We start from the raw sequence: 71014 nt of genomic DNA on the forward strand, positions 1-71014 counted from the left end.
AGCCTGAGTGGTGTTTGTCAGAGGTGGGTGGGAGCGGGGGACGAGACCGACGGCCCAGGGGCTTGAAAACTTCTTGGCTGATGGAAATGTTCTAGGTTGCGGTCCTGGTGGTGGTTACATGGATGTATGTGTTTGTCAAAACGCAATGAGCTTTACATCTCAAAAGGATGAGTCTTATTTGCTGTGGTAAATTATATTTCAATAAAGCTGATATTTAAGAAAACCATACTCAGGCTGATAAATTTGATGACTGTTTCCAGGGACCCACAGAGACCACAGCTGTGCTGATGTGTGTGCTCACGCCCACAGTGTGCAAGCAGGGGCAGGGCCTCGAAGGGAGAGTAGGGAGTCGGGGGTGGGGTTCGATGACCAGACTGGAGGCCGTTTGCTGGAGCCTTGGGCTGGCGGCTGGATGCTGCTGCACTGCCGCCGGTGGATGCACAAGGTGCTGCTGCTTGACAGGCGACAGCAGCTCTCACTCCTGCCCAGAGCCACTCTGGGGTCATTCATTCATTCATCCGTTCAGCTGGGTGCCACCCTTGTACCAGATTGGGACTGGGCACTGGGCCCCAGAGGAGTCACACCTGGGTCTCACCCTGATGGGACTCCCAGTCCAGGGGCAGGACTGACACACAGAGCCAGGGACAACACTGGCTTATCCGTGCAGGGCTCACGTGGGAGGCCCCTGGCCTAGCTTGGGGGTCGTCAGGAAAGGCTCCCAGGAGGAAGCAGAGTCAGAGCCGAAACCTATAAGATGATTGAGGTAACCACAGTTCCTACAGACGTTTAGGGTGTTTTCAGTATTTTTGTGATCACTTGTAGGCTACAGAGAACAGCTGTGTGCAATGCACACCTGTCATTTTGCATGGGGGCGAGGCTAATTAGAGGACTGATCCCTGGAATGGAATTCTGGGTTAGGGGACATGGGCATTGTAATTTTGGTAGATCTTGTCCATTTGCCTTCCACAGAGGCTGGGCCATGTCCCTTCCCTAGGGGCGTAGGAGAAAGCACCAGCTCACCTACAGCCCGTCCAAGGCCCCGTGATTTCAAATTTTGGCTCCTTGCCAATCAGATGGGTGAAAAAATGGTGTTTCTGGGTAACTGTATTGTCATTTAATTTGAGTGAGGTGAACCATCTTCTCTGGTGCGTGTGAGAGTCATTTGGAGTCCCTGTCCCAGATGCCGAGGGGAAGGCCGCAGTGGGGCTCTGGACGCATTTCCCCCACGTGATCCGTGCCCATCTCCCGGGGCTGGGTGGGATGCGCCCCTGGCGCCTGGGCCTGGAGCGGCCCCCTGGGGCAGGGCCCGGTTTCGAGTTCTCACCTCACTACCTGCTTCCTGAGTCTCAGATTCTTCATCTGTAAAAAGTAGGAATAATAATAAAATCCACTGCAGAGGACTCTAGGGAGAATGTATCTAAATTTTTAAAGTCAAGTGCCTGGCCCAGTTCCTGTCAGACTTAGTGCTTAAGAAATGTTTGTTGAATGGATAAATAAAATATATGTGATATGAAAAACTTGTATTGAGCGCTCACTGTGTATCTAAACCCTTCTCCATGATTTACTTCTTTAAACCTCACAGTGGCACTGTGAGGGATCCTCTTACTGTCCCCTTTCACAGATGAGGGGACCGAGGCACAGAGAGAAGTACCAGACTGTGCCTAAGGGCTCAGAGATGGCCAGTGTGGAGGTGGGACCTGTGGCCTTGCCGCCTGGCTCTTACCTGCCTCACTTCCCTGCCCCTCCACCCTACGAGTGGTGCCACTATTAACCCCTGTTCCAGTGGTCTATTGCTGTGAAACATCCCTCCCCCCAAGCCCTTAGAGGCATGAAGCAATAACCATTTTATTATGCTCCTGGGTTCTAAGGCTCAGGAGTTCCAACAGGACAGAGAGGGGCCAGCTTCTCTCTGCTGGAGCCTCAGCTGGGAAGACTACACCTGGGGGCTGGAGCAGCAGGGACTGGAGGTCCCCCTTCTGGGTGACTTCGTCAGCTGCAGGTCTGGCTGCATGACCTATTTCAGCTTGTGGCTGGCAGGTTTCATGAAAGACTGTAGAGGTGAGTCTGGGAGCCATGAAGGGGTTGGGGGTGGGGGACCAGCAGTCCCCAGGGCTGCTGAGTCCCTGCGTTCCAGGGTCTGACAGCCCAGGAGGCTGAGAGATGCTGGGGCTGGCACCCCCATAAGTAGCTTCTTCTCCAGGCCTTTGCACACACTGAGTCCTATAGCTGGGAACCAACCCTCACCCCCAATTCATTCACACCTCCTCATTCTTCAGTTCTCAGTCTGGCTGTAGGGTCCCCGAGGAGGAGCCCCCAGGGCCCCTGTCCGCTGCAGATGGGTTTGCTGCTGCTCTTTCTAGATCCTGTCCCCTGTGGAAGGCCTCGTCACACCGTTGTCATTGACTTGTCTACAGACCGAAAGCTCCAGCGACGAGGCCTGGGTCATCATCCTCAGCATGAAGCACGCCGCCAGGCATACAGCAGGCACTTGCATACATGCACTGAATGGATGGATCATAGAGATTGATGATGAATGCGTAATGACTTTAACTTGAGGCCAGTTTCCCTCCTCTGTAAGTTAGCTCGAAGGGTTTCTGCGAGGGTGGCAGGAGATAAGGGTGTCAAAGTGTTTGCACATTTAAACAAGCCAGCCAAGTGGGAGTTATTATTATCTTTACCGGGGAGAGGAAAGCAGAGGAAATGAAACACTGCCCCCAAAGCACTTAGCACCGTCTGGCACGTAGTAGGTGCTCCATACCTGCAAGACATTGTTATTATTAATCATTATTATTATGGATACCTTTATTTTGTTATTATAAGAATGCACACTTCATGAGTCAGAAGGACCACATAGAATAGTTTGAAATTTTCCTATAGCTTGAAAACAGAGAAATATAGTGCTGTTCCCATCTCCACCCCCGATGTCGTAGCAGGAGGCCAGGAACGGTCAGGGTTCCAGGCTGAGGGATGTTGGTCTCCGGTCCTCCTCTGAATACAGCTCTCGTCGTTCGGCCTGCGGCGGGAGGCAGCCTCTCAGCTTTTTCACAAGTCTTGTTAGGAGAGAAAACCGACACATCCTACCGATTTCAGAAAAAATGCCTTCGCAATCTTGGCTGTTGCCTCGTTTCTGGTTTGGTGGCGCCCTCTAGTGACGAAAGGTGGGAACAAGAGGCGGGGCCGCGGTGCTGCGTTGGGCAGGGATGGGACCCAGTGAACGCAAGGGCGTCGTGGAGGGAGTGGGCTGCAGAGAGGGCTCTGGTGTGGCCCCGCTGGAGTGGGGGCCGGAGGACCCCCTCAGCTTGGGCCAAGCCTTTGTTCTCTCCCACTGGAATAGCACTGGAGGGGCGGGCAGCTGGCACTTCCCTCTGGGCTCCGCCCACTGCCCTCTCCCTGGTTGCCACCCCCCCTCCCCCCACCGCCGTTTCTGAAGTTGCCTCTGAGCCTCACCTATAAGACGCAGTTCCCTGGGAAGCTGTCCTTCCCAATAAAACGGCTCAACACTCAGGAGAATGTAGGAGAGGGTGGGGTTGGAAAGGATTAGGAGTTGGAGAAGAAGGAATATCTGAGGTTCAAAGGTTATAGGAGGGGTTTAGGCCGGGAACAAAATGTCTCCTAATTTGAAACATAAAAAAAATAACCTTGACCTCAGATCCCAGTTGGGGACAGAGAACCCGTTTCCCTGAGGAAAAGAACCAGCCAGGGGACTGCAGGAAGGGAAACTTTCACTCCTATCTAGGTCTCAGAATGGTGGGTTTTAGAAACTTCAGCATTTGAAACTTATCAGAAAAGTCTGTGCTTAGGCCCCAGTCCTCTGGGGCTGGAGGTCACACAAGAGCCACCCTGTCTGCTGAGCTTGTCCTGGAACACTTGTGCCAGAGTACCTCGTTCTCACTGTCTGCTCCTAAACCTGTCCACGTTGAGTAAGTCTGGGGTGGTACCCTGAAGTCTGGGTTTTTAAAAAGCACCCCCGAGGATGCTGTAGGGCCACCTGGATTGGGGCAACAGATTAAATGTGGTCATACCTTCTCCTCATCTACCAAATGGGGAAACTGAGGCCCAGAAAAGGGAAATTATTTAACCTTGACCCCTGATGACAGGGTGGGGCTCGAACCTGTGTCTCCCGAAGCTGAGGCCACCTTCACCAGAACCGCAGGGTGTTTAGATGGCTCCATGAGATTGTCACACCACTGAGGTGTCCCTTGGCCCTCCAGACATGTCATACACAGTACAGATGTGTTCCTGGGGCCACCTCTGACCATGGGGATAAAAGGCACTGGGGGTACGTGGAGCACAGTGCAGTTCTCTTCCGTCTCTGGCTGAGCCCCCTTCTTGAGAGGGGCGTGGAGGGTCTGGGGTTGAAGCCCTCCTCCAGGCCCTGAGCATTCCAGTGCAAACAACCCACATGGTTTAGATTCAGCCACTCCAAACTCATCAGCAGGATGCCCAAGAAGCATTTGCAAGTTTCTTTTTTCTTTTCCCTTTATTTAAAAAAAAATGTCGGGATCTTAAAACAACAACAGAGCATTTCAGAGGTGCAGACTTTTGCAGAACAGAAGCTGGTGGTTTGGCCAGGTGAGGAGGGTGGGCTCTAGCTGTCCTCAAGGAAATGAGAGGGGAAGTGAGAGTGAGGGTGAGCCTTGGGGGCCAGGGGTTCCCCACGTACCAAGCAGAGGGAGGCCTGAGGCTGAGCACTCTCTTGGGGTGGGGGAGTGATATTTTATCACCCTTAGCCTGCCCCAACCTGCTGGTACCTTTCTCTCCCAGGTTCCCCAGGGACCCTCAGTTCTCAGATTCTTCCTCTGTTAGCTGCTGAACCCTCCGAGTTCAGACCAGCCAGTGATACCAGTGCAAACTGAGAGAGCCCCTTCCTGGGGATTTGAGGAACAAAGGTGGAAGGGGTACCGTGGTGGTGGAGTGAAAGGCGGTGAGAACAAACCTACTTCTAGGCTGGGTCTAGCCTGAGTCTCCTCCCCTTGTTCTTCCCGGCAACACATGGGGTTTCACAGTGAAACACGAATGCTCAGTGGTGGTGTGGGTGATGGGGCATCTTCTCTTGCTCCTGACCCAACAACTTCCTTTATTGCCCCTGCCCCCCACGCTGAGGACCCGAAGTCTCCCCTCAGCTGTGGATATGCTGAGCAGGGCAACCAACAGGTGGAAGGCACAGCACCCGGGTTCCACGTGTGACCTTAGGTACATCCCTTCCTTCCCAGGCCTCAGTTTCCCATGGACACAATGGCAGGAGGCTCCAGGGTGGGGAGCAGAGTGGCCTGGATATTCTCCAAGTTTCTTTCGGCTCTGTTGGCCTCTTGTGGGCTGAGTGGTTCCCCCAGGCATGACGCCCGCCTGATGCAGCGCTTGGATCCCTGAAGGACATGGGAGGACAGTCCCATGGGAAGAGGGAGGGCAGTGAAGCAGCTGCAGCAGGCAGCTTCCAGGAGGGTGGACTCTGTTGCCACAGGCAGGTGTGCGGCTGGTTGTCAGCCAGAGGCCTCCTCGTGGCTCCTCCAGGGCCAGCTGGGCACTGGGAGGCCCCAGAGCCTCTTCCGGAGGATTCTGAGGGGAGCTGTGGCTGAGGGCTGCAGAAACAGCCTCAGGGACTGGCTGGAGCAGAAGGCAGGGGCAGCCCTGGGGTTAGCACTCAAGGGGCCTGCCTGCCAGCCTATGTCGTGGCCCTGGCACCACCCTTGGAAACCCCTTTTCTGCAAAGGTGGGGTCAAGACAAGGTCAGGGGAAGGTCTAGGAAAAGATATTTACTTTCTTTAAGGAGCAGATACGAAAGAGTAGCTGGGGGTCAGGGCACAGGCATTTGGTCTCCTAACGTGTGTGCATGTGTGTGTGCGTGTGCACGCGCGTGTGTGTGTGAGAGAGAGAGAGGGAGAGGGAGAGAATGAAGAAGGACAGAGAAAAACGGGAGGAAAGGAAAAGAAAGGCAGACAGAAAAAAGGAAAGGGAGCAAGATGAAAAGGGAAAGAGGGAGGGAGGGAGGACAGGAAGATGAAGGAAAGGGAAATAGATATGGAAGAAATACAGGAAATAAAGGAGAAAAAAGGTAGACAGACATAGAAAAAAGAGGGGGGAAGAAAGATAAAAGGAAAGAGAAGAAAAGCAGAAGCAGCAGCAGCAGCAGCAGCAGCAGCAGCAGCAGCACCAGGAAGAGAGCAGAAGGGTGGGGAATGCAACCGGTTGGCTTGCAGGAGGGCGGTCGAGGGCGCAGGTCAGGCCTGTGGTGGGCGGGGCCTCACGTCCAGCTTGCGGTCCATCTTCCTGTCTTTGCGCAGGCGCCTGTCCCTCCGGCCCTTCTTCTGGCTGGGGTTTCTCTCTGCAGCAGGAGCACAGGGCGTTGTTTCTGGGGCCAGCTGGGCCCTGGGAGGCCCCTCAGTCCTGAAAAATGAGGGTGTTTCCCACTCCCCCCCCAGATAGTGGGGCCCAGAGTAATAGTTAGGGGCTGGCCTGGCAAACACTCCTGTTGGCGTCTGGACGGTAGGATAACTTTCCCCAGACTGAACACTTCTCTCAGTTCCCTAGAGGGTGAAGAGGGCTGCTAACGTACTGAGGGCCTCCCTAGGCTTGGAGATTCACATGGGCCCCCTAGTACTTAGTGTGGCCTCAAGGGGGCGCTGGTGACCCTCCCACACACGCTCCATGGTTTACAGGGGTCCTTGTCGCCAGAGACAACACATTTTATTCACAAACACCTCCCCTCTCACCTCTGGGCCCCAGTTCTGCCCCTTGAAAATAATGACAATCAAAACAAGGATAATAATAACAGGAGCATTTAGCTAGCGGTGCCACGTGGCAGCCACGCTCCAAATGCTCTAGGTCTGTAAAACTCATGCCAGCTGTGGGAGGCAGGCCCCAGGGCAGGCGTCAGGGCATCTGTGCCTCACCCAGTTCCCTCTGCGGGAGGGCAGGACAGGGATGCAAACCCCAGGCCTAACTCAGAACCGTGACCCCACTGTGCCCTACCCACTGTGGAGCTGGGGTGAGTTTCTGACACAAGCATCTGATGAGTTCCATCTCTCAGATGAGGTGCCGAATCCCACCAGGGGCCTCGCTTGCTCAGTGGCGCAGCCTGGGCTGTGGCTCCTGGTGTGGTTTTCAAGCGGTTCCCAGCTCCCTGGCCTGCCTGCCCCTCCCACCCCTCCTCCCTGTTCACTGGGCCCCAGGCGCTGGCCTCCTCACTGTTCCTGCAGCCCAGCCAGTCCTCAGCAGCTCCACACCTTTGCACCGGCTGTGCCTCCGCCTGAAGGCTCTTCCCGGCTGTCGTGCACCATTATTCCCGTCATCAGGTGAGTGGACAGAGAGGTGTGGGTGGGAGAGCAAGGCTGGCCCCCACATTTTGGTTCGCAGTGTCCCCACACCTAGGCCATTTTCATACACTGTTTGGCCCGCACACTTCTGTGGAGGGAGCGGTGTGCCCAGGTAAACATGAAGAAGCTGAGGCTCAGGGAGTGGCCTCCCAAGGTCACTCAGCAAGGGATGACAGGGCTGAGAGGCGAGGGAAGGTGATTTGATTTCTTGAGTGTCTCCCGTGTGCCTCTGTCCCCGGGAGTTGGGGCTTCTCCCTCCTCAGGCAGATTCAGGGTCATCTCCTCAGACCAGGCTGCCCACTTCTGGCTCTCCCTGTGCCCACTCCTGAGTCCTCAGGGGGCACTGAAGCTTGGCTCCCACTCTTAGCTCCCACTCTTAGCCACTCTGTGGCTGCCTGTGTCAGGCCACAGGTGGGACAGCCTCTGGGGACAGGGGGAGGGGCTGCCTGACGGCCCTTGTCGGCTTTGAAGGTGGAAGTAGGGGGTGAGCGGCTGTGGGTCTCCATCTCCTCCCTACGCCTGCCTGACGTCAGCCCATCCGCCCACCACCTACCCACCTAGCCCTCAGCCAACAAAAGTTAACTCAGCACCTACTCTGTGCCAGGCAGGGCCTGTCCCAGGCACTCAAGAGGCAGCTGTGGACAGGGCAGACGAAGAGCGGGCCCTGGCAGGAGATCACAGACACGGAACCAACACCAGAATGAGTGCAGTCACTGCAGGAGGCCGCAGGTGCTGTGACGTGGTACCACGGGAGGCCTCTCTGAGCTGACACCTGGGTCAGCCAGCCCACAGCAGGAGCCCACAGCAGGGCTGTCTTAAGAACTGAAGGAGTGACATTTACAAAGCACTCAGCACAGTGCCCAGCACATGGTCAGTGCCTCTGAATGTTTGCAGCAGCTGCTGTTGCTGTTGTTAACATCAACATCCTCATCATCATCATCAGGAAGAAGAGCTTCCTTCCTCCTTCCAGCCCTCCCATCAGCCACCAGCTGTCAGATACCACAAGAGGTGTGGTCACAGTAACAAGTGCTATAGACCACCTGTCTGGGTGCTTCTCTGGGCCTGGGGCTCTTAGTTTCTCTGGTCCCAGCCACCCACTGTGACTCCCAAAGGCCCTGCTTCTGTTGTCCGCACTCCCAACCCAGATACCACAAGTCCTTCTGAACCCAGGGATGTCCCCTGGATTCAACTCCTGGCTCCATCACGTCCGAGCTGTGTGCCCAGGAACACATCATCGAGCACGACTTTAGGTGCCTCTCTGCACACAGACCTGCGTTTGAATTCCAGGTCCGTACCTCCCCAGCTATGTGAGCCTTGGGCATATGATTTAACCTCTCTGGGCCTCAATCTCCTCATCTGTACAATGGAAATAATAACAATACCTACTTCTTAGCATCGTTGTACAGATTGAATGACTTAATGAGTGTAAAGAATTAGCAGGGTGCCCAGCACATAGTAGGTGCACAGTTGACATTAGCTAATTCCATATTATTACTACTCACCATTCACATCTTACCTACCGCACTCTGAAGCCCCTTTTTCACATCAGTGGTTCTTCAGAGCCCCCAGGGGATAATTAGGATGTCTGTGTGGTGATCTTCATTGTGACAAAGAAGGGGGTCCCAGAGGCATTCAGTGGACAGGGATCAGGGGTGCTTTGGGGAACAGTCCCTCACAAAGAAGAGCTGCCCCGGTGCCACCCAGCTCTCACGTAGCTGAGAAATCTGCTTGCTCAGAGCCGAGCTCCACCTCGGCTCTGGGAGCGAATGTGAAGGGTGTCTGAGCACCCGCCCCATTCACTGACAGGTCCAGGGCCACCGGTGCACTGTCAGTCAAGAGGCCAGGCAGTTCTGTTGACTTTATTAAGAACTGGTCCCCATCAGGGAAACTGCACCTCATAAACGTGCACTTGGGCCCTGACCTTGGCCGTCACCCTTGCCAGGACTGCAGCTCGCTGCGCATGCTCTGCTCTCTGGTGTGTTGGCCTGCACGCTGCTACGGTGAAATTCCTTTTGTTTCTCTTTTATATTGTGGTTAGAGTACCATGCTGACTTTTTTTAAAAGAGCTGTGCAAGTGGGCTACCTTACCCATGAATTTTCTTTCAGAGCAGGAAAGAGAGTGTTCCAAAATCCTTGTGAGTAAAAGGCACGTGGTCAGTGTGACAGTGCCGAGGACTCCTGATGGAAAGGACAAGCTCGATCTTCCTAATGGCCTGAGACTGACCCAGCAAGGAAGACCCGCCTTTGAAAGGACGCCGGGAGGGCAGTGCTTAACCCATGTGGAGTGGCGGCCGATGGACTTCCAGGCAGCCTTACGCGTCTCTTTGTGATACCAGTGTCCCGAGGCCACTCACAGTAACCCCTGGGCCCTTCCCTCCATGGCCCTGCGTGCCTGGCCTGGTGCTCACCTCCTGGGCAGGGCCTCCGGATGGGACACTTCCTGGACTCGGACAGCACCTGGCAGGTTGCTGCTTCCTCCTGCCCAGCGCGGCCCGCCTCTCGCACCCGGGTCTCGAGACCCCAGGCCGAGCCGCAGGTCTTCCCATTGTGTGTGCAGGGGCTCCAGCTGCCCCAGAGGCTCAGCTCACACTCCTCTGTGGGGTGGAGGGAAAGACAGACAGATAGATGGAGTCAGCTGGCAAGGAGTGTCCTTCAGATCCAAGGGCAGGGCCTAAGGGATTCAATTTCCTTGCCCACATCTCTACAATGCTAGGGACCCAGGCTGTACTGGGGCAGAGGGGAGACATTTACATCGCTACTTATGAGAGCCTGGGCTGAGGGCTATTCAAAAGTGTGCACAGGCCATTGTGGGCTGGCGTTAAAGGGGAAGGCTTCCTGAAGGAGGTGACACAGAAGCTAAGGGGAGAGAGAGTAGTTTGCTGCTGCGTGGAGATGGAAGGGAGCACACCCCAGGCGGGCAGGTGAAGCCCTGGGGCCTGGAAAGCTGAGTTTGAGGGACAGAGTGGGGGCAGAGTGAGCATCTGGGAAGGGAGGGACAGAAGAGACCAGAAGGTTGGCTGAATGGCCCTCAGGGCCAGGGCATGGGCTTTGAACTTGACCATGTGCCACTGATCAGCTGTAGCAGGTGGAAGTTACACAGTGCTGTGCTGTCGTGAAGAAAAATGAGGTATGGACATTAAAGTTCTTAGTAGGGAGTAATTTAAAATATATGTGTATGTATATTCTTTCACATTTGCTGCTTTTACGAGTCCCTGAGCAATAGCAGAGAATGGGGAGCCATTAACATCCCCATTTGGCAGATTAGGACATCAAGGCTTAGAGCAGGGGAGGGGCTGGGGATGGGCTGGTTTAGGGAACCAAGAAGGGGCTTACGCAACACAACACAGCAGGTTTAAGATCCCACAGGGTCCAGAACTGGGTCTCCAGGCCTTAGAACAATATCCTTCTGCTAGATGTTTTGTTTGACAAGCAGAGACTGAGCCCTACTGAGTGCCAGGTGCTGTGCAGGGTGCTCAGGTACGGCCAGAACAAGGCACACCTGGGTCTGCCTCCCGAGTTGACCGTCTGGAGAGGTCAGGCTGAAGGGCAGGATGCTCATGCGGTAATGGGGGAAGCACAGGCAGCTGTGGGAGCCCAGAGGCACTGCTGGTCCCAGCCTGGGGGACTTGGAAGGCTTCCTGGAGGAGGAGACTCCTGACCTAAGTCTTGAAGTGAGGGTGGGGAGGCTAGCCAGGCTCAGGGAGGGGCAGGAAAAAGAAGTGCCCCAGGTGGAAGGAATAACCCCTGCAAAGTCTTCTGGAGGACTTGGCCTTGACACTGGCCTGGAACTGGGGAAGCTGGAGTATAAACTCAAGTGGAGAGAAAAAATAATGGGGTAGAGAGGCTGGCAGATGGGGACCAGATTGCAAGGGCCTGGGAGGGCTCTCCCCGAGGACAGTGGGAGCCACTGAAGGGCTGTGAGACAAAGAGAAACCGGATCATATCGTTGTTTTGAAATAATCAGTCCGGCTGCTCGGATGAGAGCCAGCGTGGGCTGGGGGCAGTGGGACCCGAGGCAGGTAGGTGGGCAGGAGGCTGTGGCCAGGCCCCCAGTGATGGGCAGAGTGTGGGGGGAGAGAACTGTGAAGGGGTAGAACAGGGAGAAGGGGGTGGGCAGGGATACAGTGGGTTTGGGAGCTATATTCTGGTTCACCCCTGCCCCCCCTCCTTAAGTTCTGTAGCCATCTGACACCTGTGTTTATTCTTGTGCGTCTCTTCTGTTTCCTCAGCAAAATGTTACGGCCACGAAGGCAGAGGCTTTGTCTGTTTCATTCACTGATATGTCCCCAGCCCCTGGGGAAGTTCCTGGCACAGAGCAGATGCTCTAGCAAATATTTCTTGGCAAACGAATGAGCAGGTTGGATTGGATGCAGGATGAGAGAGGAGCGTCATCAAGGATGCTTATATGTCCAGCGTGGCCAGCACGGGTCACGGAGCTGGTGGTTACTGACGGAGGAAGCGCCAGGCTGGGGATGGCGGGGGGTGGGGGGAGGGAAGGAGACTCCCAGAGGGCAGGTGCGGATGTGGCTGATGCTCAGGGAGGGACGTGGCCGGGGACAGTGAGTTAGGAGCCACCAGCTGTTAGGATGACCGTGACCCCAGAGGGAACATGTGGGCAGAGAGACGAGATTCAGGTGAGGACACAGGTGAGAACAGCCTCACGTCAGGACTGGTCACAGTCTGAAAAGGAGTAGTGGGGGAAACCCAGCAGGAGTGACGATGACAGCTGATGTGACGTGTATAATAATGGCATGTATTGAGCACCTCCTGTATACCAGTCACTGTACTAAGTACTACAGATTGTATTAATCAATTTAACCCTCATAACAACCCTCCCCCATGAAGTAGGTTCTATGTTCTGCGGTAATATTTTTTAATGGTTGGAGAAACTGAGGGACAGTGAGCCAAAGTAACTTGCTCGAGGTCACTAATTTTAGAGCTAGGATTTCAACCCTGGTCTGTCTGATTGCAAAATCAGTGCTCTTCTGTACTCGGCTGTCTCCCTTGGCGATAATAGTGATGCCAACCTTGGTAGTGATAGTAATCATAATGATGGTTTTAGCACATTGAAGGATTCCTAGGTATACCTGGCGTGGTGGTGTCGGGCCTGCCATCCTCGTGAATTCTACTATGATTTCTTCCGAGTCTTCTAACACCAGCTCCTCACCAGCTCCTGCCCTAGGATGGGAGGGGAAGGGATGGGATGAGGAGGCCCCCACTCACCCTGGCACTCCCGCGTGCTCTGCTGGGCCGCAGTGCCCAGTGGGCAGGTGGGCAGACACTTCCCCTTGTACAGGTAAAACCGCCTCTTGCACTGGATGCAGAAGTCCTGGCTGAAGCAGCTCTCACACGTGGCCCCGCATTCTGTAATAGACCCAGGACCAGCCCTGGTGAGGACCGCTGATCGGGAAGAGGGCATTCTGGAGCTGCCTGGGGTGGGAAGGCCTCTGAGCAGCCCCAGGCCCTGTAGCACTGGGGTCAGGAGTCAGTGTCTCCCTTGTAGCCCAGACTTGCCCAAGGTCAAACTGGGTTGCCTTCGAAGAGAACTCCATTTCTCATTTAAACTGAGGTCCAGCAGGGGCAGGGAACATGTCCAGGTAGCATAGTTATTTGTATTTAAAGCTGAGACTCAGAAAGGGCAAGTGGCTTGCCTAAAGTCACACAGCACATCTGCACTAGGAGGGAGGACTCCCTGCTTCATTTCCATCAGAGCTCAGAGGTGGTCATGATTTGTTGCGAGTCACAGTAAAAATCAGAGATGGAGTTGGTACTCCTTTTCTCATTCGAGTTCAGCTTGGAAGGGTAATAGTCCCAAGTCCACACAGCAGACTAGGGTAGAAGTGACGTGTCCCTGCTTATGCCAGAGAAGGCATTGACTTTCCTAGGTCTTTAGAGCCAGCCTGAAAGCAAGCAAGTATCTGAGTCTGGGTTCAGGCATTCACCCACTTCCCCTGTGGCCGTGGTGGGGTAAGAGATGGGACATGGGCCAAGGGTGCCCAGGAGCCCAACACTAGCACAGGACAAGGGAAGAGCCACGTACTTTTGCATCTGTTGACCTCCTGGCCGCGGACGCCGAAATAGCCGGGGGGACAGTCATGCACACACTTGCCGTACTGGCGGATACCTTCTCGGCGGATGAACAGGAAGAGCCTCTGCTGGCAGGTGGAACAGCCGTTCTCCTCTGAGCAGATGACGCAGCCTGTGCAGTTGCCCCCCAGACCAGTGCCCACTGCCAGCCAGACCAGGGTGGAGGGTGGGGGAAAGGGAGAGAGAAATGGTTAACCCATGTGTGTGAGCACATCAGATTGTCTCACTGGGATATTAACTGAGCACATAGCCCCTAGACAAATGACTACATTTCCCAGCTTTCCTTGCAACTAGGTATGGTCATGTGACCCAAAGCAGTCCTTCGGACTCTGGGAGCCCCACGTATCTGCCAATGCTGTTGCTTACATTTGGGATCCCTGACTGACCCAGCTGGCTCATGTGGAGGTAACTGATGCCTCCGGAAAGGGAAATTGCCACAGGGAACAGAGTGAAAGTTTGTGTGTTTCCAAAGCTGCAGACCTGGCAGGACCTGCAGCCAGAGAGAAAGTGTGGTGTCGTAAGAGGGATTTCCAGGGCCCCGGAGAGGACATCACTGAGAAGTGAACAGAGCCCAGACCTCCCACCCCACTGGCAAAGATCTTAAGTTCTGATTACACCGAGGGCTGGCAAGGATGAGAGGAAACTTCCATCCTGACAGGAGAGTATACTTTGGAGAAAAATCTAGCAGAATCTAGTAATAAATTTAAAGATGTCCTTCTGTTCCAAAACAGAGAGTAGTGGTTCTCAAACTCCAGCAGGCACCAGCATCTCCTAGAGGGCTTGTTACAGTGCAGATCGGGCTCTGCCCTGGAGGGTCCAATGCTGTAAGTCTGATGTGGGGCCTGAGAATCTGCATTTCTACGGATACTCAGGTGGTGCTAACGCTGCTGGTCCAGGAACACACTCTCAAAACCGCTGACTCGTGTGCACAAAGAGACGTGTACAACGATGCTTATTGCAGTGTTAACAACTGCAAACATCCAATAACCATCTACCAAAATAGGTAAACACACTGTGGCACAGCCATAACCACATACACAACCACATACATGACCCAGCCATAATGAATGGCAGCGGGAGAGTTCCTCATGGCTACCTCTCAAAGCCAGTGCTGAGAGCAAAAAAGCAAGTTGCACAATGAATCGTACAGCAAGAAGCCATTTATATCAAGTTCAAAAATCTGCAAGAGTATTTTGTAACATTATATATATTTGTATTAGGAGTAAAAGACATATAAGGGACTGAGAAACACTAAATTCAGGATGGAACATCTCTGAGGTGAAAAGTGGGGAAAAAACTGTGGAAGAAAACTGGGGACTCCACTTGTGTGTGTAATATTTGATATCTTAAAAGCTAAAGCAAATATGACAATGGCAAGATCTGATAAAAGTGGCTGCCCAGTACACAAATCTTCATCATGTTATTTTTTATTCTTGATGGTAGGTTGGAAATACTGTGTCATAAAGTATATTTGTTTAAAAAAGAGTTTAGACTCCATTGTGTCTTGGGATGGGGGAGGGGTGAAGTACATTCTTCCCCCTCTTCCTCCCCGCTCCCAAGCACTGGCCCATCCTGAAGCTGGGATCTTGAGCAGGGGAAGATTACAGAAATTCTGAGAGCAGTGGAGACCTGCACCCCTGAGCTCTATCAGCACAGCCCTGAGCTGGCTGTCCCCAAGTCCATTCACCCTCACATCCTCAGTAAAGGAACCCTGATTTTTAGTGGAATTGATGTCCAACAAGAATAAAGACTACATTTCCCAGGCTTCTTTGCAGCCACGTGTGGTCATGTGTTTAAGTTCTGGCCAATGGACTGTGTCCTGTGCCACACCAGGGAAATGCCCTTCAAAGGAAGGGCAGGGCTATTCTCTTCCCCTTCTTCTTTCCACCTGCAAGGTTGAAGACTAGGTAGCTGGGACCATGACAGATGACAGGTGACAGAGGGCCCTGACAGAGAGAGGTGATGGCACAGCCATACCAACCCAGGACTGTCTGTCTCAGATGCTTTTATAGGAGAGGGAGGAAGATGTCGTCTCTTCTGTTCAGGCCACCCGGCCTTTCTGACATACTGAGGACTACATGATGATGATTGATGACATCATCGTCAGCCTCACAGGTGGGCGCAGAGTGATGTCAGCAGAGGCCAGAGAGCCTCTCCTCAGTGCCTCAGCACGGTGTGAGCCCCCCTGACCTGAGATGCCACCCCACCAACAAAGTCCAAAGTGACCCTTGATTGGCTTAAAGTGATCGCTGTCATTTGGCAGGAAAGGAGTTCAGATTAGAAATCAGGTTCAGTTACGGAAAAACAAAATGATATTTCCTGCAAACTGAGTTTGTGGGCTGAGACTCATGCCCCGGCAGGGGTGGTGTTGCCCATTTTGCAGCTGGGAAAACAGGTGAAATGATATGCCCAGGGTCCCACAGAATCAGCTGGGGCAGGGACCAGGTTGGTGGGCCCTGCGCGGCCCCTTGGAGCACTCACTTAGGGCCTGCTATGTGCCGGGCAGAGCCTGGGGCCTCGGGGGCCAGCCACACAGAGCTCTGCCTTTCCCAGACCTCAGGGGAGAACCGAAGCCTGCAGAAGTGACTGATAGCAACACAGATGGGAACTAAGCAAAACTCTAAATAACCACTGTCGCTCAGAAAAGCTTGGGATTCACTCACCTGAGCCCCTGCAGTTTTGGTGAGGACCCTGAGGCAGAGAGGGTGGCACCTTCCCCAAAGTCAGGCAGCCAACAGCAAAGAAGCCCCAACTGGAGCTATAGCATTAATATTTGTAGAGTGGTATATCCACATTCTGAAGACAAAAGAACCCGACAAGGACCCTCCCCTTGACCTTGGACACTGTCAGGGTGTGTGTATATGTGTACAGGAGCACACCATGGATCTCAACTAGCATCTTTCAACCCCAGGTCTTTGAAGAGACGTGGCTCTGCCTCGGTCCTGGTGGTTGGCTAGGGTGCCCTCTAGTGCCTCTACAGTGTAATGGCACCTCTGACTTGCTGAGTTTTGATAGTCGCACTCTGGGTTTTCCTCACGTCCCTATAACCACTTGAAAACAGCAATGCTATTTTCCTCCATTCCCAAGGTCATGGATGTAGAGAGCTGAGTGCCAATTGTAAGGATAATAAGTGATGACAACTGGAGTTTGTATAATGCTGCTTTAGGAATATCCAAACTTGATGGTTTTTAAATTTGACTACATAAGACTCCCCAGGGAGGCCTGTAAGGTGTTTGATGTGGACCCAGGAACATACATTTTAGCAAGTCCAAAGTAAATGCAATAGGCATTTTGGAAGTGTCATCCTTGCTCACAATTCCTTTTCCCTGAGAACTGGCCCCAGCAGCCACCTTTGTGGTACATGATGGGGGGGTGGGGTGGCAGGGATGACTGAACCAGGGACCAACCCCCCATGCAGGCTGGACCAATAGGCTGCATGTCTTGAGAACTCTGACTCTGGATTGGCAGGCCATGCTCTGGGCTGGCCTGCTGACCTAAGAACATTTGCAGGAGGGCAGGGTGGCCTATTCTAGTACTAGCACCTGTGGCCCCTCTCTTTGCTAACAGAGGCCCCATCCCTCTGCACTTTCTGAGTCTGGGGTTCATGTGGAGCTGTCTCCACCCAGATGAACTTAACCCAGCTTGGCGGACAGAGCACCAGGTCCCCTCGATTACACGGTATACTCCGACATAGGCATGTGTCTCCCCAAGAGCTGGTCTTAGGATTTTTTTTTTGAGTCAATGAGTATGTGTGTGTGTGTGTGTGTGTGTGTGTGTGTGTGTTTCTTTTCCACTCTATTGGATTTGATGGGATATAGACCAGAGCTGGTGGGCACCAGATGAGGGGAGGGGTCCCAAGAATGGAGGCCACGCAGCAGCAGCAGAGCCACGAGATTGGCTGTGCACCTCGATTCACTCCTGGGGGTGGGGGTCCATAAAGTCCCTTCTTTCCTCAAGCTACTCTGAGTTAGGTTTTCTGTCACTTTCAACCAAAAGACTCCTGACCCATACAGAAGCAGAGAGAAAAAGAAACAAATCAGAGGCAGAGAGAGACCAGCAACCGGAAACTTCATGGGCCCCAAAAGACTGAGTTTCTGAACAACTTCCACACTCAGGTTCCAGTCCCCCCAGGCTTGGCTCACCCCATAGATCCAAAAACAAGTCGTGTTTCAACTTGAACTAGTCAGCTTACAACCAGAATGATGTGGCTTTTCAGAGAGGAAACAGATCGTGGTGGAGCCGCTGTGCTTCAGTGAGGACAAGGGGCCTGCAGCTCACCCCCGCCCCGCCCCGGGCCATGGCATCCCAAGCAGCTCTGGGTTCTCAGGAACACACTTTGAAAGCCCCTGGGTCCTTCTGCACCACCTCTGGACTCCGGCCTTCATCGCTGCTCGCTCCCAGCTCAGATGCATGTTTCTAAATGAAAGCATTGGCATTCTAATGGCAACATCCCTGAGTTTTCTCGGGGCACCAGAGGAGAGGGCACCAAGTGTGATTTCCCTTAATTGTCTCCCATAATCAAGGCCATCCTTCCCCAGCCAAGATGCTAGTTGGGCCAAAAGTTGTGGCCCCGTGTCACTCCAGCAGCTGGCCGGGATGGCAGGGGGCTGGGAATGACACCTGAGTCACTTCGCCTTTCTGGCTACCCATGGGTTGGGTTGACACTTGCTCAGGCTGGGCAGTTTACAAAGGGATGCAGGCTTAAAACAACTCTGAATGTATATATTAGCCCAGGATTGAATGATTCATTCATTCCTTCCATCCATCCATCCATCCATCCATCCATCCAACAAGTAGTTACTGAGCCCCTCCTCTGTGTCAGGTCCAGGGAGGCAGCAGTGTGACCAGGGGCAAAGGGCTTTAACTTTCTGAGCCTCAGTGACTCTAGCTGTTAAAAGGGGCAATAACGCTTATCTTGCAGGGTTGTTGGGATTAAAGCAGATACTACGTGGAAAACTTTTAGCTGACAGCCCCACACACAGCAGGCCCTTCATAAGTTGGAGCTATCGTTACATTGAAGCCGATGACATGTTTTCTGCCCTCAAACATCTAAGGGCATGTGTTATGGTGCAGGTGCCCTGGTTCATATCCAGGATCCACCGCTGAGTGACCTTGGACAAATGCCCCAATCTCTGTGGGCCTCAGTTTCCCCATCTGTAAAATGGTGGCAGCAATTCCTACCCTCATGGGCCTTGTTGTGAGGTGTGTACAAATAAACCAGCAAGCATCTGGCACATAGTAGGTGCTTCTGCATAAGTGTAAGTTCCTTTTCTGCTCCCGTCCTGCCATGACACATGGTGGGATTGTAAGCCCACATTCGGACCCTCCTCCCCTTTCACAGGCGGGCACAGAGAAGCCAGAGACGCCAGTGGACAGCAGCTACCAACTACCATCTCCAGGCAGACAGACTGTCATCTTCGGGACTGTGAACAGCTCAGGGCAGACACACGAGGAGGGAACTTTTGTCTTGGGTGAAAGGCAGGTCATTCTTTCCACTGGGACCTGGGAATGACCTGTGCTCTTCAAATGACGGTTCCCACCCTCAGGGCGACCCACATCCTGGACGCTAGGAGTCGATGGCTCAGCGTTTGCAAGCAATCTCTGTGTTTTTTCCATTTGGGGGTTTGGAGTAGATTCAGGGTCACCTCTGCAGTGCCATGCCTCCCACCCACTTTACTCTGAGAGCTTCCCTTGAGGGGGTCAAAGGATGCAGGGTGCCATCCAAGATGCTGAAAAGTACACGTTCTCCCAGTCAGGCTCATCTCCTCGGCGGCCCGCAGCCAGTTTGCCCCTGAAAAAACCTCAGTGCCCGAGTGAGGAACGTCAGCCCCGCACTTCAAAACAAAACAAAACAAAACAAAACAAAACAAAACAAACAAAACAAAACAAAACAAAACACGGCCCCCACCCAATAATTTGGATAGATTGCCAACATTTAAAAAAATCAAATTTCACATAAAAAACTGGAGTTTGGGCTTCTCTGGAAAAAGGCAGCGTATCTGCCAACAGCCGGCCTGCATTCCTGCAAGGCAAGAACTGGCGGGAGTTACAATGACGGGCACATGCACTCCGGTTTGCTGCAGTCCCCACTGCTCCCTATTATCCCGGACACCGAGGGCAAAGGCCAGCTGCTAGGTATTATCATCCTTGAGCTGCTGTTTCTCTTATACCCACTTCACTCCCTCTCGTCAGAAGACCACAGAGAACAGGGGTTGTCACACCAGGGCACGTGTCAGACTCACCTGGAGAGCTTCTTAACACAGAGACGGCTGCCCCCACCCCCACCCCCACTCTAGGGACATACTTTAACAGTAGAGAAGGGTTAAGGTTCAGACTGCTTGGGTTCAAATCCCAGCTCTGCCCCTTATCCTTGCCCATGTGACCTTGAACTAGTACTTTAACCTCTTTGTGCTTTAGTTTTCCCCTCTATAAAACAGGAATCATATTGGCTGACCCAACAGATAACACTGTGGGGACCTGAGCGAACCTGACACTCACAAGGGTCCCAGCAGTATTACTGTCGCCACCTGCCAGGCCCCTGTGGGTGTCTGCAAGATTGCTTGGGCAGATGGTGCAGAACATTTTATTTTCATGTCTGCATTGTGGGGGTAGAATTTCTTCATAATTGGGGTGTGCCCAGAGAAGTGTGTCCTGCATGAGAACAGCATGTGCCACTGTGGACCGAGGATTTAGCACAGCTGTCCTGAAGGACCCCCTGGGGAGTGAGAAGGATGGAGAAGGAGAGAGACACCACTGCCTCCTGCCCCAAGGTCATGCAACCCGGGGAGGGACAGGCCTGCTCTGTCCTTGGGAAGGACCCAGAACTACTTAGGGGGGCCACACACAGGGAGTGCTGGGCAGTGCATCCTCTCATCCCTGCCTGGCAGTGAGGGGCGCTACCGCCAATGACCAGAGGAAATAAACACCATCTGGGCTCCCCCCGCCTGCTTGGCCATCACATATGGGAGGCGGTCACTACCACTGCTCACTAAGATGGCTCAGAGGAGCCTGGTGCTTTCCCGCCTAGGGGGTAGATTGCACCATCTGCAGAAGGGATGGGTCCCGGAGATGACGCCTGGCCTCGGGACTCCTGGGGCTAGAAGTGTCCAGCCCACCATACTCTTCTGAGTGCTCGGGAAGGATCTGGGAGGGATCTGGGAGGGTCTCACAATCAGCAGAATGTTGAGTGATCTTGACTTCAGGGCTTGACAAACCACCATTTCCAGGCTGGGTGATCTAAGGCAAGTGCCTTCACTACTCCAAACCTCAGTCTTCTCTTCTGTAAAATGGGGACAACAGTACTGACCACCTCTCAGGAGCTTGGGAGGTTGATGTGAACTCATCCAGGTGGAGTGCTCTGCACAGGGGATGGCAGGTGAATACACCCTATTTTATAACGATTCATAGGAGATAAGTGGGAGGCACCCCGAGGTGCTTGCTTGAGGGCTAGGGCCCAGCTTGGCTTGCTCTCCTTCAAATAGCCATAGCCTTGCACCTACTAACTGTTTCCTAAATGAGTGAATGGCATTTCAATGTGATGACGTAACAAACGTTTTCAACGACTGTTCTGAGGGGGCCTGCGGTCTAGCTGGGGGGACCGGGATCGCACAGTGTGAAGAGGGGCAATGTCTGCCCAGCGGTGCCCAGAGCCGAGCCAAGGCCCCAGGCAGGCTGGCTGGGCTCAGAGGCTGGAGCCGGCAGGGGTGGTTTTCTAGGCAGAGGTGGCGACAGGAGCAGGACTCGTCTGTATGGGAGGAGGAGGAAAGGTTTCTGAGAGAGGTGAGCACACAACAGTATATGAGTTGGCTCCAGGCAAGGAGGGAGCTCGGGCAAAGGTCAGATAGCGACCCCTGCTAAGGGGTCCACACATGACCCTTAGGGGTGAATGGATAAGACCCTCAGAATGTAGTAACAATAGGCACACGCCCACCATGGAGACTCTTCACCCTGTGTCCTGCAAACCTGCGTCTCCGTCTGGCTCAGTCAGTGGTTACTCCACCCAGTCAGACACCCTACAGCCACCCCGCCTCCTCTCTGTCCCTCCGGTCCTTCACACAGTCTGCCAGAAACCGCTCAGCTCCACCGTGGCAATGTGCCCAGGTCCGACCACTTCTCTCCACTTCTGGTGCTGCGGCCCTCCCCCATCCAAGCCACCAGCACCTGCTCCTGCACCGGCACTGGCTCCCACCCCCAACCCCCTTGGCTCCCAGTCACTCTCCACGTGATAGCCACACAGGTTCCGTCCTTGCTGTTCCGCAGACACACCCAGGCCACTCTCGCCTCGGGGCCTTCGCACCTGTTCTTCCCTCTGCGTGGAGTGCCCTCCCCACATTCATCCACGGGGCTCGCCCCCTCAGGTCTCTGCTGGAGCGTCCGCTTCCCTGTGAGGCCTCCCTGACCGCTGCTCCTGAAGTAGCACCACCGCCTCATCCCCGTCTCAACCTGCTTTGTTCTTCATTTACTCCCATCCGATACATGGCGTGCTTGTTCGTTTGAGTTTTTGGTGTCTCTCTTCCACCGCTGCAGGTGGGCTCCAGGGAAGGATAAACCAAGCACCCCGCCCACACAGACCATTTGGCACCTGGCTCTGCTCGCTTAAGTTTTCCTGGCAAATGTTGCACCTCGTGGCCTCTTTTCGATAGCTGCTTGCCATTCCAGGTAGAGATTCAGCAAAATTTATTTAGGTGCTATTGTCATACCCATTTCAGAGGGGGGAAACTGAGGCCCAGGACAGTGCCGCTGCTGGCTGAGGCCCCTCAGTAAGAGGAACAGCGGACAGTCAGACCCGGCAGTGGGACCACGGACCTGACGCTCAGTCTCCAGGCCACACCACGCCCCGGCTGCCGGTGCGCCCTGCCTCCCTCAGTCCTCCACACCGAGCACCAGGCCCCCTTACGAAGGCCTTGCTAAGTTCCCTGCGGTGCCAGGGCCACTGCCCCTTCAGTGTCCGTTGGACTTGACGGAGACAGGAAACTGCCCGAACAGCGGCAGTTCAGGTTGTTCCAAAGCTGACCCGCCCCTTCTGCGCCTCCTTCCTTCTCCCCTCACCCCCAGCAGACAGAGCAGATCAGTGTGAGTGTGTCCAAGCAGGGGTGAAATGTCTGACTCTCTGTCTTTCAGGTCCCCCTTAAACACTGTATGAGTGGTTCTCGGGCCACCCCCACCTGGGACTGGGGAGATGGGAAGTGCCGGCCCCACCGCAGCCACTGCTGAAATCCACAGGGCACCCCTCAGGCACAGCCTTTCTCGGACTGGGGGGATGGGAAGTGCTGGCGGGGCCAGCGTCCACACCCACATCTCCGGCTTCCCGGCCAGCGGTGATCCCCAGATTTAAGCCCACGTCACAATCGCCTGGGGCTGCTTATGAAAAGCAGAGGCGACCTCTCAATGCAGGCCGTGGGGCTATGCTTACGCCGGTGTGCCCGGCACCATGTGATCTTCCAAACCTTGCTGCGAGGTCGGCCGGGGCTGCCCAGACTGTCGTGCGCACACGGAGCGCCCAGGGATCCTGGGTTCACACGCAGATGGTGGTGCTAAGGGTCTGGGTGGGGCCTGAGGTTTTGCTTTTCCACGAAGCTCTCTGAGCTTTGATGCCAACGGTGCTGGTCCCCAGGCTTCATTTTAAGAAGCAAGGAGGTGAGGAAACTAAGGTTCAAAAGCCAACCACTGTAAGAGGCAGAGCTAGACAGGGTCCCCAAACTCTACTGAGTCACAGTGCCCTGTCCTGGCTGCCTGACGATGATGAGAGGTGAGGGTAATGTTTGGAAGGAGCAGCTGACTCCACTTAGCGCTCATGGGAGGGGCATTTTCCCAAGTGGCCCAAGTCGAGGGCAGTCCCTTCCAAACTCAGCATGGGAGGGAGAGGAGGGGTTGGGTTCCTGTGTGCCTAAGCACGTGGGTGCCTCTGGGACGTTGGTGGGCGTGTGCTGACAGATGAGACCCACAACCAAAGGATTCCGGTGTCTGAGGTTGAAACATGGGGAAGGCCTGGCCCAGTGCTGGCCTGGCCTGCTGCTGGGTATGTGTATTGGGGGTGGGGGGGGGGGTGCTGTACAGTCCAGAGCAGGTAACCTCCCCCCACCACACCAGACCTCTGCTTCCCTGTTGTCCCTTAATGCCCCACCTTGGACCCACAAGATGTGTCCCCCTCCATTAGCCAGTCATTAAGAGCAGGCACATCTGTGTTCCTGGTGGGAGCCCTGGGGGCACTGAGCAGCCCAGAACGGCCACCAGTGACCTTCAGAAAAGCATAGATTTTTTCCTAAAGGATTGTTGCTGGACCCCTCATCATTGGGGGTAGGAGCAGCTGGCTGAGGCTGGGGCCAGGGGAGGGCAGTTACACCCTCCAGGGGACTTCACCAGGATCTGTCTCCCCAGAGCTCAGCGCTCTGTTATCCGTGGGCACAGAATTTTCACACAGCTGCCCTGTGTGTGAAACTGTCAAAAAGTCAGTATGTCTTGGAAATGTCACAAACCTGTCTTGTGTGTGAAAGTGTCATGAGGTTTTCAAGTGTGGGAAATTGTGTAAGAAATTGCCTTGCAATTGTCCTACATGTGAAATTGTCATAAAACAGTGGGGTATGTGCAGTTGCCATTCTTTGGAAAAAATATCGAGAGGCCCCGACTGGTGTGGCTCAGTTAGTTGGGCATTGTCTCAAAAACCAAAAGATTGCAAGTTCGATTCCCAGTCAGGGCATTTGCCTGGGTTGTGGGTTTGGTCCTCAGTCGGGGTGCATGCAAGAGGCAAACTATCAATGTTTCTCTTTCTCTCTCTTTCTGGAATCAATTTAAAATAAAAAAATATTGAGAGAACAGTTTCTTTTCTCTTCATTTTATAGGGGTGTTTGCTGTGGGTAGCCTTGAAATACTTTATGCCTGTTTCTTCCTCTGTACCTAGCTCATAGAGCTATTTTGAGGACCAAATGCATTATGCTCAAAACAGTGCCTGGCACCTAGTAGGTGCTCAAGAGATCTCACTACCTGTCCCGCCCCCACAAATGGAATCTCCCTGAGGCAGGCCTGTTTCTGTTTGCTCATGGCTGTGGTCCCACTACCTGGTGGAGTAAGTAAGTGCCTGGCACACAGTAGGAGCTCAATGAGAACTTGGGGGCTTGCGGAAGGGACTCCGACAGGTTCTTGCTCCTTCCAGTCCTGGCTCTGTCCACAGTGGGGCGGGATAGTCTGGCTGTTTGACCTTGGGCAGGTCTCGTGCCCCTCTGATCCTGTCTGAGCCTCCCTTGGTTGCCGTGAAGCGGCCTGAGAGCTGCATACAGAGTGCCTGGCCAGCCCGGGGTGGGGGTGGTGGTGGCAGGGGGAACACATGCCGGCTGCTAATCCCGCCCCTCCCGGGGAGGGCGTAAGTCCTTGGTAGGGTTTCATGGCCTCTCCTGGCTCTTTGGGAGGCTGTAAGCACATCAGCCTTGACTGAGTGGGGGGACATCTGCAGCAGTTAGGACAAGGGAGGGACACATCCAGCCTATTGGGAGACCCAGTGCCACACCTGGGGGGACACAGTCCAAAGCAGGAGGCCCCCATGAGCCCTGCAGAGAATGCCAGGATTTCAGGGAAGGTGGGGGAGCTTTCTAAGGAGAACTGAAAAGCCTGTGGTTCCTAAAATTAATCTGAGAAAGTGACCAGGCTTTGCAGTCTGCTCTGCACACAACCTCCTTCACTCAGTCACGTTGAATCCTGGGGGCTGGGAACCAGGAAGGACTGTGGTTCCCGTCTCAGCTTGGACTTAGACTCATTGTGTGACCCTGGCAGAGTACTTCGTCGCCCCATGACTCAGTTTCCCCAGCAGAAAGACAGAGGCTTCATCTTGGTAAAGGGCTTTCAAACTTTGTCCAGTCAAGGAAGCCTTGTCTTTCCTGAGACGAGATGGGGTACAGGCGCTCAATCAATAGGGCAGGTAAGAGCTGAGGCCTGGCGGGGGTGAGGTGAGATCTCAAGCCTTGGTCTGTGGTTCTCTTTGTCTGCTCTGGAGGCAGCCTCTAAGGGCCTGGACAATCTCTGAGCACCTTCGAGGCCGAAAGTCCCAGGGTGCCGATGGCAAGAAAAGAGGCGGTGGAGCTCTGCGGAGCATTAAGAGCACTGGCTCTGGAATTGGACAGCCTGGGTGTAAATCCCAGTCTAAACTTCTGAGCCTCAGTGTCCCCATCTGTGAAATGGGGATAGCTCTCCTCGTATAGTGCTGTGAAAGTTCAATAAGTTGGTGTATGTGACAGGCTTAGGACAAGGTTTGGCAGGTGGCAGGTGCACAGCTGGGGGATGGCTGTGAGCAGTGTGGCCAGACTCGGTTACGAGAACCCTGTGAGGTATTATCTCCTCTCACAGACAAGGAAGTTAAGGCACAGAGAAGGTAAGCAAGTTGCCCAGGATCCCACAGCTGATAAGTGGCAAGCTGGGGTTTAAAGCCAGGCACTTATTAACGGGTAGTTATTACGTATGGGAGAGAACCTAGATCTCAAAATAGGTCCAACACAGACACTCCCCTCACCTCGTCAAACAGCTCTAAGGAAGCATCAGGTATATGAGCAGCTCCCAGAGCAGAGAACACCTGAGCTCACACTGCCAATTAGCACTGGGGGCAGGGGGCTGGGTCTGAAGTCAGGGCTGGCTGAGGCAGGCCTGCATTTGCCCCTCGCAAAGGACCCTACTGGCATTTCAGGGACAGCCCTAGCCACACCCCCGGGGGGCACCCAGGGGACCTTGAAGTTCTAAGGGGTGACAGAGTGTCAGGAGTCCAGTTTGGGCCTCCAGCCACACCAGGCCCAGGGCGAGGGTGCATCTTCAGGGACCCCTTTCTGGTCCTGGCCTCACCCCACCGGCTTCCCCCACTCAAATGCTAGTGCAGGGGAAAGAGCCCCACTGAGAACTCACTGCAGTTCTGTGAGTCCTCAGTGAGTCTCTCTGTCTCTGGGCCTCAGTTTTTCTGTCTGTCAAATGGATGGTTACACATGGTGTTTGTGAAGGTGCAACTCATCCATCCATCTGTCCATCCATCCATCCATCCATCCATCCACCCATCCTCTACCAGGTATTTCTGGAATGCCTACAACGTGCCAGGCCCTTTTCTAGACTCCAAGAATATAACAGTGAAAACAAAATATAAACAGAAAAGCCTCTCTTTTTTGCTTTTTTTCATGAAATAAAGCTCAAAGACAAATCCTAGAGCTGTAGAAACATTTTAGAAAGACGCACAAAACGGTACCCGATCGTGAAGGCGGATTTCCCGGGCACTTGCGCCGTGCATAGCGTCAGGCCATGCGGGTGCACCGTGGAAGTTTGCTGACTGAATGAATGATCAAGACTAATCTCGCTTCTCCAGAACTTGTGACTAAGGGTGGAAACAAAGCCTGTGTCCTCCCTGTGACCTGCCACCACATTTTCTGAAGAGAGCTGACTCATGAGTATGGAACTGGGGCCAGACACCCTTCTAGGACTTCATGAGTGGGGCCGACTGTCTTTGTGCTCTCCGATGCCTCTCCCTCCTTGGCCCCCTGGGCCTCCCCGGCCTGTGTAAACAGATGTCTGAAGAAAATCCAGAAGGACTGCGCCCACACCCAGGGGCACTTCCCTACCTCCCTAAACCCAGGTGGGGCAGCAAGAGGATCACTCATAGTCTGGAGGGAACCTGACAGCCATGGAGATGGGCATTGCACCCCTGATCGGACACACACCTGCTGACCCTCTGCGTGTCTACTGGGAGCGAGGGGAGAATAAGCGAGAGATGCAAGGGGCAGGGGTGGGGGCAGCCCTGGGGAAACCTGCACTGCCACCCTTTGGCCATTCTCTGTCTGCGCCAAGTGGACCCTGAAGCAGACAGCTGAGCTTGAACCGAGCTGCAGATCCCCAAACCCAAGGGGCAAAAGGCTGCTGGGGGGGCCCTAGTGTGGGAGCTAGGAAGATCAGAAGAGATTGGGCCCATGCTTTTGCCCGAAAATCATACCCATGCCACAGTTAGGGCCCCTGCCACACATGGAGGGCGTGGATGGAGGCAGAGGGGTGTTCAGACCTGACCCTGCTGCCTACTGGTGGGGCGGGGGGCTCAGTTTTCTCTGTGCTCCGAGCTGTGAGGTCACAGTCATACAAGAGGATGAAGACAGCTGTCCCTGTCCCATCTTTTCTTCCACTCCCAACGTGTAGGGGAGGGGGAGAGCATGGCACACCTTCATCCAGAGCAGGTAAATGGAGCCAGGAGCCAAGTGAGTGGCGGGGAAGGAGAGAGCTTTGAATTGGGGACATGTTTTTAAAATGTAGCACCTAACTGGGCCTTTCAGTACCAGAAAGCACTGAGATCTGCCCAAACTTATTAAGGATTAAAGAAACATAATGGAGAATTAGAGAAAAAAAAAGTATGCATGACATGTCTGTAATCTGTTACATGCTCAGTCCAACCATCAACCTAGTCACGCACAAACTGACCAAGGATGATCATCTTTAACATACAAAGAGCTCCTAGGAATCAATAAGAAAAACAGGAACAATCCAAGGTGAGAAAATGGGCAAAGATACTGACTCAAAGAAGTAACTTGAAGAAGAAAGACAAATGGGCCACATGAAGAGCTTTCCCACCTCACTCATAATTTTCAAAGTGAGGATTAAGACAAGAATGAATTGTCATCTGTGACCTAGCAGATAGGCAAACTGTAACTCCTTTTGAGAAAGGAGTCTGGGCAGTGTCTGTTAAAGTTCACAATCTGTAGTGACCCCATTCTGGAGAGGGTGGCCCGAGGCTCAGAGATGGGCCGGCACTTGTTTGGAGCCACACAGTGGGTCCCTGAGGGCTGGAACCCTGGCCTCCACGTGGGTGCCTTTGGTCCTTCCCATCTGGCCTTGCACATAGCCCGGCCCCAGCCCCTGACTGGGGAGGCCGGGCCTGCTCTACCCATTGCTGCATGAGCTCTGGGGTTGAGGATGGCTGGGGCCTTGCTGTTCCAGGTGACTTGTCTCTTATTATCGCCCCTTCCCCACTGAGGCGAGGCTCCCCCTCAGCCGTGTTCTGCAGTGAGAGTGGAGTGTAGCAGTGCCGTGGGCCTCGACTGCAGAACGGGAGCCGTACCCTTCTTGCCCAGCGAAAACCAAGAATGAGGGTCGGAACCAAGATGGGCTGCTGAGGCCAGACACGTGGGTCTCTGAATGCTGGCAGCTCCTCGGAGGGACCAGGGCTGCAAACGGGCAGAACCAGGCTGCCGCCGGCTGAGCATCTGCCACACGCAGGAGGACCCTGTGCTACCTGGGTCCTTGTGTGAAGTCATTTCATGTCCACCACAACCCCACAAACCTGGGGGCTGCAGCCACCCCCAATTTCATGGATGAGAAAACTGAAGCTCTGAGAGGTGAAGCAGTTGACCTAAGAACCCCCAGTGAGGAGTCAGGGCTAGACAGCCAGAGCCCTGAATCCTGACAGCTGGGGGCCACGCCCCCTCGTGGCTGTCAGCCTCTCCTGCTGACTCCCGCCCAGTGTCTCTCCAAAAGCAGAGAAACGCCATCGAAAGCCAGCCGTTTGTCTCTCAGGACCCAAGGCCTGCTAGAGGGGTTCCCGAGTGGTTTGTGGGGACAGACAGAGGCAGAAGGAGTTACTCCAGACGGGAGGAGAGAGGGCTGTGGGGACGATTCAGTCACTTTCCGTCTGAAACAGTCTCTACTGTGGGATCAGCCCTTAGCAGTGCCCACCCCCCAGACCGTTAATAAAGTCTGCTTTACGCACAAATGTCCCAGTATCTGCTTGCTTTTTCTTGGGGGCCAGGGGGTTGTTGATGCAGGAGAAGAAGATGACCCACAAAGTGAAGCCAGAGCAGCTCTGGCAAAATACCTGCCTTTGGCAGGGGGCGCTGGGTGCTGGGGGAACTTTGAACCAACCACACCTGTCCCCAGGGGCCGGGGCTCCGGCTGACATCTCTCCTCCTCCTACTTTAAGACTTGCTCTGTCCAGACCGCCTTCCCCACCAGGCCGGGGACCCGAGGGCAGGGTCCGGCGGACAGCAAGTGTTCAGCAGATGTGTGCTGACCGCTAGGCGGTGACTCAGGACATTCGGGAATGAGCGTGAACAGAGAAGTGTCACCTGCCCTTGGGTTCCAGGAATGTCCTCAGGAAGGGCCCAGGGCTGCCACATCAGGACTGTCGACACTTGTCGAGAAAGACTCGCTCACGGGAAAGTGGGGTCAGGGGGTTTGCACCAGGACAGAGAACTGAGGGCCCACGCCCTTCTTCTGAGACCTTCGTGTGGGACTTTCTGTAAGACCGAAAAGGCCAGACCATAAGGCAGAAGGAAGTCATCTCCTTCAAGAGATTTGACCGCATAAACAGTATCATAAATGATTTCTGTTCTCCAGCAGACATCAAAGTGAACAGATAAGTGTCGGATTGAAGAAAGATCCCTCCCATGTGACACTCAACAGGGGCCAGTGATGTGGGCAATGGAAGAAGCTCTATAAGTTGGCAAGAAAAATCCAGGAAACCCAATAAAAAATTGGGAAACATAAAAATACAAAATAATTTTTAAAAAGTAAAATAAAAAATTTAAAATAAGAGGAAGAAAATTGAATAAAACAATTTAAATTAATTAAAAATTTAAATAAGATAGCATTTTAGAACTACATCAAATGATAAAATTAAAGACAAAAATAACATGTAAGGATAAAATAAAACTTGTACATTTGAATACATTACATTAAAATTAAAAAGAACTCTAAAAAGAAACAAAATATATTTTAAGATTAAAATGGAAAATCGGCAATTTGTAACGACTTTAAAAAGAAAAATAAGATGCAAAGCAAAAGCAGGGTCTCGCATGACTGATGTCGATGACGTGCTATGAATTAGGGAGTCCAGCGGACTCAAAGGCCTGCCAGGAGGGGGCGAGGAGGGAGGAGGAAGAACACCGTGTCTGCAAGGCAGCATCTGACTGGGTTTTTCCAGCCTGCTGTGGGCAGGGGGTAGGCTGACGGGCCCCTCCGTGGCCTTGTCCACAAATAGCCATCACATCATTTACACATTTATAATGTGCCAGCAGCACACACGCATGCACACACACTCTCCCATCTGTGCTGCTGTCCTCTGAGGTCCGATTTCATAGAGGAGCGAACAGCAACTCAGAGAGGGTGAGTCCCTGAGCCACAGACACCTAGCTCTTAGGACCACGCTATACTCTGAACCTGGCTCCTGGAAGTAACCCTCCCGTGGTGAGTTAGTTCTGCCGAGGACTCTCACAGGGAGGCAGAGGCACAGCTGACATCAGGCTGGAATGTTTGGAACAAGAGAAAGAGCCAAGTTCCCATGAATCATGAGCGTTGCCACCATCTGCTGAGCACTGACTGTCTCCCAGGTGGGTTACAATGCGTCGTCTTCTCGATCTCCGAGACAGCTGTATGAGGAATCCTCATACCTGGTAGATGCTATCATCGCTTCCATTGCACCAAGAGGGACACGGAGACACAGGAGGAAGATATTCTCACCCAAGCACAGTAGTGCGAAGCTGGGAGCTGAGCCCAGGCCTGTCAAGCCCCAAACCCACCCGTCACGGCTGGCACTCGACACTCTTCAAAGTCACTAACTGAGTATTCCTTATGGGCAAGGAATGCATGTTATGCTCCCTTTTTCTAGTTAGCTGGCAGAGGAACGGAGAAGCGAGATGACCTGCCCTCAGGTGGTGATCGGCAGGGCCCGAGGCCCTCATGACAGCCTGCCAGCCGCCGCTGCTCCTCTGGAACTTGCTAGAGACAGCTGTGCCCGCTTGCCAACCCCACAGCAGGCTCCAGAAGGGCCGTTGTGACATTCCTTCTCTGTGTGCCTCCACCCCTGCGGATGTGGGCACCGCTGTCAGGATTCAGGGAAAGTGGAGGCTTCTGGCAAAAGGGAGTGGTTTCCCCATGTGGTCTGGGTCCCCCAGGCTTGGGAATGCCTTTCTTTTGAGCTGGTGAAATAGAACCCCCTCCCGCAACGGCACCGTGGAGCCCCCGCCACGGGCCACGGAGCAGGCCCTATGAATCATGTGGCAGTGCTGCAAGGAGTCATCCCGTAGCAGGCGATGCTGGTGTGGCCTGAGGCAGCCGTGCCCGGGGGGAGTTAGCTTCACCCATCCCTGGTAATCAGACCAGTCCCTGTGGGGCCTGGAAGAATCCCCAGGGGTGGGGCTGAAGGCGTGTGTGTCCTCAATGGCACTGACTGTGGCACAAGGCTAAGAAAGGAGGCTCCGGCCATGGAGACCACCTCCCAACCTCTCTGCATCCTGGCTGTGAGCCCTTGACAAGCTGATCGCCCTCTCTGAGCCTGGTGGGCTTCCGCTATAGAATAATAAGGTCAAACGGACTCATGGGCTATTGTACGCATGGGTAGGGAGAAGGCCTGGCAGGGCGGCCACGCACCCAAGCTTTGGAATCAATTAGCCAAGTTTAAATCCTGGCTTTGCCAAATTTACTGGCCAAACTATTAGACTCAACCACATGAAGCTGCTAATATGCGGCTGTTTTCTACCAACAAAAATGGCCATTTCATATACTTCAGCTAATGCTCTCCTTGCTTAATTCGGTTTCCTCCTCTGTAAGATGTGGGTGATAACAGTCCCCTTGGAAGTTGCTGTGAGGATTCAATGAGGCTGGGGGTCAACTGGGCTCAGTAGTTAGAGACTGGGGTCTGGGACCTCGGCTGTATGACCTTGGGCAAGTTATTTAACCTCTCTGTGCCTCAGTTTTGTCATCTGTAAAATAGGAATACCAGCACTGACCTCGTGGGTTTATTAGGAGAATTTAATCAGTTCATATCTATGAAGTACTCAGAACAGTGCCCAACGCTGTTGAATAAAACCACAGGTAACATCTAGGATAGAGTAAGTGCTCAACCATAAAACCAAATCTAAAAGAGACTTTCCTAAACATTTGATGCCATTGAAAATTAAGTATTTTTAAAGAAAAAGTGTTTTAAAATACACATATGAGTGCAGATACGTAAGTGAGGAGTGTGCTTCTGGGTGTCCAGCAAGCCCAGGGCCATTCTGCACCCCGACAGCGTCCACAGCCCAAGGTCCTGAGGCCACGGCGGCTCCCTGTCCAGCAAGACCTCCACCAGGTCCCTTTCAAGCCACAGACTCGACGTGGTGCTCCGGTAAATCTAGAAGCCCTTACAAGGCTCCTGACCCCAGACTGGCCTCTGGCGGGTGGGAAACCTCTGCAGACAGCCTTTAAGCTGGGAACGGCCTCTGGGTCCCACCCTCTCGTCTGACATGTATCCTGAGACCTGGGAAAAGGGCAAAGCAGACAGAGCATGCCCAAGTCTCACAGAGGGAAACTGAGGCTTTGGGAAGCTCCAGACCAGACTTTCCAGTTCTGGGACAAGCTGCCTTCCTCTCCCTAACCAAAGCTGCCCTCACCTCATCCCTCCTGAACCCTCACTTTCACCGCAGCCCGGGGACCTTGGCTGAGCAGCATCCCCACCTGAGTTTCCGTTTTTACAAGTGTTGGTCTCAAAGGTCACAACTGGCCTTTTCAGCCCCAGTATTCCATTACCCCGCACCTTCTCCAGAACTCCATAGAAAACGGAAGTTGAACCGCTCTGCTCACTGTGAAGGCTTGCAGAAGCGACAGGGTGGTTAGAGGCAGCATTATAGGGGTTTTCTGGAGAAGGCAGGGTTTATTCCCAGGGTTCTGGAATCAGGAAGACCTGGGTCACACTCACATGCGCTAGATGATCTTGCACAACCCTATTCCCCTCTTGGAACCAGCCTTCCTCTTAGGTGGGGGAAGAGGGGAAGCCACGCCCACCCAGCCCGGCTGGTGTGAGGACCAGTGGGCGAAGAGCACACGTGGCTGGCACTCACTGGCCGCACAGGGACGTCTGAAGCGGAAGAACCTTAGGGGCCCTGATGTATCACTCCGCCTGCCAAGGCTAAAATCTGCACACCTTGAGAAGGACATGGCTGCCAGATCCGGGGCCATTAGAAACTGAGGACCTGTAAAACGTGTCCTGGGCAGACACTGCTTATTACTGTAACTCAGTGTCACGTTTGGAGCTCCGGAGCTGGACCCCCTGGGCTCACGTGCGTTTTGCTGTGTGACCGAGCGGGCCTTAGTCTCCCTTCTGCAATGCCAGGATCTTTGCCTCCCAGAGACGTCATAAGGAGCGCACAGACGCCGCTGAGCCATGCTTTTTAACGATGCTGAAGATTAGCATTTTTGTATCAGTTCACACAGTGCACAGAGCACACACACACTCATACCCACACCCTGTGTACGCACACCCACACTCGCACAGGCATGCACGTGCACACTCATCCACTGGCACACACACTCACATGTATAAGAGAACTCTAACACAGTCTCAAAATAATAATTCATCTTCACACTTGCGATGCACTCTGAAACTTTCTAAAATGGAGGTTGGCAAACTATGGGCCAAATCTGGCCTCTGGCCTGTTTTCCGTATGGACTGCGAGCTCAGAATAGTTCAATGTTCTTAAAGCACTGTAAACAACAACAAAACGACAAAGAAGAGAATGCGACAGATCACACGTGGCCGCAAAGCCTACAACATTGAGTATCTGGCTCTTCACAAACGTGTCTGCCCACCCCGCTCTATTTCATTCTATTCTTTCCCATTCCACTGTTTTGTATGCTTCCATGCCACTGCATTAGAACGCTAGCTGTGCTTTACTACACTTATTTGCCTGATTTCCTGATGAGTTGCAAGCCTCACCAGGAAAAAAAAAAACCTCATCAGGAGTGTGAAAAACTTTGAATTAATATGACCTTCAGTTTTTTCACTAAATGGAGGGTTGGAAAGATGGATGAATAAACAGAGAGAGGACTGATAGACAAGAAGAGGGAGGGGAGTAAAATATGTTAGGTCACCTAATCCATGTGACATCTAAAGCAAGCAACGTCCCGTCTTGGGGTCTCAGATTCCTTAGCTGAGGCTGGGGCTGCCACGGACCTGCCCCTCAAGGCTGGGTGGAGGAGAGGCGGGATCCTGTCTACATCATCCCTTCCAACAGATCTAGCTTCTCAAGGAGACACTGGGCCCCCTGACAGCAGAGACAGTAGCACACATCTCTGTTGCCCTTGTCAACACTGAATCCAGGGCTTGAACCAGAGGAAGGGCTCCATAAATACTTCTTTGTGACTACGGTGACAGGCAAGTGGCATCCCAGGGCTCTCCGTGACTGACTCCGGCCCTGGCTGCAATCTGACCTTCAGTTCCTCTGGCCACACAGCTCCCTGGACCCTTTCCACCTAGACACAGCCGCCCCTCCTCTTGCCGGAGTCCCCAGCCTTTACTCTGCTGCCACCTCCACCTGACAAAATCCTACCCCTCTGATGGGGCTCCTCTCAGATGCCTCTGAGTTGCAGTCCTTGGCGAGTCACTGACAGGATTCACTGCTATTTCTATGCACAGGCTTTGGAGCCTCCAAAACTCTGGGTCTGCATCCCAGCTCAGACGTTGGCACTTTCTAGACAGATCACTTTCCCTTCCTGAGCCTCAGCTCCTCGTCTGAGACTTGGGTGTAACACAAGGTGAGACAGAGTGAGGATGCACAGCCCGTATGCAGAGCTCCCGCACATGGCCCACCCTTGCTAAGGGGTCTCAAGGGTCTCCTCTGGAGGCGGGGTGAGGGTTGGATGGTTTCCACCCATGGCAGAGGGAAGTGGGGGTGAGAGCCATGTGAAGTAAGAACAGCATCTCCTTTAAACTGGCTGCAGAGGGAGAGGGCAGGTGAGCAGAGCTTAGTTTATTGAGCACCTATTGTGTGCCAATACTGTGCATGCTTCCCTTTCTCCACCAGCCTCTATTTTATGAAGAAAAGCAAGCCCAGAGGGGCAGAGGGACTCGCCCAAGGTAGCCTTCTACTGATGCACAGTGCCATTCCCTGAGCGCTCGCTGTGCCGGCGCTGCCCCTTGCTCTGCACTCTAGGAGTCCTGTTTCCCCTCCCAGCACTGCCCCTGACCTGCACCTTCAGCTGGTTTCACCTGGATGCCAGCAGTTAAGGGGACACACCTCGTTCTGTGCCTGACCATGGCCTCAATCAGGAGACAAGAGGTCTGGTTATCCCCATCACTGCCACTGCCTTGGTACCTGCTTGCCGGGTCTCAGCCTTGTCTGTGCACAGGGGACAGTGCTGCCTGCCCGGCTGTCCACATGGGACTTCACAGTTTGCACAGAATGATTACATTCAGTCCGCCTAACAAGCCTTTGGAATGGGCGCTGGCACAGTCCTTTTACAAATAAAGGAAAGAGGCTTCAAGAGGGGAGGGGAAGGAGGTGAGATTCAACCCACATGAGTCTCCCCTCCCCCCAGTCCTGGGAGCATTCCACTCTGCTTGGAGATGGGAGGAGGAAACAGTTGGATTCTTATGAAGCACCTACTGTACGCCTTTGGGCACCTACCCTCTGGGACTGTGGTGAATCTTCTCCACTGCCAAAGAGGTAGGTTCCCATTTCACAGATGTGAAGCTCTGGGTCAGAGAAGGCACACGGCCTGCCCAGGAAGTCACATTAGGGCAGGAGGAGGTTTAGGATTTGAACCCAGGGCTATCTGAATTCCAGAGCTCCTCCCTCTGACCCTAATTGTCTCTGGTATAGAAGGGTCTAAAAGCACCATAGGAATGTGAGGAACTCTCGCCTCCACTACACTTCCTCCCCAGGCCTGGGACGTCGGGTGTAGGGAACCGCTTAGCAGGGCATGGAAATGTAGCTCAGCACCCACATGGAAAACCAGTGGGAAGCGAGTCAGCACGCAGGACCATGTCTGTGAAGAAGTTCTCCCATGGGAAATCAGGCCTGCATTATACCTAGGCTGCTTTGTGACTTGCTCTTGCTAAAACTTTCTCACCCTGAGTTCAGGCAGCAAATGCTGACTGCATATCTTTAAAGTAACTTCCTGAAGTCTGTGCTAATTCTCCCAAGGACTGAAGTGTAACCAGACCTGTTCCTCTTATCGTTCCCTTGCATTTGCCACATTTTTCCCTTGTTAATCTGTAAGAAGTAATCAGTACCATCCTTTCCTTTGTTATCTGTAAAAAGTAATTACCTAAAGCAAGCTGAAGTATAATAAATGAAAACCTTTGTGTATGCTATTAGCCAATAAAAGCTTGTCAAGGCAAGGGTCAGGGTGCTCTCTTCTTGAGAGAGTGGCTGTGTCACCCCTTTTCCTCCACAGGACTCGACAGTCCATGTGAATTCGTCTTGTCCCATCCATAACGCTGTGGACACTGCAGGCCAGTGTCTGCGTCAGTCAGGGAAAGCCAACGTCAGCCTGTCTTCTCCTCTTTGCCTAGTGAATCTCTGTGTCGGGGTGGGGGTTGCCAATCAGAGCCCCTCGGTCTGTCCAAGTGTCCTACAGCCAGGACATCCCGGCATGTTTTCAGAGAAATGTCCCCATCTGGTTCTGATTCGTTTATATTTAATTAATCAAAATGCTGTTTTGTAATAGACATTTGAGATCCAAGAACCTTTCTCAAGCCTTTTCTTTCATTCTTTCTTGTCTTAGGAACAGAAAAATTGGGTTTCATCAAGAAACAGTGACGCTGGAGCCCGCGGAAGCGTGGGTCTGTGGGGGCAGGGCCCTGTAGTGGTGGCTCAGACTGGGCGGCCACTGCGCCCAGCGAGTTGCTCCTCCTGACCTTGCAGGGTAGGCCGAAGGCCGGGGCCAAGGACTGAACTTGGAGGGCGGGCTGGGGGAGGGCAGGTGGGCAGCATCCCTTCGCACTGGCAGCTCCTCAGGGGCATCAGGCCCCAGGTCTGTTCACCTTGGCAGCCTCAAGGCTCCAAACACAGGGCCTGGCCTAGAAACTACCCTGTAACATTTGCTGAACGAGCATGCGAATGAATGAGTGAATGAATGAATGAGGGAAGGAAGCACCGCCAATACCCAGGAGCCTTCAGGACATGTTTTCCTGCCAGTGTTAGAGCAGGATGCCAAAGCTGGTAAGACCCTCAGGGATCTCGTGTGGGATTTTCCAAGCAGCTAGCTTATGAAAGAAATGGTGGCTGAGGTGAGGTGAGTTTGGGGAAGGCCCTGCTCTCTGTCCTCACCTCTTCCCCGCAAACGCTCTTGTAAGTCACACAGTCCAGAAATCTAAACCCAGCCTTTCCCAAACCTATATGGCCAGGGCTCCTATGACTACCTTGCAGAATATGCGATAGGAAGAACTTTCGGCCTCCACACACCCCCCAGTGCTAACTGGGAAACCGAGGCTGTGGGTAGGAGTGGGGGAAATCCACTCACCCAAAGCCACTCAGTACAAAGGGGTCGGGGGTGGGACTGAAATCCAAGGCTGCCTCCATTGCACCTGGAGGTGAGTGGAGCCACAGCCTCTCTCCGAAGGTGCTGGGCTGGGCATGCGTGTGTCCCAGATGCAAGAGATCAACCACCGTGGGGAGGGGCACGGAGGACCCCCTCACCAAGCTGGGGCAGTGTCAGGAACAGCCGTGCCCAATTTCCTCACTGAGCAACGGGAATGGGGGGAGGGACTGGAATTTTTTCTTTCTTGGTCTTCTGTGTGTGTGTGTGTGTCTTTTTAGAACTTAGAAACATCTTAAATAGCTTCTAAACCAGCTTCTCTTCAGATGGGAAAACTGAAGCTCTGAGAAGGGAAGACCAGCACAGCTCAGGAGACACCTGTGTCCTGTCGGACCGATTGGGATTCCAGCCTGCTTTGCTACTTACATGCTGTGCAACCTTGGACAAGCAGTTTCCCTCTCTGAGACTCAGTTTCCGCACGCAGAAAATAAGTGTCTCCCCTTCCCTCTGCTAGGCCGCTGTGAGTAGCCAAGAACATTATGGACAGGAAATGAGAATGACTAATATCAGGGGCCTATGGGCTCCGCTACTCACTTGACAAACCCATTAACTCATTCAGTTTATCCACATCTGCCCTGTGAGTTGCCTACCCAAGATTACTATTTCTATTTTACAGAGGAGTCAATGAGGGTTTTTTTTCTAGAACTAATAAAGATCTTAGAGATCTCCTAAAAGATCCTTAAAATGGAAAACCAAAGCTCAGAGAGGCAAAGTGACTTTCCCAAGGTCACCCAGCTAGTAACTGGGGACACTGGAGTTTGCACCCAGGCAGGCTGACTCCAGAGCCCACCCTGAGCCACAGTATCAGGGCCAGTTGCAGAGGAGTGCCCTGGGGGCCCCTCACCCCTCCCCTCACTAGAAGCCCACCCACCTCCCTGCTCCCTGAGGCCTTGGAGCCCTCAGGCCACAGTTTCCCGGCCCCACCCAGCCCCACCCAGCCCCACCTCCCATTCTCCCACAGCCCCTTTCGGCTTCCTGCTCCACTCCCGGAGTAACTGCGTCCACAGGTGGGGCCATTCACTGAAATGGACTAGAAGACCAGAGGGCAGACTCTCGTTCTCATTCCCACGGAGTCTTGCTCAGACCTAACGCCAGAGCTGGAGAAAGAAGACACCGGTTTTCCATTCACCTGTTGGACAACTCAGCAAAGTTACCTAACCTGCCCGAAACTTGGCATCCAGCTTTATGAAATAAGACAGCTGCCAAGCCATGAGGAGGTAGTGGGGGTCCCCTTAGTGTCCGACCTGCACACAGAGGTTGAAGGGCACCTGGCACAGGTGCAAACTTGCCCGCCCTCCTCCACTCTCGGGCTCTGCCAGGCCCGGTTCTGCAGGGACAGCCTCAAACCCACCTCCTGAGGATGTTCTGCCTCTCACAGTGAGGGGCAGTGGCATGAGACCCTGACGTAAGGGTGCAAGGGGCCCTGGTTTTGTGCCCCAGGTACATTCTTAGTGTGAACCTTGGTTCATCTTTCTAGTGGCCCTAGGGGGTCAAGATAAAAAAACAACACAGGCTCTTGGAAGGGAGAGACGTCTTCCAGGTCATTCCCAGAATGAACAGGCTCGAATTCAGGTCTCCGGTCTCCACGAGTTCGTGAACCTCATGCCCTCATCCTGATGGGGAAGGGGGCACCAAAGATCACTGACTTGGCCCAAGAGGCACAGGGAGCCAGGGTAGGTGATGGGATTGGGGATTCCTACCCTGCGCCAGCCCACGATCTTCACGTCACCTCCTGGCTTACCCTGAATGTTTAGGATGGTTTCTAAGCCACTAACTCCTTGCCCTAGTCCCAGTGCCCTCCAGCCCAGCACCCGAGGCTTGCTGTCTTTGCACACAGCCACTCTCCTTGCTCCTAGCGGTGATGCTACTATGAGGAGTGGGGGCAGCGAGAGACAGAGAGCCCTGCCGGTCCCTCCCCTCCTGGGAGAGCCTCCTTGGTCTATCTTGTGAAATGGGTGTCCCCAGGCCTCAGTCTCCCCATCTGTAAAGTGGGACTGACACCTGTCCGGAGGAGTCAATAGCCGGAGGGCACTGGGCAGATGCCCCAAGGGTCATCCTCCTGCCTGCCCTGCTGTACCTGCCGGGCCACCCTGCCCAGCAGAGTGCCCCTCGTACCTTGCTTTTTCCTTCGGTTTAGGGGGAGCATGTCCGCGGTGTGGGCGACGAGCAGCAACAAGCAGAGTGGCACCCGCATCTGGGCAGCCTGGTCCCAGCGGGTGCGCGGGGCTCCTGGCACCCAGGTGGCGTCCACGGAGACTCCCAGGGAGGCGCAACAGCCTGGCGGGAACCCGACGGCGGGCGGCGCGGCGAGAGCGGGGGCTGCTGCAGGCTCTCCGGACCCGCCGTCCGCCCAGGGGCCGGCCGCCAGGTCGAGTGAGGGCGTCTGCAGAGCAGGGACACTGCCCTGGTGGGGAGGAGCCAGCGCGGGCGGCACGTTAACCCACCCTGGGCGGTGCACGCCCTAAGAGTTGGAGCTGGGTGGGAGCAGGGTGGGAACCGGGTGGGGGCGGGGTGGGGTCTCCGGCTCGGAGTCAGGTGGCCGGACTGTCCCACAGTCCCTGGTTTGGTGTCGTTCCCACCCCTACAACGTCCTACTCACGTATCTGCTCCTGACGCAGGTACACACGCGCGCAGATGCAGACTCCCTGGTGCCCTGTGACCCCCATCCCTCCGTTCTCACCACCTCCCGTTACCCCACTCCCTCCTCTGATTTTCTGTTTCTTTCTCCCACGCTTTCCTCTGTTTTTCTCTTTCTGTCTCTGGTTCTCCTCCTCTGATACCTCTTTCCTCGACCCCACTGTAGCCTTCTTAATTTCTCTCTTGCTGAATGTTCTCCGTCTCCCTGGTGCTCACTGCCTGTGTCTCCACCTGGCTGGCCCTCTGGCGCTCCATTTTCCCTTTCCTGGTGCCCATCTCCTTGCTCTCCACCTGCAGGATGGGGGTATGCACTTAAGCCCTGCTGTCTGGCCCTGTTTCTTTCTGCTCTGGCTCTTTCAAAAGAGTCCTAAGTCCTTTCTGGCCACTGACACTGAGTTTTTCCTGCACAGCCTGCTGGAAGCCCCAAATCTTTGACTCCAAGTAACCAGCACCTCATCAATTCTATAGTGAAGGGGCTGGGGACCTGGACTGTGTTCCCTCCAACCTTATATGTGGGACTGTGAGCAGCTGGTCCTGTTTTAACCCTTTCAGAGCCAAATCCCTGCTCCCACCCAACAAATAGCACACTCCTACCTACTAAAAACAGTAACAATAATAATAATGCTACTTTTTGAGGCCTATGTGCTTGGTGTTTTGTTAAGCACTTTACATGCACTAGAATCTTGAAAACAGCCAGTCAGGTTCTATTCTGATTAGCCCACTTCACAGGGGAGGAAAGGGAAGTTCAGAGAGGCCCAGCAACTTGCCTACAGCCACACAGCGGGTCAGACGGCTATCTGGGTTCAGTGCCTGCCTTCTTAGCCACTACTTGGGACACAGAAGAATCTACTGAACAATTAACATCCCTTTTTCTTATGTGTGTGGTTTGATCAGAAAGAAAAGTAAATGCTGATTTCTTCTGTAGCCCGTTTTCCCCACCCTGAGGTGGTCCCCCAGCACAATGAGGACATTGGAGGACATGTCAGGGGGAGGGAAACACACAGAGAGTGAGGCAGCTCTGGCTGGCCTTCCTGTGGGCCTCCACGGACACTGGCAGACAGCACCCTAAGGATTTTAGTGGACTGTCAGAGCCATCCCGCCCAAACAGCTCCATTTCACAGATAGGGCCACAGAGGCCTCTGGACAGCAGCGGGGGCGCGGGGGGGGGGGGCGGGGGGCGTGCCTAGCTCAGGCAATACAGCGATTCTAGGCCAGAGCTGGGGTGTGTGAGCAGGTATCCTGGCATGGTCCCCTCCACCATGCCCCACAAGGTCCTCATGTGCTGACTTCTCTGATCTCCATCTTCCCCACCCCTCACACCTTTAACCCCAGAGATCCCAACTCGTGCAGTAAGGCATGAACCTCTCCGGGCCTCTCATTCCTCTAAGCCTTTCCTATGTGGCCCCTCCACGGAATGCCAGTCTGCATATCTCATTGCCCTTCTCCATTGACTCATTCGGGACTCAGTCCTGGATGCGCCCTCATCCAGGAAGCCTTCCCTGATTCTCAGTTGAGGCTCAGTGCCTCTTCATCACAGTTTTTATCACACCAGGTGGTAACTAGGGGTGTGTCTGTGCTTTCCTCTAATTTGCTAACTCTCTGAGACCAGAGATGAGGTCATATCTGGGTCTCTGGAGCCCAGCACATGCCAGACACAGGTGCTCAGCATGTTCATTAAGTGAATGAATGAATTTCATCAGATGCAGGAGTTTCCCAGCTTACGTATGAAATCCAGGTATCTGGAGAAATGAGGTGACCCTGGAAGATCAGGCTTTAGAAAGTTGGAAAGTCAGCTACTACTCGACCAACCCCAGTCCTGAAGTCTCCCAGGCCTGGAACAGGAAGCCCCAGGTAAGCAGGGCCAGGGAGGAGCAGCGCACATCGGGAGTCGTGCCGAGGCCAGGGCTACTCAACAGCCCCCATTTCTGCAGGCAGTAGCCTCTTACCCTTTGGCCTCCCACTGCCTCTGCTCAAGCTACTCAGCCCTTCTCCGGTTCCTCAAACTCTACCTTCAGGTGTCCTTAGCAGGGCTTTTGCTGTTCTCCTGCCTGGAACATGCTTCCTCAGATAGCTCCAGGGCCTGTCTCCACTCAAGGTCACCTTGTCAGAGGGCCCTCTCTGACCACTCCAGATAAAATAGAGCATCCGCTCCCTGTGTCCCCTATCCTGCCTGTTCTCCCTAGCACAAAGCATCATCTTTCCTGTGCACGTTTGTAACTTGTTTTTTGTGAGTTTCCCTATGGCAGAAATCTTCTGTTTTATTCCTGTGCCTGACATATAAAGTGCTTAATAAATACTTGTGGAATGAATAAATGAATGAATGAATGAGCACTCATTTATTCCTTGATTCTTGGTGGCACTTCAAGTACCTCCTGCTCTCATGGGCTCAGTTTCCCCATTTGTTCAATGACACAGCTGGAACTTTGCGTTCTTTGAGAGCCCTTCCAGACTTTTCAGAATTGGATATTTCTAGGGCTCCAGTATCCAGAACTCAGGGCCCATGTCATCCTGAGGTGCTCAGAGGGTCTTGGGTTCTCTGTAGCTTATAGGGGGAGCTCCAGTTTGTTCTGCTCTTCCTCCCACAATATAAGCACCCAGGGAGGACATCAGGGCCTGTGATGCTAATGACATTGCCAGGAGGTGCGTACACCAGGGACAGCAGTTAAGGAACCACTGGAAACTGTTATAAGTAGATCAAAATGGGTATAATGGCTGAAAGACGCTCATAGTGTGTGTTTCCGATCAGCAAATCCTTCTTTGCTGGATTGTGAGGACTCAGGTCCCTTGCAGTTTGTACTCTGTGTTCCTCAGTACATGAATGAAAGCTCACTGTGGAAGGGTCAGGGCACAGAGGCCCACCTATAGAAGGGACAAATCATGTTTTCTGACATCCCATTGGTCAGAATGCAGTCACGTGGCCACACCTATCGGCAAGGGTTGCTGAGAAATATAGTCTAGCCATGTGCTCTGGAGGACCATCTGGCCAGTCTGCCACATTGGGACACTCATTCTTGCCCCAGTCATGCAGCAGCTGCTACCTGTGCTGTCTCTGTAGTAGCTCCTACAAGCTCTTCTCCCTAAGCAACCAGAGAACCTCGAGTTTTTCTAGGTGAAGCCCAACTCCTCAGAGTTGCAAGGGTTGCAAGATGGCCCCTGCTAGAATGACCAACTGGTTTGCCAGGGATTGAAGCATTTTCTGGGATGCAATTTGTACCTCATGTGTAACTGTGTGACCAATGCCACATTAAAATGGGACCACCACAGCATTCCCTCATGCTGCCCCTTTGTGAGTTCACCCACACCCTCCTCTCCACCTTAACCGCTGGCAGGCACCAATCTGTTCTCCAGCTCTATCATTATATTGTTATACAAATATTTTACAATGGAATAATGCAGTATGTATCCTTTTGAGATTGGCTTTCTTTTTTTAAGTATATTTTATTGATTATGCTATTATAGCTGTCCCAATATTTCCTCCTTTGCCCCCATCTGCCTAGTACCCTTCATTCCCTCCAGCAAACCCACTTAGTTTGTGTCCATAGGTTGTGCATATAAGTTCTTTGGCTTCTCCATTTCCTATACTGTTGTTAACCTCTCCCTGTCTATTTTGTACCTATGAAGTATGCTTCTTAATCACTGCCTTTTCCTTCTTTTTCCTTCCTTCTCCCAGCTGATAATCCTCCAAATAATCTCTATACCTACTATTCTGTTTCTGCTCTAGTTGTTTGGTTTTTTGGATTCGGTTGTTGACAGTTGTGAATTTGTTGCCATTTTAATGTGCATAGTTTTGATCTTTTTTTAAAAAATAAGTTTCTTTAATATTTCATGTAATAATGGTTAGGTGATGATGAACTCTTTTAGCTTTATCTTGTCTGGGAAGCACTTTATTTGCCTTCCATTCTAAATGATAGCCTTGCTGGATAGAGTATTCTAGGTTGTAGGTCCTTGCTTTATATCACTTTGAATACTTCTTGCCAGTCCCTTTCAGCCTGCAAAGTTTCTTTTGAGAAATTAACTGACAGTCTTATGGGAACTCCTTTGTAAGTAACTCTCTGCTTTTCTCTTGCTGCTTTTGAGATTCCCTCTTTATCTTTAAACTTTGGCATTTTAATTATGATGTGTCTTGGTGTGGTCCTCTTTGGGCCCAACTTGATTGGGATTCTCTGTGCTTCCTGGACTTGTATGTCTATTTCATTGGCCAAATTAGGGAAATTTTCTTTCATTATCATTTCAAATAAGTTTTAAATTTCTTGCCCTTCCGCTCTTTCTAGCATTCCTATGATTTGGATGTTAATACGTTTGAAGATATCCCAGAGGGACCTTATATCATCCTTGTTATTTTTTTTTTTAATTCTTGTTTCTTCTTGCTGTTCTGGTTGAATGCTTATTTCTTCCTTATGTTCCAAATGGTTTATTTGAACCTTGGCTTCATCCTCTCCACTGCTGGTTCTCTGTAGATTTTTCTTTATTTCACTTAGTGTAACCTTCATTTCTTCCTTTATGATATTGCCATACTCAATGAGTTCTTTGAGCATCTTGATCACCAGTGTTTTGAACTCTGCATCTGATTGGCTGGTTATCTCCATTTCATTTAGTTATTTTTCTGGGGCTTTGTTCTGTTCTTTCATATGGGCCGTATTTCTTCGTTTCTTCAATTTGGCAGCCTCCCTGTGTTTGTTTCTATGTATTAGGTAGAGCTGCATTGACTCCCTGTCTTAGTAGCATGGCTTATTATGGAAAAGGCACCTGTAAATTGTGTGGGGTGGAGACTTACGTAATTGCCAGCCTTTAATGCTTTGTAGCTGTGCGTGTGCGGAGGCCTCAGAGAGGGGACACTGCCATTGCCTGGCTTCTGGCAGTTTGCCAGCACTTACCCTGTATAACCGGTGCTCCTCCAGCTGTTGCCCTGGAGCTGAATCCCAGAGGTGGTGGGTCTGCATACATTTTAAGTCTATGGGGATCTTTAAGCAGAGTTCCCTGAAAATCCAGCAGTTTCTTCTGCTGCCCCAACCCCCTCTGGTTTTTATAGCCAGAAGTTATGGGGCTTTATTTTCCTGGTGCTAGAACCCTGGGCTGTGTGGTCTGGCCTGGGGCTGGGATCGCTCACTCACAAGATTTCCTTCCTGATTTTTATCAACAGCAGGTGAATGCGGGACCTCCCATTCTGCCTCCACCACTCCATGCCACACCACGCCTTGGTGCCTTTCTACCTATCTCTGCCTCTCTGCTCCTCCTACTCATCTGGATGAATGTGGCTTCTTTAAATCCTTGGTTGTCGGACTTCCATACAGTTCAATTTTCTGATGGTTCTAGCTGTTATTTGTTTTAAGGTCTAGTTGTAATTCATTTTGTGGTTGTGCGAGGAGGCAAAGCATATTTACCTATGCCTCCATCTTGACTGGAAGTCCTGGCTTTCTTTACTTAGCATAATTTTCTTGAGATTCATTCAAGTTGTTGTATGCATTAATAGTTGCTTTCCATTGCTGAGTAGTAGTCCATGGTGTGGATGTGTAATACTTTGTTTAGCCATTCATCCATCGAAAGCATTTGGATAACTTCTAGTTTTGGGCTGTTAAGAATAAAGCTACTATGGACACTTGTGTACAAATTTCTGTATATTCTGTTTAGCAAAGCATCTGTGCATGTCTTTTTATAAAAAACAAATTTATTTATTTATTTTTAGACAGAGGGGAAAGGAGGGAGAAAGAGATGGAAAGAAACATCAATGTGCGGTTGCCTCTTGTGCATCCCCTACTGGGGAACTGGCCTGCAATCCAGGTATGTGCCCTGAGTGGGAATTGAACCAGTGACCCTTTGGTTCACAGGCTGGTGCTCAACCCACTGAGCCACACCAGCCAGGGCTCTTTGCACATTTTTAATTGGATTATTTGGTCATACTGTTGCATTTTAAAAGTTCTTTATTCTACACAGAAGTCTTTTATTGGATATATGATTTTCTAATATTTTCTCCTAGTCTGTAATTTGCCCTTCCAGACTCTTACCAGCATATTTCACAGAGGAAAGGATTTTAATTTTGGTGATGTCCACTATAAAGTTTTCCCTTTATGGATCATATTTTTAGTGTCAAGTTTAAGAACATTTGCCTAGACCCAAGTCTCAAAGATTTTCCTCTTTTTTTTTCCCTCTAGAAGTTATATAGCTTTAAATTCAAGTCCGTGATCCATTTTTTTTGGTGTTAATTTTTGTATAAAGGCTCAGGTTGGACTTCTGGCAAGGTGGAGGAATAGGTGGACGCACCGTACCTCCTCGCACATCCAAGATTAGAACAACAATAATTTACAGATAGAATATCACTCAGAACTGATAGAGGATTTATCTGAATGGAAGTCGGACAGCCAAGAAGTTGAAGTAGACCGGTACATCCAGACTGGTAGGGGACGACAACCTGGGCGGGCGTGGGACTGGCGCAGGTCGGCTGCGTGCGGAGGTCGGGGAAAATTTGGCTAGAAATTGGCACAACAGCCATCCGGGGCGCAAGAACGCAGCGGTGATCCCTGAGTACGCAAGCTGCGGCTGGCAGACCCAGTGAGGCAGCAATTGTGGACCAGGGCAGAGCTCGCAGCCCAGGATCCCAAAGAAGGGTCTGAGCCCAGGAGAACGGAACTACCGCCATTGTTCCCTCCCGCTCCCGCCCCCGCCCCCACATATAACGTCACAATCTAGCGACTGGGGTGCCCAGCCCCAATGAACACCTAAGGCTCCACCCCCCACCGTAACAAGAGCTACCAGACCAGAAAAAAAAAAAATGGAGAGACAGGGAAAAACATAAGATTTGTTTCCAACAGAACAGATCAGTCCCCCAGGACTCATCCTTTTGAGCGACTAAGAAATAGCCAATCTATCAGATGCACAGTTCAAAACACTGGTGATCAGAAAGCTCACAGAATTGGTTGATTTTGGGCACAATTTAGATGAAAGGATGCAGGTTACCATAAAAGAGATGCAGGAAGATACGCGGAGGAGAGCCAATAGTGAAAGGAAGGAATCTGAGTCTCAAAACAATACAGTGGACCAGAAGGAAGATAGAATCAACCAAGCAGGAAAGCATGATGAAATAAGAATTCAAAAAATCGAGGAAAAGCTTAAGAGCATCCAGGACACCTTTAAACGTTCCAACATCCAAATTATAGGGGTACCAGAAGGGGAAGGAGAAAAGCAACAGATTGAGCACGTATTTGAACAAACAATAAAGGAGAACTTCCCCAATCTGGCAAAGGGAACAGTCTTCCAAGAAATTCAAGAAGCTCAGAGAGCCCCAAAGAAGTTGGACCCAAGAAGAAACACACCAAGGCACATCATAATTACATTAGCCAAGGTAAAAATGAAGGAGAGAATCCTAGAAGCAGCAAGAGATAAGGGGACAGTAACCTACAAAGGAGTTCCCATCAGATTGCCAGCTGATTTCTCCAAAGAGACCTTACAGGCAAGAAGGGGCTGGAAAGAAATATTCCAAGTCATGAAAGACAAGGACCTACATCCCAGATTGCCCTATCCAGCAAAGCTCTCATTTAGAATGGAAGGGAAGATAAAGTGCTTTTCAGATAAGGTCAAGTTAAAGGAGTTCATTATCACCAAGCCCTTATTTTATGAAATGCTAAAGGGACTTATCTAAGAAAAGAAGATAAAGAAAAGACATGTATAGTAAAAGGACAGCAAACTCGCAATTATTAACAACCACACCTAAAGCAAAACCAAAAGAAACTAAGTAAACAACTAGAACAGGAACAGAACCACAGAAATGGAGGGCACATGGAGGGCTAGCAGCAGGGGGGGGTGGGAGGAGGAGAGGGGGGGAAAAGGTATAGAGAATAAGTAGCATAGAATGTAGGTTGAAAATAGATAGGGGGAGGGCAAGAATAGTACGGGAAATGTAGAAGCTAAAGAACTCATAAGTATGACACATGGACATGAACTAAAGGGGGGTAATGTGGGTGGGAGAGGGGGTACAGGGTGGAGGGGAGAGAAGGGGGGAAATGGGACAACTGTAATAGCATAATCAATAAAATACATTAAAAAAAAGGCTCAGGTTTAGGCCAATGCTTTTTGTTTTGGGTTTTGTTTTGTTTTGTTTGCCTATGGATAGCCAGTTGCTTCAGTATAATTTGTTGAAAAGGCTGTCTTACCTCTATGGAATTGCTTTTGCTTCTTTATCAAATACTAATTGGGCATATTTAGGTGCATCTGTGTCTGAGTTATCTGTCTTGCTCCACAGGCTATCGGTTGTTCTGTCTGCCCATACCCATGGGCATGGGTCTTGATTACTGTAGCTTTATAATCAGTTTTGAAATCAGATAGACTGATCCTGCCCATTTTATTTTTTTCAAAATTGTTTTAGCTATTCTAGTTTCTTTGCCATTTAATATACATTTTATAATAATTTTGTCTATATCTAAACAAATCATATTGGGAATTTGATCAGAATTACATTAAATATGTATATCAGTTTGGGGAAATTTACGTCTTAACTATATTGAGCCTTCTAATCAATGAACATGGTATGGCTCTCCACTTATTTAGAGTTTCTTTTATTTTTTTTAAATCAGTGTTTTATCACTTTCAGCATATAAGTCTGTGTATGTTTTATTAGATTTATACCTAAGTTTTCCTTTTCTTTTCCTAAGCCATTGTGAATGTATTTTTAATTTTGCTGTCCATATGTTAGATCCTAGTACATAAGAATATAACTGACTTTTATATATTGATCTTATATCCTGTCACCTTGTTGAATTCACTTATTAGTTCAAGGAGTATCTTTATAGATTTCCAGTGTTTTCAAACATAGCAAATCACATCACTTCTGAAAAGAAGGACAGTTTTCTTTCTTTTTGATTTATGTGTGTTTTATTTCCTTTTCCTGCCTTATTGCATTGGCTAGAACTTCTGGCACTATGCTGGGTAAGAGTGATGAGAGCACATATCATCAACTTGCTCTTGATCTTAATGGGAAAGCATTCAGTCTTTCATCATTGCATAGAATGTTAGCTGTGGGTGTTTGCCCTTTATCAAGTGGAGGAATTTCCTCTCTACTGATATTTTTCTGAAGTTTTTTTAAAATCATGAGTATTTCAATTTTGTCATATGCTTTCTTTGCATATATTGATACAATCATGTGGTTTTTCTTCTTTAAACTATAGATATGATGTATTCCATTGATTGATTTTTAAATATCAAAACAGAGTCCCATGGACTAAGCCCCAGTTGGCCATGGTGTATAATTCTTTTTGTATATTATGAATTCTACTTGCTACTATTTTGTTACAGATTTTGCATCTTTATTCCTGAATTATATTGGCTTCTCTATATTTTTTGTACTGTCTTCTCTGGCTTTGGTATCAGGATAGTAATAGCCCCAGAAGCACCAGAAGAACAGAGAAGACCAACATAGCATTGCACAGGGTCTGGAAACTAAACTGGCATTGCAACTACAACCACCCAAAGTAAGTGAGAACCTACATGCTACACCTGAACAGTGAGACTACCTGCTAAAACAAATGATTTAAGAAAGATCTGGAGTTTCCTAACAAGATAGCCCTAATGTATAGGATATATAGAAAATTACCTGTCATACCAAGAACCAGAAAACCATAATTTTAATGAAAAAAGAACATCAACCAATGCTAATCAAAATCAAGATGACTCAAATGTTGAATTATCTGACAGAGCTTTTACAGCAGCCATCATAAAACTGCTTTGACAAGACATTATAAATTGTCTTGAAGCAGATGGAAATGTCAAAAATCTCAGCAAAGATATATGTTATAAAAAACCCAAATAGAATTATAAAACTGAATAATATAATAATAAAGAGAACAACTGGCTGATGGACTCAGTAGTAGAGTGGAGACATCCTGAGATAACCCAACTCACTCCTCCAACCAGTGGGAGAGCCCCAGGGGTGTTCTACTCAGCCTCCCAGAATTCCCAGCAGGGCTGAGCTCCAGGTGTCCCCAGAGGTAACTGTCCCAGTGACCCACCCTTTATGGGCTGCCTTCCCATCGTCTTTCACTCTATATTCTCAGCCCCATGTTTCCCAGGATCAATTCTCAAATACTCTACTTGAACTTAAATCTTTGTCTCAGGGTCTGCTCCTTGGTAACCCCAAACCAAGACAGTATTTTATTAGTTCTCCTGACCCTGCTATGAGGTTGTGCAGGTAAAAAACAATACCTAGTCCAGAGTAAGTTCTCATGAGTGGTTTTCATCATCTGTGCTACACTTTTCATCATCTATAAAAGAGAGGTATAGAACCCGCCCCCCACTGTCTCCACTGGGCTTTATCTTATTCTCCTCTGAAATCACAGCCTCTGCAGCCCTGTCTCTACTGCTCGCTTCGTCTGGTTTTTCCCAGGGGAAGGCAGGCAGCCTTGTCCCTGGGGTGCACAGGCAAACAAAGAAGCTGCTTCAAGCCAGCCATCCCCTCCCTCGCCAACCGCAGTGGAATCACAGCCTCCATGGTGGGTTGGGTTATTGTTTTTAATACCAGTGTGAAATAAATTGAAAAATTACCCATAAAATACAGGTTTTCAGCAGCTGGCCTGAAATTTCTTTCCATAAACAAACAAGTTTAAAGAGATGCCTTAATGCCACCCGCCAACTCCTCCCCCAGCCTTTCATGTCCGTCCCCAGGCGGGAGTGGGGTCCATGGAGAGACTCAGCCTGCTGGGCAAAGGCAGGCTGCTGGGCCTATGGCTGACTTGCACCTCTCACCCCATTCATCTGCTCCATGAAGAATCCCCCAGACTCATCCTCTGCCCCCTGTTCCTATACTCAACATAGACTTGGGAGCCAAACTGCCTGGATTTGAGTCAGAGATTTCCTACCTGTAGAATGTGACTTTAATCAAATTACTGGACCAATCTGTGCCTCAGTTCCCCCTCTGAAAACAGGGATAATATTAGTACCTGCTTCATAAGGTTGTTTGGGGATTAAATTAAATTTACATGAAGCTCTTAGAACAGTACCTGGCACAAGGCCATGCTGTGTAGCTGTTAGCTATTATTAGTTTTCCAGTGGATGAGAAACTAGGGTGGAAGATGGAGCAGGAGCTTGGTGACATTTGGACTTTTCCACAGTGAGCCTTCTTTGGGGTTTTCGTGGAGCGTTTATATAAACATCTGTCTAACATCCTGCAGTTTGGAAAGTTTGCTGACATCCATTGTTGCATTTGGCCTAACATTTAACCAAGGAAGGATTCAGGACAGGGGTGATCCCCAGTTTCTAGAAGAGGAAACTGAGGCCTAGCAGTTGAACTGGCTCTCCCACGCTTTCTGGAAGTGGTAAGCTCCCTTTCAGTCATTTGATGGTCCAGGGTGAATCCTGACCATGGTAACAGACTGAACTCATCGTAGATGGAGCCTTGCTCCTTCATCACACACTGAAACTGGACCCTGACTGGAGACCAAAGCATACTCCTGGTCCCAGGTGGGGCTCCGACCCCATTCTTACTTGTAGACTGAACCCCAGGCTAAGGCACCATCTTGGTTTCCATCAGAGCCCTGACTGTTGTTTCATACCAGGCCCTGGCTCCAGCCTCAGACTGAGCCCTGACCCTGTGGCAGAGCAGATAGAGCCCTGATCCCTGTTATAGACTCAGAGCCCTGGCCCCACACTGACTCGCGATCCTGGTTTCATACTAAGCCTTAGCTCTGGCCTCAGGTGAAGCCTGCAATATGGCTTCTAACCTGGAACTCCACCCATAGACCCATCCTGGATCCCGCTGCATGAATCCAGTTCCCCAGGCTTCAGGTTATCACCCAGAAAACGATGGAAAAGAGAACTTCTCTCAGCACCCTTGAAGAAGGCCCAGGCATCAGAGCAGTATTTACAACCCCTTACGGGGAGCAAGACCCCACCTCCTCACCTGTGCTTGCACAGTCCCCAACCCCACCCCAGGGCAGCCTCAGAGATCCGAGTCCTCCCGATGCCAGAACTCAGAGGAATTCTATTGTTTGGGTGGTTTTCAGTTCTGATTATTCCATAGAGCCATTTTTGGTTTTACATTCGCAGCCCTGGTCGGCTGGGGTAGGGTTTTTCTTCCCTCTGTGGTTGAAGTTGTAACACTCTTTCAAACAAAGGGGGGGAAAAGCCTTTTAAAGCAGTAAAAATATTGCCAAAATATGTTCACAATCACATTGATCTTGGTAACTGGCTGGGGGAGAGAGGGAAGGACAAAAAGAGGTTGCCCTAGCGAGGGGTCGGCAGGTCTCTGGTGGGCTGGGGGCAGGGGTCTGGGGGCCAGCCTGGGCTCCGGATCTGCACGAGGGTGGCAGTGGAGGTGGGGAGGGGGAGGAGAATTGAGTCCAGGAAGGTGAGGAGAGAAGCCAAGGTTCAGGCCTCTGATGGTTTCCACTCTGGAAGGAGCTGAGACCAGGGGCCTCTTACCTGCTGTGTGTCCTTAATTCTGAGCTTCACTTTTCTCCTATCAAATGGAGACAGTATCAAAAGGAAGACTCTCGATCAAAAAGACAAGGGGGCCGCAAAGCACCCAGCCCAAGGCCTGACACTGAGCAGGTGCACATAATCGTAGTCGCTGTCATTGGTGTTACTTGCATCCACGTTTGTCAGCTGAGAGGCAGTAGAGCTTACTGGTGTGTGGAGGCCAGAGTCGGACTGCCTGGGTTCAGTCCTGGTTCTACCACTTACTACTTTTGTGACCTCAGGCAAGTTGCTACCTCCTCTGAGCCTCAGTTTCCTCCTCTGTAAGATGGGCATGGTAATTGAGTTATTGTGAAGGTTGAATAAATTAATACATGCAAAGCACTTGGAACTGTTCCTGACACATAGTAAGTGCCCAAGAAGTGTTAGGTATTATTACTTGTTTGAAAAATATGCACCCCTACTATGTGCAGGTTGTGGGATAGGAAAAGTACTACATATGAAGTAGAGTAAGAAATCCTAGGCCCCCAGATTTTCCTGCCTCTTGTCCCCCATCCCAGTTCTGGCAACTAGCAGTTGATTAACTGATTAATTTATTGATTCACTCATTACCAATCACCAACTGTGTGCTCAGGGGTGGTGAGAGTTAGAGAGACAAGGCCCTCATTGCCTGATGAGGAGACAGAAGGAAGGCAGGAGATCACAACAAAGTTGGGTGAATTCCAACATTCAGGCTCGTAGGAGGGGTTGTGGGAGCCAAGGGGAGGTGCCGGAGACAGGCCTGCAGGAGCTGGTCTGAGCTGAGTCCTCAAGGGCGCACTGGAGTTGAACATTCATTCATTCAATAAATACTTACTGAGCACTGGTCCCCAGGCTGAGGACTCAACCAATAACACAACACATTCAGATCTGGTCCTCCTGAAGTGTACAGTCCTGCAGGGGAGACAAGGAACAGCGGAGAAACACGTACACGTAGGGTGTGCTGTTAGTGAGGCAAGTGCTGTGAGGAGAACTAGAGCTGGGTGAGGGCACAGGGAACAATGAGGGTGGTCAGTGAGGGCTTCTATGGAAGGTGACCTGAACAGAGACCTGAGGGAGGGAGTGATGTGGAGATCAAGGAAGAGCATGCCAGGCAGAGGGAACAGCAAAGGCACAGGCCTGGAGGTAGTAATAAACTTGGGGTCATGGAAGGGAGCTAGAGTGGCTGGAGTGGAGGGAGTGGGAGGGTTGTGGGAAGAGGAACAGAGCAGTGACAGGGTCATGGGGTTGGGGCACATATGGCTTTGTCTGAATGAATTCCCCAGGAGGTTGGTAGGGGTGATAAATAAGTCATTCATCGATGAATTAATGAATCAATTCCCCACAGGGATACAGGGCCGATGCCAGAGACCTGGGCTGTAACAGATGGGCAGGACCCCTGCTTGCTAGGGGGAGGGTGGGAGGTGTCTAACTTTCTCTGAAAGCCATTGAGTGGCATCTGACTGGGGAGGGACAAGATCAGATGATGGCATTAGAAAGACTGAAGTTCTGGGTAACTTCCACACTCTCCCCTTAATTCTCACAACAGCCCATTTCACAGGTGGGGAAATGGAAGTCCCAGAGAGTATGCAGTACCCAGAGAGGTCTGGATGCCTTCAGCTCTGGAGCCCTAGCTCCCTGAGTTCCCCTGTCTTCTCTGGCCTCTGCCTCCCACTCCTAAGGACCCACAGGATTCACGGCCTCTACCAGTCTCCCAAGTCCTCAGCCATTTCCTCCCAGCTGGCTCAGCCAAAACTGGGCTGAAGAGGAAGTGACAGGTACCAACGCTCTAATATTCTCAGCTCCTTAATCCCAGGGCTCCCCCCACCGCCCACCACGCTGTCACTGTCCTCCTTTAATCCATTGTGACTTCTGATCAGTTCAGTTCCTAAGAGGTGCTGACAAAGTTATTCAGTCCCCAGTCTCCCCACCTCCAGCTCCACCAGTGGGTGCCCTTCCCACACCCATCTTGGCATTCGCCATTCAGGTACTTGCTGGCCAGAACCCGGGACTCCAACAGAGTCCTCGGCACCCGGACTGCTGGTGAGTTAACACCTCCCAGGAATAACCCTCAGCCAATAATCTGGGAGCTGGTGGATGAGCCCCCCAGCTATGTTGTCCCATGGGTGGGACGACTCTGCCTCCAGAGTTCCCAGTGGGATGGAAGCTCAGCTGTCGAACTTGATCCTCACCACTCCTTATATTTGCTTCTTTCCCTTCCCTGTCTTCCTTTTTACTTCCTTGCTTTCTGGTGTCCTGGGATCAGCTCTCAGGTAACCAACTTGCCCTTGAATTCTTATTTCCAGATCTGCTGAGGTCATTACCATACCCAATCAATTTCACCTGCAAAATAGCCCTCAAACTGAGTCCCTTTCTCCCCATGACTCCCGTGACTGTCTGCCTGGACCAAGCCCCAAGCACCTCCTGTCTGGATGCATTTAAAAGTCTCCCAAATTGACTTTTGGTTTTGCCCCTGCTTCCTACCCTTGCCCCAGCCCCAGAAGCCTAAGGGCTCTTGTTATAAAGAAAACCAGGTCATCCCCTCCCTGGCTTAAAACCTGCCCAAGGCTTTCCCTTGTTCTCTCTTTACCTTATCACTGCCCACAAAGCGCACAGCTCCTAATCTCCACCCCGCCTCTCTGCCCCAGGCCACAGGTCTCCTTCCTGTTCTTCAAACATGCCCACTCATTACCATCTCAGGGTGTTAGCTCTTGCTGTTCCCTCTGCCTGGAGCGTTCTCCAGATCTCCCTTGGGAGCTCATTCTCATCTTCCCTAAACTCCCTGTCCCATACCTCCATGCTCCTCCCCACCTCTTCATCCTCTTTACACCATTTCCCACCATCTAAAATGACCTGATTAATTTATTTTCTTGCTGATTGTGCCTCCAAAGCAGAGACTTTGTCTGCACACTCTGGGCCTCTTGCCTCAGGCCCTGTGCTGTCCTCTATTTAACTGTGAGTTGCCCTCCTGGAGTCGATAGTCGATAGTCGGGTTGGTCAGGGGCTGGGGGAGGAAGGAAGGCAGTGGACAAACAGTTGCAAGCAATGCCACAAAGGAGAAGAACTGGGAGAGTGACTGACTTGCAGAGAAAGTATGACTAGCTGGCAGTGGGAGGCCTGCTCACTTGGGTGACTAGGTTTGGTGTAAAAACGATTTAAGTATGGTACAGGTGTAGCTCTCTCCCACAGCAGCCCAGATGTGAGCAGTGCAGCCTGGTGGAATGTCTTCACGGTTCAGGACTCTTCCCATCTGGCAGCTCCACAGCTCCTAGGGGACTGCCCCAGACAGTCACCAACACATCCACATTCTAGCCAGTGGGATTGGTCAGCAAAGGAGGCTGGGAAATGTAATATTTGGCAGGGCAGCCATCCATTCTGTTAAAAGTCAGGGGATATATTAATATTATCCAGTAGAAATGGAGATTGGATGTGGGGGGCTCTTGGTGGTCTTAGGCATCAGCAGGAAACCACTGGGCCCCACTTTCCCTGTTTTCTCCATGTCCATTTTTTTGGTTTGTCTTTTCTAAGGTGGAGGGGTGACTGCTCATGGCCCAGAATGAGACTAAATCCCACCTCTGGGATCCCACACCCATTGCTAGTGCCCTCATTCCCTCTGTCCCCTCTCAGGGATCCAGCCAGGTCTTCCCTGTCCCCTCCCTTCATCTGCCTACAGTCTTCATTCTCTCCATCTCTGCTTTGCTCCTGCCGTCAGTCCATTTCCCCCTCTCGTGAAACATCTGAGAAGTTCTGCCTGCATGTGTGGCTGCTTTCTCACTCCCTTCTCTTTCTCCCCTCCTTGGAGACCTGGCCCCTCTGCTCCCTGCTCTGAGTGTAGCTTACTCACCAGGGACAAGTCCCTCTCTGTCACAATATCCACTTTTTCTCTGCAACCTCCCTGTGACCCTCTGCCCTGCTGGACACGCTTCCTGATATTCTGTGTGACACTTCACCACCCACTGGAGACAGAGAATATGGACTTTGCAGTCAGGTTAGAGAGGAGGAAGGTTGCTTCACCTCTCTGAGCCTCAATGATCTCATCTGTAAAATGGACTTAAAAACATCCACGAACTTCCGGCCAAGATGGAGGCGTAGGTAGACACACGGTGCCTTGTCGCACAACCAAAATAAGGTCAGCAACAATTTAGAAACAAGATAACAACCAGATCTGACAGAAAATTGATCTGAATGGAAGTGGGACAACCAGGAAAATAGACACGTTCATCCAGACCAGTAGGAGGGGTGGATTCGGGCAGCCGGGCGCAGGTTGTGGCGCCGAGAGGGGAGAGCGTTGGTACCGAGCGCATAAGGCATCCACACATAAGACCCCAGTGGGCGGACCCTGAGCGTGCAAGCGGCAGCTGCCAGACCCTGGTGGAGGGGTAGCAAACAGCAGACCCAATGAGGCGGAGATTGTGAATCAAAGCAGTCCGCACAACCCAGGAACACAGCTCTGGGAAATAGAGCCTTGGGGTACTGATTGAGGATACCTGTGGGGATTGAGGAGCAAGGAAAGACTCCCAGTCTCTCAGGAGAGGTCCTTGGAGGGTCTCACGGTGTGCACAAGCCCACCTACATGGGAACTGACACCAGAGGGGCCCAGTTTGCTCAGGGGAAGCAGCAGAAGGGACTGAGGTCCCACGGAGAGCAGAGCAAGGGCCATTGTTCCCTCTTGGACCCCGCCCCGACATACAACGTCACAACCCTCACAACCCAGAGACTGGAGTATCCCACCCTGGTGAACACCTGAGGCTCTGCCCCTCATACATAACAGGCACAACCAGACCAAAGGAAAAAAATAATAAAATAAAAAAGATGGCTCAAACAGAATTAAAAGCCCCAGAGCCAGTTTTTTAAGTGACCGAGAGATAGCCAACTTGTCAGATGCACAGTTCAAAGCACTAGTGATCAGGATGCTCACAGAATTGGTTGATTTTGGTCGCAAATTAGATGATGCAAGCTACAATAAGAGAAATGAAGGAAAATGCAAAGGGAACCAATAGTGATGGGAAGGAATCTGGTACTCAAATCAATGGTGTGGACCAGAAGGAAGAAAAAAACAAACAACCAGAAAAAAATGAAGAAATAAGAATTCAAAAAAACGAGGAGAGGCTTAGGAACCTCCAGGACATCTTTAAACATTCCAACATCTGAATTATAGGGGTACCAGAAGGGGAAGAGGTAGAGCAACCAGTGGAAAACTTACTTGAACAAGTAATAAAGGAGAACCTCCCCATTCTGGCAAAGGAAATAGACTTCCAGGAAGTCCAGGAAGCTCAGAGAGTCCCAAAGAAGTTGGACCCAAGAAGGAACACACCAAGGCACATCATAATTACATTAGCCAAGGTAAAAATAAAGGAGAGAATCCTAGAAGCAGCAAGAGACAAGGAGACAGTAACCTACAAGGGAGTTCCCATCAGACTGTCAGCTGATTTCTCAAAAGAGATCTTACAGGAAAGAAGGGGCTGGAAAGAAGTATTCCAAGTCATGAAAGGCAAGGACCTACATCCCAGATTGCTCTATCCAGCAAAGCTTTCATTTAGAATGGAAGGGAAGATAAAGTGCTTCTCAGATAAGGTCAAGTTAAAGGAGTTCATTATCACCAAGCCCTTATTTTATGGAATGTTAAAGGGACTTATCTAAGAAAAAGAAGATAAAAAAACATGTGTAGTAAAATGACAGTAAACCTACAATTATTAACAACCACACCTAAAACAAAAGCAAAAAGAAACTAAGTAAACAACTAGAACAGGAACAGAACCACAGAAATGGAGATCACATGGAGGGTTAGCAACAGGGGAGTGGGAGGAGGAGAGAGTGGGGAAAGGTACAGAGAATAAGTAGCATAGATTGTAGGTAGAAAATAGATGGGGGAGAGTAAGAATAGTATGAGAAATGTAGAAGCTAAAGAGCTTATTGACACATGGACATGAACTAAAGGGGGGTAATGTGGGTGGGAGAGGGTGTGCAGGGTGGAGGGGAATGAAGGAGGGAATGGGACAACTGTAATAGCATATTAATAAAATATATTAAAAAGAAAAAAGATGGAAACACACACACAAAAATAAAATAAAATAAAATAAATAAATAAACAAACATCCACAAACTCATTAAATAAATTTTTATTTGCAGTCACTATCATTCGACATTGAAATAAACCCAGATAAATGTATTTGAAAGTGTGATAACGAGTCAAAGCTATGGCCACCGAGTGCTAAGCTCTTCATATGCATCAACTTGGAAACGCTGCCCCTTCCACTGCCCCCTTTGCAGTCTTTCTCCTTCTGTGCTGACCCCTCTTGTTCCTCCTTCTCCTTCCTGCAGTCCTGGCTGCATTCCTGCATCAGCTTTCACCTCAGTTCTCCTCTCTCTGTCTCTGCAGCTCTCCAAAATCATTTCCCAGCTCTGATGTGACTCATCACCTAGCCGGCTGGACAGCTCTGTTTGAGGTGCAGCAGGCATCTAAACTGGCCTGATTAATTTATTTTCTCTAATTTATCTCAAATTTATCTAATTTATCTCAAGTTTATCTAATTTATCTCAAACCCAGGGTGTCTGGAACTGAACTCAGCCTCTTCCCTTCCTGGCTTCCTACGTTGGGAATGACCTTGGGAAGGACCAATCCACCTACTTCTTGGGTCTGTGGAGCCAGGCTGCCCCTCAGTACCCCTTCCCCATTCCCTGGCCCAGCCAGGGTCCAGCCTCAAGGTCTGTTGCAGCCACTTTCCTGGATCTTAGGCTGTGACCTTTTCCTCCTGTCCATGTCCATCCTGCCCCCTACCCCGCAGCTGCTCAATTACTCCTCCTAACATACTCCTTTGTATGTGTTACCCCCCACCTATAGCACACATTGTCACTGTCCTGCCCATGTCCCCTTAGAACTCAAGCACCCTTCCACCCAAACACCTGCAACCCTCTGCCTGAGGCTGGAGCTGCTGGAGAGTTACAAAGTGAGAACCCCTCGGCCAATGACTGATGGAAGTTAGTGGATGAATCTCCAGCTCCTTGTCCTCCATTGTGATACCTCTGAGGTGTGTCCTCCACTCTCTCCTAGAAGTCCCGGTGCAGGTCCAGCTGGGACTGAACCCTCCTATCCCACATTAACAGCTTGCTTGATTACACATCATTTGACAGCCTGTCCTTCCAGGCCTCACTTTCCCCTCTTTACAGTGTTTCCTGGAATCACCTCCCAAGTTAACCATTTGCTTGATTCCTCATTTCAGTATCTACTTGGTGGAATACCTGAACCAAGACACCCCTCCTCTTCTGTTTAAAGTAAAACATAAGTCTGCAGTGGCATCAATGGCTTACCCCAGTGTCTTCATTGTCTCTTGGGCACAGAATTTTATGAAAGTCACAACCTCTCTCCCAAGAGCTCATCTGTGAAGCCCTTTACCTCTGTTGAGAAGTCCTTATTTCTCAAGAGGATGCCCAAGCCCCTTACCTGGCATTCAAGGCCCTCAACACATTGACTCCATTGCCATATAGCTGCCCTTCCACACTTTTCTCATTGCTGTTCCCTCTGGTCTGGAATGATTGTCCTTTTGCTTAATGCTCATCTGAATTGCACTTACCTTTCAAGATTCAGTTCATTTCCTCCAGGAAGCCTTTCAGACCACATTAATACTTAGCATTCTCACAGCCCTAAGAAGCTACTCCCCACTTGAGGCGCAATCTTGAGTTTTACTTGGTTTATTCCTCGGGCACATAGTTAGGTTAGCATTTTCTCTGTGCTTGGCTCTGAGAGAGAGCTGGGAGAACTGAGGCATAGGGGTGCATCAACACAGACACTCCCTGAGGTCTGAGCAGTTCAATGGGGGAGAGATGGAGTTAGCATTCCAGATAAGACAATCAACTCCATGAAGAAAGGGACCATTTTTACACATGGTGAGAAATGCAAAACTCATTTATTTTAGTGGCTTAAGACAGGGGTTGGCAAACTATGAACCAGAGACCAAATCGGGCCTGTCATTTGTTGTTGTAAATAAAAGTCTCACTGGAACACAGCCACCTTTACTTATGTGTTGTCTTTGGCGGATTCGCATGGCAACGGCAGAGCAGTTGTGACAGAGGCCACATGACCTGCCGAGACTACAATGTTTACCATCTGAACTTTTACAGAAGAAGTTCACTGACCTCAGGCTCAAAACACCCATAATTATGCAGTTTCTGAGGGCCAGAAATTTGGGGGTGACATAGGTGGGTGGTTCTGGTTTGTACAGGAGGCTTAGGGGCTCTCAGGACATTGCAGTGCAGAGGTCAGCTGTCCAGGACTGTGCACATCTGAAGGCCTGGCTGGGACTGGAGGATATGCCTCCAGGGCTGCTCACTCACGTGGCCAGCAAGCTGGTGCTGGCTGAGGGCTGAGGATCTCAGTTCCTTTCCACGTGGGCCTTTCCACTGGGCTGCTTGAGTCTCCTTACAGAATGGCAGCTGGTTTCCTCAGTGAGAGTACCATGCTAATCCCTTTATATAGAGCCTCACATAAACCTTACAACACCCTCAGGGGACAGAAGTGATTCTTACCTATATTCCTCACCTGAGGAAACCAGAGCTCAGAGAGAGGAAGCAACTTGACCAGGTCAGAAACAGAGCTAGGGCTGACCTCAGGTCCAACCTAGGGTCTGTCTGATTCCAAATCCAGTGCTCTTTCTACTCATCCCATTGACCTATCAACCCATTGACACATTCACCCATGGACCCATCTTCCCATCTATCCATTGACTCATCAGTCCATCCTCCCACCCACCCATCATCTTCCCATCCACCACCCTTCCACCCACCATCCACCCATCAGTCCATCTACCCATCCTCCCATCTACCTATCCACCCAGCCGCTGACATATCCATTTATTCAATAAATGGATATGAAAATCTACCATCTATCAATTACTGTTCCAGGGACTGAGATGTGACTTCGAACTGGACAAAGTCCTGCTCTCATAGAGCTCATGTTCTGCTTGTAGGACACAGACAACAGACAAATAAATATACACTGTGCATGAGGCGTCAATGCTGCAAAGAAAAATAGAGCAGAGGAGCAATGCCAGGAGTAACTAAGGTAAGGTAATAGGAAAGTCCTCTTGGACAAGGTGACATTGGAGCACAACCCTAAAGGAAGGAAGCAAGCCCCATGACAATGTGGGAGAAGAGCACTCCATGCAGAGGGAACGGCTATGCAAAGGCCCAGAGGATCAGCGAGGAGACTGGTATAGATGAAGCAGAATGAGGAAAGGAGCAACAGAAGATAAAGGGGCCAGCCAGGGCTAGATGAGGTCAGGCCTTGTTGATTACTATAACTGGATTTTATTTCAAGTCAGTTGGTCAACAGTCAGCCGAACAGTACAGAGAATTCTCATCTGCCAGGGAAAGAGCCACTGAGCTCTGAGCAGCAGAACTTCCTGGTTTCTCCTTTTCTAGTCGCCCAGCCCAGGGGCTCTCACAACTGCAATTGGAGCTGATGCCAAGGTTAGGGGCTTAGGAGGCTGAGATCTGTACATGGGTTTCCATGGGAGACGAGTCTGTCATTTGCTGGGTAAAGAAGGAGAGGGGCCAACCCTTACCCAGCACTGTTCACATACCTTAGCCCATTCCATCTTCACCACTTTCTAAAGCTGGTCGCATCAGCTCCATTTGATAGAAGAGGAGTCGAGGCTCAGGGAGGTTGGGAGGTGGCACCAGTTTCACCCATGTTCTACCTTTTCACTCTACTCAATTAGAATCTTTCAAAAAATTTGTTTCAAAAATTGTTTGTGTTCCTACTGGGTGCTGGACTCAGCATGAGGGATGCACATAGACTCATGGCCAGTTCTGGAGGGACCCTTGCAATCACCTGGCACTACCTGCCATTCTGCTGGTGGGTAAACAGAGGCTCTGAGGACTTTGTCTTCAGGCCACACAGCCTGGAGGGTACCCAGCTGGGATATTCCAACCCAGCGTCTTTTACCCCAACTCTACATGGCAGGAGAGAGGAAGAGCTCATATTTTTCTTCGCAAGTGGCTTGACTCGGAGCTCCACAACAGATGTGTTCTCAGACTGCTGGCTGTAAGACAGGCCGACTTTCTCCCCTGCTGTCACTGTGTTTGGGGGGATGGAGCCTAGGACTTTGCTGTGTCCACTTTGGGTCAATAACTGCCCCAAACAAGCACATCTGGTAAAAGTAGAAATCTATTAATTCATCAATAGATTTCTTACTTGGTCGATCAATTAATTTCTCTGTCCCTGGTTTACGGAGGGTTTGAGGCAGCCCAGGAAAGAAGTGAAGGGTGGAAACTTGTCGTCTTTGCTTCGTACATTCCACTCATTGGGAACATCAAGAAACGAAAAAAAAAAAAATACCCAGCTGCTGCATAGCTGGGGAACAAATTCTTGGTATGGAAGTAATTCTCCTCAGAGTTCATTCCAAATGCTTTTCTTATTTTCAAATTTAATTGGGAGACCTTTTTGTGGTGTGAGTCATCATTTAATAATTGGGGGCACTTATTAGGGAATGAGTAGAGGGAAGGGGACAGGACAGCTGGACACTTCAGATCTGAGTTCTTCAGGTCATTCACTGGTCACGTGATCTCGGGTGAAGCACTTTCCCTCTGAGCGCCAGTTTCCTTGTCTATAAGTTCACATTCACCTGGCAGAGACTTGGGGAGCCTAAACTGGATGATGCATGTAAAAAACATCACATATTCACTGTCTTCTCCACCCATTTCTCTTCCCTCTCAGTCTCCTAAATAATGTCAAGGACCATGGTAGGAGTGCTGTTTGCTCTACCCAGCACAAACTATATAGTTCGCCTCCCAGAAACCAGCCACCTCTCTGAAATGGCATTTCAGGTCAAATCTGAGGCGCCTTCTTATCCTGGCATGTTTTTGTCTCTCCCCATTGGGCCAAGGACATAGTTGTAGCTGTAAAAAGTGTGTTTGGATAGGGTGGGAAGTTCAGAGAGAAAGCCATCTCCTGGGTTTGGTCTTCAAGGAAGGATCCCTAGAAAAGAAGCACTAGGATTTGGTTAGGTGATAGAACGGGGGCACTTGGCAGGTAGACAGCAAAGCCAGGGTGTGCAGTAAGGGCTGACCTGGAGGATGCTGTGGTTGGAGGTGATGGTGGCAGGTCAGCCCTCAAAGCCACAAGGGCTCAAGAGCAAGAGGGGAAAAGATGAGTTCCATGAAAGAAGACCAAAGTCACTCATTGGATGATTTGTTCTTGGGGTGAGCATCTCTTTCCTCCTGCAAAGGGGAGATCTCTGTTACCCCTGGGGCAATTGGCATTGGTCAGCACAGAGTTTGCCTACAACACTTTCTCTTCCCCTTTCTCCTGTCTCTGGAGAACTCCACCCCATTCCAGAAGGCTGGATGGAGCTGTTCATCAAGATGCCTGTTACTCTGGCTACAAGAGACAGGCTTTCCAGGTGCGGCCCCTTTTTCCTTTTCCATTGGGACTGTAGAGGAAGGTCTCCCTCTTCAGACTACCAGGCTGTAGTCTTGGGGCTGCTGCCATATTTATGCCACATGGAGTGAAGTTGTCTAAAGCAGGAAAGAATGATGCTACCAAGCAGAGAGACGAAGAGAAGCAAAGCTCAATGTGCAGGGAGACTTGGATCCAGCCATAATTTCAGCCCATTGGTTTGCCCTTTATGTGAACCAATAAATTCCCTCTGCATGTATAACAGGATTTTTGTCATAGGCAGCTGAAATAATTATGATTAATACAGTCAACAAATTAGAGACAGGCTTCCTCTTTAGAAACACACAGAGCAGGGAAGGACCACAGCAGACACGAACCGGCTGAGTGTGAGTGAGTCTGTCTTCCCTGCTGACTCACTCACTCACTGCAGCCCTGGCTCGAGTTATTGCCCCTCCACGGGCCTCAGTTTCATCATCTGTGAAATGGGCTGCTATGAGCAAGGAATAAAGTCATTTATGTATGCCCACATTGTTGCAGATATGGTTTTAGGCAGCTTACAGATGTTTTAAAGCCAGAGAATAGGGAAAGGAATGGACAATGAAATTGTGAAAAGGGAAAAGAATGTGAACTCAAGGGTGAGGATGGAGTTGCTGGATGCCTGCTGGGAGGTCTAGACCATTGCAAGGGGTGAAGAGAAGGGTTTGTTCTGAGCTTCCTTACAGCCAAAGCAAGAAAAGAGAGTAAGTTACATGCATTCGTAGGAGGAAAAACCCCAAACCAGTTTCTGAGAAGAAGCCCAACTTTTCCTGGAATGAAAGTCTGAAATACATTTCCTGTGGTTCTCCATCACAGGACTTTGTGAAATACCATGCGCAAAGAGAGTAGACAAGTTAATGTGCTGGAGAAAATAGTTGCAACATACGAAGTCAGAGGATTAAAGTCCATAATAAATCAAGAGCTTGTACATGTCAATAAGGAAATAAAAACACTGCATGAGAAAATGGGCAATGGGGAATAAAGACACAATTCACATTAGAATTTGCAACAGAAGAAAGAGCTAAAAAATAAGCAAAAAAAGAAAAAAGAAAAAGAAAAGAAATCAAAAGAATGGGTGATGCCACTGGTGGTGATGGGATAGAGAACTAAGTAGGCTTTATTCTCTTTTAGCACTTCTCACCAGCTGACACGGTGTATATTCATGTCTTTACTGGTTTGGGGCTGTTTTCATGGCCACACTGCATTCCATGAGGACAAGGGCCATCTTCTGCTCACTGTCAAATCCCCAGCACCTAAAACAGCGAGCTCGGCACGGAGTAGGTGCTCAGTGAATATTCTTCAAGTGCGTGAGTGAGTGAGTGAATGAATGGACAGAACATAAAATGGTGCAACATTTTATTGGTAGGTGATTTGGCAATATCCATTAGAATTTTAAATGCACATTCACTGATTCAGAAATTCCTCCTCTAGCTATCTGCTCAACAGGAACAAATTCTCAAAGAAATGGGTAGAAGACTGCTTGTTCCGTGCTGTGTTGTTGTTTCAATGGGAAAGGTTGGAAATAACCTAAAAGCCCAACAGCACTGCACTAAGTTAAGATATATCCTTGCTACGGAAAACTCCCTGTGTGCTTCTCAAAAAGAACAAGAACAGATCCATGATACTGATGTGGTTGGATCTGTAAAACATGTTATAAAAGAAAATAGCCAGTCACAGGTCAAAGGATTAATTTAAAATGCACATGGATGGGTGTGGAAATTAGTATGAGTCTACAGACTGTATGCGCTCCTGTCACTGGCACTCAGATGGAGAAAGAGAATGTCAGCCCACCAGTGGTCCTGCTGGTTATCCTCTCGAGTATACTTACTGCTATCTTTCTAAGCAATGCAACCTTTATAACCTAAGATTCGTTTTGCCAGTTTTCAAACTCTATATAAATGGGAACTTAAGATGGATACAAATTTCGTGTTTGGCTGGTTTTTGTGCAACGTTCTGTTTATGTTTTATTATTTTTACTTTTTAATTGATACACGTCTATACATTTCAACTATTTTCGAAGATAAGGTATCATTTGTATTCTACATATGTGCCTTGGATAATTAGAATTTACTAAAACAAATGAACACGGACAGTGCGCGTGGACCAACCATTTGCCTTCAGCAAGTACGGCAGGGAGTTTCCCAAGGTAAGGGGAGAGGACCAGGATTGCCGGGCAGGTCGCGGGCTGCTGTTTCACACGCCTCATCCCCCAGCAGGCGGCTGGAGTCCTGGGACCTGTTTTATGGGGTTTCTTTGCTCTTTGGCTGAGTCTTTTATGGGAGTTGGGGGTTTGGCAGATGGTGCTCATTTTCCATGATAGCACAGCTTCCATGGTGTGAGTCCTCCTTGCCAAGCGTTTGCAGGATCAGCTCAGGCTCCTCCAACCCAGAGAGGAGGCGTGATTTGGTGTGGGGGTGCTGAACTCAGGTCTGTCTGGCTTCAGAATCCGAAACAGTATTTTACAGTTTGGTGGTGGAGCCAAGAAAACGATGAACATGTGCTGAGTGAGACACATGTGGCTGCACAGCAATCCATACGCTGGGAGGCCTGGGTGGGTGTGATGTGGGAGAGAACAGGACGGTGGGGGGTGGTTCTGGTGGGCAGCGGGGTGTCAAGAGGCCTGGGTGCTCCTCTCAAACCTTCCAGACCTCTCTGCACCGTCCTCTGGGGGTGAAGGGGATCAGTCTTCACCTTTGACCAGCGGAAGACAGACTGAACTGCCCCCTTCATCTGTCATCTCTTGATTCCTTTTATTACCTATTTCCAACCGTGTGCCAGGACAGCAGGTATAAGCTGGCAATAATTTTTGAAATATTTTTAAAGACCTTTTTTTCTTCCTCTCTTCTTCCCTCCTTCCCTCCCTCCCTCTTTGTTCTCTCCCTCCCTCTCTCTCCTCTCTTCCTTCTCCTTTCTCTCTTTCTTCTCCTCTTCCTCCCCTTCTTATACTTCCTCCTCCTCTTTCTCCTTTCTTTCTTCTTTTTGGAATAGGTAATAAATGTGTGTTGTACAGAAACAAACAGCACAAACATGTGTACTGGGGGAAGTAATTCTCCCTCCCACCCACCCCGCAGCCACCCAGTCTCCCTTCCGGGAAGCAGCACGTGTGTCTGGCTTCCTGCCCGTCCATGTTTTTGCTCAGAATGGTCATGCGTTTATAAGCCTGTGCATGCATTTTCTCTCTCCTTCTGTTTTCTTTACCAGACGATAGCTCAACACACAGTGTTCTGCACTTCACTTTTGCAACGCCACTTGGACATCATTCTTCACCAGTACTTGGGGAGCTGCCTCTTTATTTTCTCACAGCTGCAGAAATTCCATGACTCAGGTGTGCCGTCACGTGTCTCTGGCGTCCGTTGATGGGTATTTAGGTTGTTTCCCGCCTTCTGCAACCACTGCGAGGTAGCGGTGCCTGTCCTCATGCAGACATCATTTTGCAAACATGTGTGCATGCAGAGTAAACTCCTGGGAGTGGGATCAGCGGGCAGAGGGGATGTGTGTTTGTAACCTGGAAGGTACTGCCAAACGGCCTGACTCTCCGACCGTTGCAACAGAATGCCTGCTCCCCACAGGCCAGCCACCCAGCGCAGCCTGTACTCCAGTTTTGCAGTCTGTATTCATCTAGTGCAGTCTGTATTCCAGTTTTTCAATGGGTCCAAGAAGGTCCTTCATGGAATTTTTTTCCCAGGGCAGGATGCAGTCCAGGGTCACATCGTGTTAGGTGTTGCGTCTCTTTAGTCGCCTTTAATCTGGAACAGTTCCTGATTAAAGACGATGACGTGATTTTTCTTTCATGACACTGGCTTTGTTTAAGGATATAAATATGTTGTTTTATAAAGTGTCACATCATTCAATTTGGGTTTCTGCAATGGTCCCTCAGGATTAGACCCAGGTTACGCCTTTCTGGCAGGAATGCCTTGAAGCGATGCTGTGTCCTTCCCAACGCGATGCATCGGGAGCCCCACGATGTCAGCTTGCCCCTTCATTAGTGCAAACTTTGATCACTTGGCTAAAGTGGTGTCCAGTTTCTCCACTATAAAGCTGCCACTTTTCCCATTGTAATTAATTTTCAGGGACACATACTTTAATGTGTGTATCTGGTAAGTGCCTGTCTTTGGCAAACTCGTTGTTCGTCTAAAATTTCTTTTTTTTTTCGTCTAAAATTTCTTAATTGGGAGTGGCAGGCAGTGTTTCCTCCCGTGTCTGATGGCCGCTGTGTTTCCTTTTTATTGAATTTTGATAGGTTTTTCTTAAATTTGGAAGTTTATTTTTTTTAACCACTGAATGATTTAAGCTTAGCCTTGTAGCTCTTGACCCATGGTGATAAAAATAATTCTTAAAAAGTTCTCATTCCTCAATAAAAATAAAAACGCCAAAAAAATTCTCACTTCTCTAGCAACTCCAGGTAGGATTGCTTTCCGAAGCTCATTTGGGTCTCAAGTCCTGGGAGGGGAGTGGTCTGCCTTACCTGATGGCCGCCAGAGCCCTTCCCCCACCGCCCCGCTTTCTTTGCTGCAGGAGAGGGCAGAGAAATACTCCCGCTGCTCCTGGGGGACTGTCGCTATTGTCACAGGCTGCAGGGCGGAGGTGGCCCAGGCTGAGATTTCAGTCTGCCCAGCCAGCCAGCCCTAACCCTACAGTTATCCCTCCTAACTACCCCTCCATCCGCGGCCCAGGGGAGCCTCCTCTGCCCATTGCAACTGCTGCAGTGGAAAGCTTGCTCCGGAACCGGGTGCCGCCACCCCCAAGTCATGCTGGTCTCAGGCTTCCAGTGCCGCCCCTACCACTCCAGAGGGTCCCATTCCATTCCCGCCGGCCCCAACCCTGCAGTCTCGGTGCCTGGGGCGGCCCTGGGGGAGGGAAGCTTACAAAGTGTTTTAGCCACAGATCTCTGCTCAGATAAAATCCTACTCTGAACCGAAGCCCATTCAGCATCTCAAGGGGGAGCTGAAAACCCTTCTTGGGTCCTGTATTTTTACTTGGCAAGCCTTCCTGGGGTGCCAATTGTCTCCATGTCTCGACAATGGTTCTTGAAATAAATTACTCATAGCCAGTACTTATAAAAGGTAAAAATTCGAAACTCAAACCATTTTGTAGTGAAATATATGTAATGTGGGTACATTTAAAAATATCTGATATAATTTGATGTCTACAAAAGGGTGCCAGGGGCCCACAGTCAGCCACCCTCCCCCACCTCCCTGAATACATCGGGGTCTCCTGGCTTTGTCCGCCTCTACACTGTCCCCTTTAGTGTCACCACAGTCAATTGCATGTTGTTGATGGGGTTAATTATTTCAGGTGTCTCTCCCTTGACCATCTGGTCTGTGGGGCGGCCTGGTCTCCACTGTCTCCCAGCTCTGAGAATAGGGCGCTATCAGGAAAGATTGATGCACTGGGCTGCACTAAAATTAAGAGGCTCCTTGAGATGACGCTGGATAGGTGAAGGAATGAATGAATGAGGGAACGAAGGGTGAATCCATGGGAGTTCCTTGTGAGGTCCCGGGGTGATGACACCGCATTTGCCTGTGATTGCGGGGGGGCTTTTAGCATTTGGATTTTGGGGGGAGTGGCGGTGGGGCGGGGGGCTGGCCTCTGTCCCTACTCCTGCTGGTTGTTGGAGCCACTTCCACCAGACTGTGGAGTCACCTGAAGCCACCTCAACCTTGGGGGTGGGGGCGGTGGTTATTTTGATGCCGTCTAGCAAAATGACTGGTCACTTCAACTCCTTTGCTGGGCCCCAGGGGACTTTACTGCGCGTTCTCTCTCTCTCTCTCTCCTCTGAACCTCCAAACCTGCCATGTCTCTGAGAGGGGGAGGAGGACTTCCTGTTTCCTAGGGGGTTAAATTGGGCTTGGGGTGGGGATGGGGCAGCCTTCTCTGTGGCCCACCGGTGTTTAATGGGAAGATCCTGGGTCCGTGCCTGGACATCAGCCCCTGTGTCCTCTAATATGCCCCTGCTGGGGGACACTGCACAGCTCTGGGAGGCATTCTCTTCTCCTGAGGAGACCTGACTTCTCCTCCCAAGCCCTAGGGCAAGCTGGGCCCTGGCTGGAGGCGCCGCTGGAGGGAAGTGGAGCTGAGCTGAAATACTCCGCTGGTGCTTAGTAGCCTTGGGCCGGTGACTCCTACTCCCTGGTGGGTCTTGGTTTCCTCCTGAATAAAGCAGTCGCCCTTGCCTCCCTGCTCCCACGTAATGCCATCGTGAAGGTCAAATAAGAGTGGGTGTGAAAGGGCTTTGCAGGAAGCTGTGCACATAGTGTGGCCACTCTTTTTAAGGGGGAAATAAATTTTTATTAAGGGAAAAATAAAATTCACAAGAAGGAACTGCCCAGCATCATTAAAAGAGGACCAGGGAGAGGACAGCCCTCATGCCTGGCATGATCTCTCTATTCCTCCCCTACCTGGCAGGCTCCTGTACCACCCTGCCCCCCAGCCCCCCGAAGGAACAGTGCCTCCCTCACAAACCCTGCCAGACTTCACTGTGCCCCCTCAGGCCTCCACCGACACAGCTCTAATTTATGACTTCATCCGGTAGTCTCCCCTGCTGGCCTGGCAGTTCCTGGGCAGGAACTGTGTCTGATTCATCTCCAAATTGCCATCACTTAGCGCCGAGCCTGGCGTATCTTGGGCACTCATAAATGTTTTTCGCCAGAGTGACTGGCTAGAGTGTAGATGATGGTGGAATGTCAGGGGCTAGAGATTGAGGTTGGGGGACACTTAAAGCTGGCAAGCTTCATACCCTTCCTAGCCCATACCCATACCCATACCCAGCCCATACCCCTACCTTATCTGAATGACTCTCTCCATCCCAGTTTGAGAAAAGGTCTAGTCTATGCCTGAC

General features: G+C 50.9%; 1 protein-coding gene across 1 annotated transcript; it reads right to left on the reverse strand.

Moving 5' to 3' along the window:
* Positions 1-6218: 6218 nt before the first annotated feature.
* Positions 6219-39888, reverse strand: RSPO4 (R-spondin 4). The gene is made up of 5 exons (XM_045833703.1): positions 39810-39888; positions 13354-13542; positions 12537-12677; positions 9722-9907; positions 6219-6322 (listed from the first exon to the last, which is right to left on the reverse strand). Exons 1-5 carry the CDS (start codon positions 39886-39888, stop codon positions 6219-6221), a joined length of 699 nt encoding a protein of 232 aa, XP_045689659.1.
* Positions 39889-71014: the final 31126 nt, after the last annotated feature.

This window comes from Phyllostomus hastatus, unplaced genomic scaffold, assembly GCF_019186645.2.
Source record: "Phyllostomus hastatus isolate PE091 unplaced genomic scaffold, TTU_PhHast_1.1 phas_contig_17, whole genome shotgun sequence".
Lineage (NCBI taxonomy): Eukaryota > Metazoa > Chordata > Mammalia > Chiroptera > Phyllostomidae > Phyllostomus > Phyllostomus hastatus.

Coding starts and splice junctions, on each gene's coding strand:
- RSPO4 (XM_045833703.1), bottom strand. CDS start 39,888: ATGCGGGTGCCACTCTGCTTGTTGCTGCTCGTCGCCCACACCGCGGAC. Junction 12,678..13,353: donor GGAGGTCAACAGATGCAAAA/GTACGTGGCTCT, acceptor GGTCTATTACAG/AATGCGGGGCCACGTGTGAG. Junction 9,908..12,536: donor GAGCACGCGGGAGTGCCAGG/GTGAGTGGGGGC, acceptor TCCACCCCACAG/AGGAGTGTGAGCTGAGCCTC.